This window comes from Macrosteles quadrilineatus, unplaced genomic scaffold (assembly GCF_028750875.1).
Source record: "Macrosteles quadrilineatus isolate MER2022 unplaced genomic scaffold, UCM_ALF_1.0 Scaffold_36__1_contigs__length_1205136, whole genome shotgun sequence".
Lineage (NCBI taxonomy): Eukaryota > Metazoa > Arthropoda > Insecta > Hemiptera > Cicadellidae > Macrosteles > Macrosteles quadrilineatus.
This window is the reverse complement of record NW_026542629.1, coordinates 119,120-191,208: the sequence shown is the minus strand read 5'-3', so window position 1 is coordinate 191,208 and position 72,089 is coordinate 119,120. Positions and strand designations below refer to the sequence as shown.

The 72,089-nt window shown below is 34.9% G+C and overlaps 2 protein-coding genes across 5 annotated transcripts; one reads left to right on the top strand and one right to left on the bottom strand.

Moving 5' to 3' along the window:
* Window positions 1-11,961: 11,961 nt before the first annotated feature.
* LOC129005833 (probable G-protein coupled receptor Mth-like 3) lies at window positions 11,962-30,928 on the top strand. Its single transcript, XM_054434846.1, has 6 exons — window positions 11,962-12,884; window positions 16,616-16,694; window positions 19,376-19,560; window positions 19,835-19,961; window positions 23,039-23,162; window positions 29,950-30,928. The coding sequence occupies exons 1-6, from the start codon at window positions 12,050-12,052 to the stop codon at window positions 30,151-30,153; spliced, it is 1,554 nt and encodes a 517-aa protein (XP_054290821.1). The 5' UTR covers window positions 11,962-12,049; the 3' UTR covers window positions 30,154-30,928.
* Window positions 18,995-62,884, bottom strand: LOC129005834 (geminin-like). 4 transcript variants are annotated; one of them, XM_054434848.1, is made up of 6 exons: window positions 62,316-62,884; window positions 55,757-55,890; window positions 49,608-49,702; window positions 48,194-48,366; window positions 42,745-42,817; window positions 18,995-19,095 (listed from the first exon to the last, which is right to left on the bottom strand). In XM_054434848.1, the coding sequence occupies exons 1-5, from the start codon at window positions 62,376-62,378 to the stop codon at window positions 42,746-42,748; spliced, it is 537 nt and encodes a 178-aa protein (XP_054290823.1). In that variant the 5' UTR covers window positions 62,379-62,884; the 3' UTR covers window positions 18,995-19,095; window position 42,745. The 4 variants fall into 4 exon arrangements, with proteins under 4 accessions (XP_054290823.1, XP_054290824.1, XP_054290822.1 ...); XM_054434849.1 differs by lacking the exon at window positions 18,995-19,095 and having other exon boundaries at window positions 42,351-42,817; window positions 55,757-55,907; XM_054434847.1 differs by lacking the exon at window positions 18,995-19,095 and having other exon boundaries at window positions 42,351-42,817.
* Between the last annotated feature and the right edge of the window lie 9,205 nt (window positions 62,885-72,089).

The window sequence follows — 72,089 nt, the reverse complement described above, 5'->3', positions numbered from 1 at the left end:
ACTGTCGACCTCTTACTCATGGATCCTGGAAACCCCGAGCCATTGACGCCCAACCATTTCCTCAGAGAGGCATTTGATTTGAGTTTCTATTATTGAACACAGCCTTTGTATGAAACAGCTTGCAAGAATGAAACCCCTCCTTGACAGCCTTTGAAAATGATGGGTCCATGAATATCTTCCATGTCTAACCAAGCGATGCAAGTGGATTATGAGAGCTGTACCACACAAAATTGGTGACTCATAGCAGGCGAAAACAATCAAAGGAGTACTTAGCCTCTTGGACGAATATCAGAGGCATCCATTAAAAAATGGACAAATACGAATAGTTGACGTAACCACTTCATATGGGACATTTATAAGGCCCCATATACAAGATAACGATTTTTTCAGAGGGCAAGAATATGTAACTAGTTAAATGTCTACGTTAAACTTCTACAGTTGATTTGTTTTTGTTTATATACGGTGTCCAATACACCTTATTCTGTTCTAGTTAATATAACGTCTGACAAGGATTTTTATTTCTATTAATCATTTCTTCCAATTACGATTCCAAAGTTATCGTAACATTTGTCATTTTACCCATAAAATACCATAGTTACTCCCACCGCTTGATCATAATAGGGTTGTTGCCAAGCTAATGGGAGAAAGTATGTGCCTGATTGTTGATACAGTTGTTTTATTCTTAAGTCCACCCAACTAAAAGGTAGACATAGGATCTGTTTAAAAGTAATTATCGTTCCATAGTATTATGTTGTCATTTTTAGTTTTTAACCACAGTAGAAATTTAAATCGTGAAAAAAGCAGTCCAAAAACCTCAAACTTAGATATGCTAGACAATAGCGCTATAGGTTAAAACCCATCGTCTTGCACAATGTCGGGCATGTCCAGTCCAAACTACTAAGCTAGCAACACACCCAATCATAATTGTACTAGTTGGCTATTCCTAAAAGACTACTTTTTTAACGATTTTGGCTATACTGTATAGGCCTACTCATCATTGACCCACTTTCGATATGTCCTCTGTATATTATCGCGTCGAAGACGTTATAAAATCTGCCACTAGGCAGCTCTACTCTACCTTATCACAGCGTCGATAAAGCAGATTATTATCTGCTAAGGTTATAATCCTTGATTATAATGTTAGATTATGATATTTAGATAGTTTCATTTTATTTTTATTAACTGTAAACATTAACTTACAGCCTTTTGGACGTTTTTCCTTTATGCTATGAACAAAATGGCACAACCCCCAACTCTGTAAATATTACGGTTCAGAGTTATTTCAGCTTTTGTGATTTTCCTATAAAATATTATAGTTACTCCCATTTCTTACCCATGGTGAAACGACGGCCCTCGGGTACTAAGCTTTTTTTTAGCCTCTCGTTTGGTAAATTAAATGAATATCATTTTCCTAAATATTTTTTTTTAATATTAGGCTCCTGTTTATAGGGTACGTCCAGAGTGCACACCGATTCAAATCTGGATTCAGGTGCATAATCAGATTCAGATTTTCGGCGTGTGGTTAGGGCCTAATCTAAATAAGATATTTTGATGGTGGTCACAGTGGAAGCAGGAAATCCGCCGCCGGTACTGACTCGGTTAGCAAAGAAGCAAGTCAGTCTTTGTTATGGAATTCGGATTTGTCGGATGGGGAATTAACGTTTAAAGTGATAACGTCTGAAACTGTTGTGAAATTACAGCCAGTGAAAAATGGTATATCTCTTTTTCCATAGCTAGAAATGATAGACCTTCTTTCTATGGAGCCCGAGACCACCGAAACTTATTATTAAAATTGGACATCGTATTGTATGAAAATTTTGTAACCTACACAAACAAAACTATTTCCCTGAAGAGCGTTTAGTGGTAACCTGAAAAGTAAGGATGAAAAAAATTTAATATTTTACTGTAAAAACTAAATTTGTTTCATTATATAGTATGCGTACGACCAAAATCTGAATCGGAATCTGAAACCAGAATGAAGAATTCATTCCGGTAAGCAGGTGCCTGCGTGCGGGCTCGGAAACCGGCAGCCACTACGGCCACTTCCATTTGAATGCAAAAGTGCCATTCTTGCCGCCGGAAATCTGAATCTGAATCGGCGTGCACTCTGGACGTACCGTTTATGATTTATTCAGCTTGTGGAAAATAATGTCCATATTTTTCATAATATAAATTATCCTCAAAGGATCAATTGTTTTTCTGTTAATTTTGTTGTTTGTAGCACTTCAGTCCGACCCCTTAACAGATGATTTCTTTATCGTTTCCCAATTGTTGTGAGATAGAGTTTGACATTCAAAGGGTCTCCTCAGTTATAACCATAGACTAACCAACATGGGGGAGTATTACCAACTAGTACATTTGGTAGAATAATAAATTAACCAAACCTGTCCTTCTCTTTGCCTTGAACGTAAAACTCACTGTCACAAACAATTTTGAAATTCGGTATTCCTGTTTCTGGTTTAGCCTCCCACTTGCAACTTGATTGTGAACTGGAAAAATCCTCTTGAGATTTGAATATTTATTAATCTTATTTTAATTCTCGTTTGTAGTTTTATGATTGTATGTACTGGGCACTGGTCAGTATTTTGTTTGTCATTTTACTCATTACACCTTACCACATAATGATACCATTAATGATTTATGTCATACAGTAGTGTTGTATTTCTTTAACAGAAAACATTTATTGGTCCCAGCAGAATTAAAAAAATTGTCCGTAGACATATTATGTCTAGGATTACTGGGACGGTGGCGACGTCCTGTAATCCAGCTACGAGGAGGTCACGAATTGTGGATATTTATAGGCATGCACTGTGGATGTGATACTCCTTGGTATGGATTAACGGCCGCACTAGTGAGTACTACTACTATCTGCAGTACTATCCTGATAATTAGACCAATTCGTCAATACCAAGTAAAAAATGTGGTTCGGATTCCACTATAAACTGCAGGTCTCTTAGTTGCCATTATATTAGTTGAATGGGCTATTAATTAACAGCTGTGTCTAAGGAATATGTCAGACTTAGTCATTAACAAGACTACAAGATCACACCACTCATCTCAATTCATACTTTATTAAAATACCTACTTTGTATGGTCGCCATTTCAATGAAAAGTATTAAAGGATTTGTTAACCTCAAATATTGTTCAATAACATGTAGTAATATCTTTCTGGTTAAACAATGTCACAAGTACCGAGCAATGTCAACGAACTGAAGAACAAATAAACGCTGGAATTGTAACCGCAAACGAGGAAAACCTTGGTCAGTTTGAGAAATACATACCTGAGGTGGGCATTTTGAAGGACAGAGTGCAACTAAGATCAGTATACAAAGCATATCATGATGATATCACCGACAGGGACCCTCGCCCTAGTCTATAAATATCAGCACTCCGAAACTTCTTACCTTTTACTAATAAAAATTTGTTTCATTACTATTCAGTCAAGTACATTTGTATAGGTACTAATATGGCATTCCATTCAAAAGTGGATTTAGATTTAAATGAGCAAGAGTGCAATTTAAATTTGGATAAACATTTTGACAGTTCCCTTTAAAATGGAGTTTATAAAAGGCTTACGAAAAGATTTCATTTTTTATGCATACGGTTAATTTATAATTTACTGCCCGCGCCGTATATATAAAAACACATTTAATGTTCCGTATTCTTGGTTGGTATATACAATATATATACTAGCGGAATACCCGTACGGAAACTTTCGAATTGGTTGAAATGTTTAATATTAGGGGTTAAGTGCCTGATTGTCATAAAATACCTAAATCACATTAAATAAACAATCAATTATTTCAATTTTTATATTTAATTTTTCAATAATGGTTCAAATCGCAGTTACAAGTGTGTTCGTCATTCATACTATTTTTTATTATATGCAGAATTTCCTTGTATACAACATTTTTTTGTTTTCCCATTAGGTGCTTCATCACCAGACTCGTGGCAGAGCTAAACCGTGAACATGCAACATAAAATTGGTCATGAGAAAAACAATCTTCTCTGAGGCCTAAGTCTAGTCCTGCGATCTAAAGTGACTGTCCCTGCGTTTTTTTATGGTGAGGGGGAAGCACACTTTCAAAGGGAATTACAACCTTTTAAAATCAAACGGGGGTAGTCCGTAGGAACCAGGGGGGAGTCATGAGAAGTGCCTGCTAGACAGGGATTGAACAAATCTGAGCCTTTAAACGTGATTACGTTCATCACCAAACTTGACATATAATCCACTATTCCGATAAAACCCGAAAACAAATGTGAATAATTGTGAAGCAGCAAAGAGCTCACACAACCCACCAAAGGTAAACGGCTTAGACATTTCATAGCAGTATCCCCCGGAATTAATGTAATTACAGTATTCCCGTCGCTGTCGTGGGATAAGCTTGAGAAGTCGTCCCAGTTCCTCACAACATATGTTCAACAATTGCTTCGCGCACGGTTAGTGTGTGTATATGTGTAAGGTTAATTATGAATGAGAGTTAAGTAAATAAACACGCACCATCTCCTCTGATGTGCCATTAACATTTAAAACCTCAGTGTACATACTATTAAACGGTTTAAACAACTATAAAAATATATATCATAAGTTCTTAAAAATTTAAATGCAATAAAAAACTAAGTTCAATTCTAATTTCTTCAACTCTGATCACAAATATAATAGGTTGATAAAACTAAAATGCCACAAAATAAATAAGGTTAATTTCACTTACACACAACTTTGATGTCAATATGGCCCGAAACAACCTTTGGGTAAATCTTATAACTTTTTAATGCTTTTGCATATAATAGAACCAACTTTTTTAGTTGAAACAGCTGACTGAATTCTTTAACTCCCTTTAAATATCAATACTCATAATATACAGAGCCAAAGGGGCGGAGCTTAAAACAATTAATAAGATAGAGATAAGAGATTAAGAGATAAGAATATGCCTATATGTTAATCTATAATGTGAGCTATCATCATGCCAAATTTCAGCCCAATCCGTCCGGTAGTTAATGCGTGATTGAACTTCAAACAAACAAACATACAAACAAACACAAACTTTCACATTTATAATATTATTAGATATATATATATATATAAAACTTGTTTAAAAAAAAATGCAGATTTTATATTGTTATAACTTGAATTGCCCAAGAATGTTTAGTATTGCCTTGCCTAGGTTAATAGAAGTACCTGGGGACCGAGCTTTGCTCGGGGAAAATCTTTAGTTTACTGTGAAAGCAGTCTTAGTATTGCAGATATATAAATCCCAAACTCCAAACTGCTCACCTTTACGACTTCCTTCAGCACTCTCTACGTCGTGGACCTGTTTCTCTCCTTTCCTATTGCATGTTAGGATTGCAGATACATTAATGTAATTACCACAGACAGTTCCCACACTCTGCACTGCTAGCCTTACTACTTCCTTCACTACTTCCTATGAAGCGGACCTGTTTTCCTCCCTTCCCATTGCATTTAAAGATCGCAGATACCTTAATCCAATCGTCATAAACAGTTCCCACACTCCGGACAGCTCGGCTTGACTACTTCCTTCACCACTTCCTACGTCGTGAGCCTGTTTTCCTCCCTCCCCATAGCATTTTAGGATTCCAGATACCTTAATCTAATCGTCACAAACAGTTCCCACACTCCGGAGAGATCGCCTTGACTACTTCCTTCACCACTTCCTACGTCACAGCCCTGTTTCCCTCCCTTCCCATAGCATTTTAGGATTGGAAATACCTTAATCTAATCGTCATAAACAGTTCCCACACTCGGGCCAGCTCGCCTTGACTGCTTCCTTCACCACTTCCTACGTCGCGGACCTGTTTTCTTCCCTCCCCATAGCATTTTAGAATTTCAGATACCTTAATCTAATCGTCATATTATCTAATCGTCATATATATCATGGGGAGCGAGCTGGTGTAGTGGTTAGAGCGCGGGACTTCAGTCCCTGAGGTCCCGGGTTCGATCCCCGCCAAGTCACCAATGGATTTTATCTAAGTGATAATGCCGCAACCCCTAGGTCTAGCCTGAAGTAATGTGAAAAACAATCCCAGGCTCGTGCCTAGCGTCCTAGGACAAAAAAAAATCTAATCGTCATAAACAGTTCTCACACTCGGAATTCTCGCCTTGACTACTTCCTTCAACACTTCCTACTTCGCGGACCTGTTTTCCTCCCTTCCCATAGCATTTTAGGATTTGAAATACCTTAATCTAATCGTCACAAACAGTTCCCACACTCCGGACTACTCGCCTTGACTACTTCCATCACAACTTCCTACGTGCGGACCTGTTTCCCTCCCTTCCCATAGCATTTTAGGATTGCCAATACCCTTATCTAATCGTCACAAACAGTTCCCACACTCCGGACAGCTCGGCTTGACTACTTCCTTCACCACTTCCTACGTCGCGGACCTGTTTCCCTCCCTTCCCATAGCATTTTAGGATTGCAAATACCTTAATCTAATCATCATAAACAGTTCCCACACTCCGGAGAGCTCGCCTTTACTACTTCCTTCACCACTTCCTATGTTGCGGACCTGTTTCCTTCCCTTCCCATAACATTTTAGGATTCCAGATACCTTAATCTAATCGTCATAAACAGTTCCCACACTCCGGACTACTCGCCTTGACTACTTCTTTCACCTCTTCCTACGTCGTGGACGTGTTTTCCTCCCTTCCCATAGCATTTTAGGATTGCAAATACCATAATCTAATCGTCATAAACAGTTCCCACACTCCGGACGGCTCGCCTTGACTTCTTCCTTCATCACTTCCTACGTCGCAGACCTGTTTCCTTCCCTTTCTTTAGCATTTTAGGATTGCAGATAACCTTAATCTAATCGTCATAAACAGATCCCACAGTTTGTACTGCTTGCCTTTACTAGCCTACAATGTATCGAGCAATCTTCAGTATAATCTTTGCTCAATAGTAACAAGTGATGCTTTCCCATTTGTACTGTATTTGTAATTTGCTAGTTTACTGTGGGTAGTTGCCTTATTATGAACACATGTTACAACTTCAAGTCTTTTGTTTACTTTTTCCTTGTTATTTAATTCAACCTAAATGGTTACTAAGCAACCCATAAGACTAATGTTAAAAAAATGTGACTTTCAGTTTCCTTTTTCTACGTAATTAGATTTTTGTTGGCAGTTCTAACTGCATGAAACTCGTTTTTAGGCCAAAAATAAACTATTTACAAGATTTGAAGAAAATCGTCGGGACCGTTTTCGAGATCTTTCTGCAAGCAAGCAAGCAAGCAAGCAAGCATACATACAAGCAAACATTGCTCGTATTAGAGTATAGGATAGTTAGCATTCTATTGGGTGTTTTAATAATCATATATGCTGATCACCTGTTATAATGTCATGTGAAAATGTAAAATGTTTATATTTTTATCAAGACTTTTACCGAAGCTTAAACAAACATTTAATAAAAAAAACCACCTCGGCACAATCAAATTTATGAATGGTATAATAGGAAGTTGGGGGAACTGATTGTGTGAGAAATAAAACCAAGACCGGACGACCTCTGACATCTGAAACAAAATGCTGACGAGACTGATATGAAAATAGACACAGTTTGTGTTAGAAAATAATAACACGCAATTAGCTGACGTGGCGATGAAACTTCTTTCCTTGAATCGAATACCATGTAAATCATTCTTGGTCGATCAATAGGATTTTTAAAAGTAATTTATCATATTATTGAAGTGATAAGATCAAATTTGTGGCCATTGTTTAACCCTTTGCGGTCGAATGGCGAGTATAGGTCGCCGGGCACCATTTTCCTGACTGCTCGAATGGCAAACTATACTCGCCGGAAAATGGGGAAAGGTCACCATTTATAAAAAAATATAGAAATATTATGGTACATCAAAAATAAGCTTGGAGTGTGTATATTTGCTGTATATTGAAGGATATTTGCCCCACCGGCCGCTTTTCCAAAGGCTACTTGATTTACAAGTTTACACTCTTGTGAATGATAAACAGATATTTAATGCAACTAACAGATTTTTGTGTGTAATCTGTTAGTTGCATAAATACTCAATTTTATAAGGAATATATAAATAATAAATAATAAAGGATGCATATATAAATAATAATAAATAATAAAGGAAATGCAATAATAAAGGAAATATCTATAACTATATTTCCTGTACTACAATGCGAGTGTCGAAGTATCCTTGATAAGTTTGGCTACTTATGTTTAGCAGTTCTTGCGTGATGATACCGCGAAGTTTGTATTAGGCCCGGGCATGTCTTTGGGTTAGTCCGTTCGACTTTTCGAGTAACTTTTTCAGAACATTTAGCTTTAATTGTAGAATATTTTCAGTATTTATTAAAAGAACGTTTACTCAACATGTAAAACTGCACATGCATTTCTATGTAAAAACTATTCTCTTATGCTATGTATTCATTTATTAAAACCCCATTACCAATTTTAATATTCTGGATATATAATTCGACAACCCCCAAACCCAAACTTAATGTCCACAAATTTTGGAATTTGTGTGGTTTTACGTCATTACATTATTATTCTATTATAGTCAAAGGGGAACAGCATATCAAAACTGTTAAAACAAGATGTCTCAGTTTTGACTTCAGGGTGGAAAGCAGGGTTTAAGCTGTGGTAGCATTTTTAGCATTTTGCTATACACAACCTAAAAATGCTACATTGTTTTTTGGAGGCTATAGCAAATTTGCTACCTACAAATCAAATTGAAGATGTAATGTTCAAATATGTAATATTAATGAAAAGTTGTTTAATGCTAAAAGAATAATATTTTTGCTACAGTTATCTCAGAGTTTGTAGAATTTTTGCTCAAACACATTTCACCCCAGCCTATACCCTGGTGCAATGGCTCTTTGGCTCAAGTAGTCGGTGGTTTCCATAAGTCTAGCCTACAAATTTTATTACGGCGATTTAACTCATAATCCGATAATAATGCCACTTAAATGTTTATCGGCCCCGGATTTAACAATTTTTAGATATGACTTTCAAATGTAGGCCTACTGTACTTTGACTGGTATCCTTGGCAATGGCAACAAAAAGAGAAACCACATACTTAGATAGACACGCTGAATGTTTCTTTTAAGTTCATAATATACTTTATTCTATCGCACATCTGGTTGAATTAGGCTAAAGAAAATTGTTCAATCAAAACGAGTGGGTAGGCAGTTTAGCAGTAGTTTTAAACCCTCACATTCTTCTCACCTATGCGATACAAAGCACGTGTATAATTTAGCATTGTAATAAACTTACACTGTTTTATTAGCAATAAGCTTACATACTTAATGACTCATAAATGGTTAAATACTCGTAAAAGTAGTGCTAGACGAAATCGATAAATTTATGAGTAGTCAACTGATTCGACGTTTATAGAATATTTGCCATTGTGTTGGTGGAATTAGCAAGTCAGTTTGTTTGACGTCAGGCATATTTGCGCTTGCGCCAAGCAAACCATTCGTGGAACACTGTGGCCATGTGGTCCTCTGCGTATTAGTAGCATGTGGATAGATAAACCCTCCATGCCAACACTTCCAAGATCAAGGTCGCCGACTGTGCTGTTATCTACTGCCTACTGTCCAACACCAACAACAACAACTAAACGTACGTGTTCATTTATATCCTACGAAATGCGGATATTATAAATGGGAAATTATGGATGTTTCTGAGTTAGTCTGGTACTCCATCACGTGAAAACTACTGGGATCGTCCGAAATTTTCCGGAAAATGAGGCAATATAGCAAGAGTTAAACCAGGAGGCATGAACCAGTTTTTATATTGGAACTCATGTGGGGATGAGCCATATTTTTCGTTTCAGTGAATTTGCCTTATATGTAATAAGCTTGTACCGTAGGTCTCATGGTAAGACCTAGGCCCGAGACAGATTTACTTTTTAACGTTAGCACGATAACGCGACTAATAATGATCTAACTTTGGTGAAATTCGGTACAAATGAGTTAACATACGTTAATCAGAACGTTTATCACAACCAGCAATATCGGACAATGGGAACGTGGTTGTAATGGAGGGGTTTACGGGGTTTCGATCCCTAAAACAATTGCAATTTCTTTCCAAAATATTTCTTAATCATAAAAAACAAATAATCTATCATATTGAATCATTGTTGTATGCCTAAGGGTTACAGAAAAAATAAAAAAGTGAAAATGATAACCTCTTATGTTATTTTTACAGAGAATAAATAAACTGTTGTAGTTTGCTTGTTTATGGATAGATTTTAATAGTATTTGGAAATTTGTTTATTTCACAGTATGCATACTAAGCTATCAACATGTCAATAAAACACACCTTATTACCTCCCCTGTGGCAGCAAACCTAAGTACTCATTACAAATTATGTAATTTAAACAGGAAATGAGTCTGACAATATTAAGGGGATATTTTAGTGAAAATTCAGCAAGGTAATTGGAAATTCGATTAGTGTAAAGGTTTGCAGCGGCTGCCGTATTACTACTGTTTAAATTGTCAAATTTGTTTTCCTTGTTTGATAACCATTTACCTAAATTAAAGATTTGTTTTTAATTGGGTGATTCAATCGTGTTATTATAAACCAATTAATTGTGGATGTGGATTTGTAACTTTTTCTTAACGTATAGACAAATTACCCCTTCCGCCACATCCTCGATTCAAAGCACCGTAAAGCAGCTAGTATTCTATAAAACTATTTTATTTTTTATTTTTATAAAAATACTTTGGACAAAAAGTAGGTTTTTTTACAAGTAGGTTAGTAGTATAATAGACTAACTAAATACCCCCGCCGCAGCAAACCTGCCGACTAAGCGAATTTCCATTTGTCTCAATTGATTTTCAGTTAAATATATTTTAATAACATTAGGTTTAACGAGTACCTAGGTTTGCTGCTACAAGGAAACTAATAAAGTGTGTTTTTGAGTAAAATATTGATAGCTTAGTACAAAATAAATACATTTGCCAAGTTTGATCAAAATATATCCATAAACAAGCAAACTACAACATTTGACAATATTCTCCATAAGAATAACATGGGAATTTTAAATTTACAATTTTTTTTATTTTCTCCGTTACTAATAATCGAACAAAAATACTTTTATATACTAAATTATTTGTTTTTTAAGCTCTTTAAAAAGGTCTAAAGAGAAATTGGGAAATTTTGTGTTTTGACTGTCAAAAGTGAGAAAAACCAATTTTTACCCCATAAAACCCCCCGTAAAGCCCCGTTCCCATGGTCTTATCGTGCTGGTTCGCAAACTCATTCAAGTTTATCCCGCTTTACACCTTTAAACCAAATTTCATCAAAATCGGACAAAAATTACTCAAGTTATCGCGTTCACGGACGTATACATATATAAAAATTTGAACGAATGGTGTTTTTGGCCTCTGGGGACATCAAAATGAAAATGTAAATCGGTCCCGGGTCTAGGTCTTACCGTGCCACCTACGGTAATAGCTACTTCCCTATAGGGAAATTCGCTAAAAAGGGAGTATGTTTAATCTATGTGAGTCCACATGCGCTACAATAGGCAACAAAATTATACGGTAACTTACTTTACAGCGTCTAAAAGTTAATTCTATTTTATGGGGGAAGAGTTGTACTGTCTTAAAATGGATCATTTTAATTATTGAGTCCAATGAAAAGGAATCGGATGAAGGAGATGTCCTCGATGTAATTCGTTTGTATTCGGAGAGTTGATAATTGAATGCGATTCACATGCATTCTTAGATGTATAACAACCTGGCTGCTGAGTTAAAAATAGATAACTGAAACATGTAGCTGAAGCTTAAATAACGAACTAACTGATAGTGATGTTTTGACTAATCTTGGTCTTATTAGTTAACATCAGCACGTCGGATGTTTGTTAGATTGCGGTTTAATAGAGCGCCAAGCGGCCGCGAGTATACGGGCTTCGTTTACGCATGCGTCATTGAGTGGTGATAAAATGTCACTTCTCAGTTCTCCGGCTCCTACTTACCACACCACAGTACAGTAGCCTACAGTGCTTACTTCAGTGCAGTGTGCCAGGCAACACAGGACGGAGCGGAGTTTGTTGCCAGAGAATGGGTCGAGTCTCCATCGCAGTTTGTTGTTTCCTTTTCCTGATCGCCGTCGTTGGTGTACCTTTGGTGTTTCACATAAGAGCCAACCGACCGCTGGATACTCCTTGCCACGAGAATCACAGTGTAGCTCTCTCCAACCCGATCTTCCACGAGAACGGCTCAATAGAGAACGACGGCGATCTCTACCCCTCGGGTCACCACTTTACCCTGAACGGTACTCATCGTGGCTGTTTGTGTATGTTACACCCTTGTGTCAGGAAGTGTTGTGATAAAGACGAGTATTATGTCCGAGTCCCCGGGAGTCGCGCTAAATGTGTGCACAATCCGGAGCCCTCCCCGTTCGAAAATTTTTCTCTCCCTGTACACGAAGCGCCTGGAAAACGAGTGGATGTCGACCGAGACCACTTCCGCCTGCTCTACGGAGACGTGTGTAGTCCCGGCAAATACATATTGGATCCGGAGGACGAGGGAGACCAACACTATCTGCTGGTCGACGGTAGAATCAACTTCATGGACAGTGATCACCTGGAGGTATCCAACTACTGCCTGGAGTCTATGAATGGAAGTGACGAGATCCGGACGTTTGTATGTCTCCCTGATTCTGCAGGGGATGAGGTGACGAGAGCACAGCAGTTGTTGTATCCCCTGGGAATGATTATCTCTATGCCCTGTCTATTGATCACTATCGTAGTGTACTCTATACTGCCGGCCCTACGGAACCTCCATGGCAAGTGCTTGGTGTGTCAATGTACTTGTTTGCTGTTGACCTACATCGGCCTTACAATAGCTTACCTCAAGGGGGGTGTTTTAGAAGACTGCTGGTGTGTGTTTATAGGTAAGTTTTTTTTACATTTTGTGCTTGGTTTGACTTGACTATTGTTCAAAATATTGTTGTTAATATAACTTAAGAATTTTGATGTAGCGGTCATCTTGGTTTAATTTTAAACAGAATTATTTATCATCCCAAAATATTTTTTTAAATACTAAAGTGATTGTAATTTGAAAATCTAGGACGCTATCAGATCAGAAATTAGATATTTTATTTGTAGTATTGTACGGTATTTGTTTAGGAATTAGCACGGCTAGGCTTTAAGTAGGTACTCTTAACAACTTAATGAAAACTGACTTAAAGATTGATTTTACAACTCGCATGTTGGAAATCCACATAATATACTAGGAAAAGTATAACCCTCAAGAATAAATACACCACACCTTAAAATGTTTTCCAAAACTGAGAAAACTGACATTGGCACTCTAATGTGAGAAATCAAATGACACATTTTACTAACACTACAAAATTTATCCATTGTGAAAATGACAAAGGCCTAACGTATAAACCTCAAAACCATTGCAGGCAGTGGGTAGAAAATATTGACTCAATGCTACTTTAATTTCTTAAACATAAATATTAAGGTACATGTCAACCTTAGTCACTAGATCGCGCCACTCATCCTTCACTCATATTTGGGTTAAAATACGCACATAGTGGCGTCCCCATCTTAGATAATTGAATTTTTAAAGATAATATTAAATTCTAAAGTCTTCTATCCCTTATAGGGAATAAGCTGTTACCGTGGTACTCATAGTAAGACCTGGACCCAGGACCGATTTACTTTTTTGTTTTGAGGTCCCCAGAGGCCAAAAACACCCTCTGTTCAAATTCATGAGTAAGTAAACAATTTTACTTACATGTTTTTGATTTTCTTGGTTTGACCAGAATTTACAGTCTGGACTCTCAAAGATCTAATGATCATGAAAATGGAGTTAGCTAAAAAGGTTATACTAGGATTGCTTTCATATCAGTGAAAGCCAGTTGAGCGGAGCAATTATGTTTCTTTTTTTATAAAGCAATAAATACAAACCTTTATGGATATAATAGAAAATACAAATATTTCATCAATTTAAATTATCAGTTTCGCTAAGAACTATCAACATCTACAACAAGTTTTATAAGTAAAGATGTGGACATTACATACATTTCCTTTGTATATCGATATTTTTCCTGTGTTTGATTGCTAATGTAATCTGGTGAACCTATACAGTTCTGGTTGAACCCGACCTCGAACCTAACCCAATCGAAATTTTCTCAATCTTGGCCAGATTTTGCAATTCAGGCAGAAATAATCCTGCATGGATCCATACGATTAGCAGATGCAACTTTTTAAAGACTTTCCTACTTTGAGAGAATTACACGAATAGCTGTCACCATTTCTTATGAGGTTTGTTTTCAAAAATTTTGTACATTTAACATAATTATGAAAAGCTGTTTTCAAGCAAGTGTTCTACATTCAACTATCTCAAAACATTGCAGGAAGTAGTTTTTCGTGCGTTTCGGGTGTTTATTGTTCGTCTTCATTTTTTACAAATATCAGGCATTTTTTGAGAATGCATTCTGAAATTATCCTTAATATGACGCTCTAATGTGAATTCGGTATTTTCCTGTAAAACAAAAACGCAAAAAATACACAAAATACACACAAAAAATCATCCTTCTTGGGCAATAATATACCTCAAGTCGTTGCCAACACAACAATCAATACAAGTGTGTTGACAGCACGATGATATCAAAAATATTTCAAAGTAAATAATAAGAAAGCATGTCCATAATAGCCTATTTAGATAACATAAGATCAATGTTATTTGTTATAACTTTACTTACCTACGTAAATAAAATCTGTAAAATACTGTACCTATTCGATCAGTGGTCGTTTCAAAATTTCGACTTAGATGCTACTTAATGTTTACATTAAGACTTTCTCTGTATTATTTGATCAATGGTCATCATCAGATTTTTTTTCTTTGTACTGTGTTTAGGTCGTGGCTTGGTTTTAACATATGCTACGATTCTTTGTTTTGTTTACATGTACGTCGTTATTCTGTAACTATCATGTTACCCCATAAGGCTAATGTTAAATTTAAAAACTTTGAGTTACTTTTAAACTATATAGGCGTAATCAAAAATCGAAATTAGTTTCGTCTAAACCTTCTAAACCTTTGACAAAACAACTTTGGTAAGATTGACTAAAATATGTTCAGCCGTTATTGAGTTAATGTGTTAGAAAGTTTGCATTAAAGTCGATCCCAAAAAGCTTCGATTCGCTCCGCTCAATAAAATAAAATTATTGCAAGTAAATATTCAAACGTGGAATATTTCAAACAAGTGTGAATATGAAAAGAATATTGCGTGTGTTGCCATGGTGGTGATGTCAGTGTGAGGGGGGCAGGTTCAATCCACCAGCACATTATCAACAATTCTTTGGATTTGAACCACTTTCACCTAATAGTGTTGTAATTCAAGTTGTTTATAGTGTTTGACTATAATTTCAAATGCCTCTGACAAAGACCCAGGAGGAATTGTTATGATAACTGTTTTGGGGGCCGATAGTGCAAAATATAAAGTTGTTACTGTATTACAAAAGCAAAAGCCAACTGTATTATCATTCATTTTATTGTGCTCTCAACAGATTAAACATTAACCCTGCTATTCAATAACTTTAAAACAGTTTGGAGCCCCAAGGATTATTCACTGGTTGAATTTGTTAACTTTATGTTTTCCATATCCTTTGAATGCAAAATGAAATGTTTATACACCATTTTTTCCTAAATAAAACACAAATAGCAAAATGTCTGGTATGAGGTGTAACCCATAAATAACTAACTTATATACTCTATCTTCTACGATGGTCGTTGGTCTCCTCCATCAAGCTCCTCACCGGTGGCACATCAGCCCTGACAGAGAATGTTCCATCTTCAAGCCAACGTGACACGCTATGGGCCCAAGCAAGACCCTCCCCCCTTTGATATGAATAAACGAACAATGGCACATGTGTAATCTTTGGTTTAACAAATTAAAATGGATTAGTTTTCAAAACGTATTGAATCCAATTGATTTTTTTATTGTTTAAGATGTAAAAAACATGTTTAACTTTTAATATACTTTACATGATTGGATTTTCCTATATGTTTAGCACACTAGTTACTGGCATTATCAACGTTTATTAATAGTGTTACATCACTTTCGGTACACAATATGCTTCAATGTTTTTAATTCACAAACTACTATTTTATTTTAGGGACTTTTTGTATAATTTTTCATATTCAAAAATATTTTTTCACCCTCCATTTGAATTAACTGCCACTTGGTTGTTCGATAATCTCATAGGTTTCTCTGAGTGGCCAGAATGTGATTTAGCAGTGTAAATTAAAGGATCAGATCCAAAAACATGACAATAGCCTTATTCATTAGCTAACTGAAAAATGTTTCTCACGCGATTGAACAAAAGGAACAGACATTGAGTAATGAAAAAATGGCATTAATAAAAACAAGTAGAAAAATGAAAGTAGTGGCAGTGATGAGTCATAAATATTTTCTGTTACTTTCCCGCCCTCAACAAACCCAAAACTTCTAGGAGCCCAGGCTAATTTATAAAAGCGGACCAGTCAATCTTTCAATCTCTAGCGCTGTACATGAGATTATTAAACAATATTACTCGAATTCTAAAAAAAAGAAAATTTTTATTTTACATTTCATATTGAACAGAATTGACAATGCATTTTAATTTTCAGCTTTTATGATTCAGTTCACGTTCTTGGCTGGCTCTTTCTGGTTAAACGTCATGTCTTTTGATATCTGGTGGTCATTCAGGTAAGTTAAGTTAAAATATAATTATTTACATTGATTTTATGTATTAACTAGCCGCTATGCCTTGGCTATACCCATACTTTGCAACGGGGAGGGGCTGTAGAAGGCTGAATAAATTTTGGTTCCTCAAGTCCATTGTATGAAATAGTAAAACATCTTAACCCTTAAGAGTCCTTCGAGGCTAATGGATCGGGCGTAGCCCGGAAGGAACTCAGGGAAGTGAATAGGCCTATGACATTCCTAGATATGGGGACCATCTTTGTGCTTAATTTTGGCTGTATCAGTTCAGTATTTTAGTCGAAGACAGACAGACAGACACCTCCTCAATTTTATAATACATAGATGAAAACCTTATAATTTGCTACCCATCGTCCAAAACAGTACACAGTATCCATGAGTGCAATGAGAACAATCACAATGTATAGTTCCATGTACCAAATATATGCACAAAAATGTTTAAAATAAATTAAAATTCATACATTCTCCTACTTTTTTAATCGACAACAACTCACTGTAGAGGATTTAAGTACCTATATAACTTACACATAGGTTTGTAAAAAGTACTATACAATCAGTAATAACACAGAACTGTACAGAGCCCTTTCCAGTACATTGCCTGACAGAATACTATTACTAATATCACAAGTAATTACTTCTCTCATAGACATGGGTTTAGTACACCACAGTTCTACTAGTCTGCAATTTTCACTAATACAATATTGTTTTACAATTGAAGCAAATGAAACTAAATTTTGTTTGAGCAATGCTTACCCAAATCAAGTCCATAACAAATAAACGGTATCAGCATTCTGACACATACTTTCTCCCATAAGTTTGTCAACAACCTTCATCATGTGTAAGCGGTGAGAGTAAATATACGGAAATGAGATTTGAAAAATTTTGTTCAGAATTTAAAGGACTAACATACTAAATTTTTATCAAAATTGTTCGAGCCAATTTTGGGAAAATCCGATTTTTCCGTTATTTTATGGGGTTTTTATGGGAAAATAACATAATTTACAATAACTTTCGAACCGTAATTTTTACAGAAGTGGGATTGGTACCATTTTGTTCAGAATATAAAGGACTATAATATACAAAATTTTTATCAAAATCGTTCAGGCCATTTTTGGGAAAATCCTGTTTTTCCGTTATTTTATGGGGTTTTATGGGCAAATCCCCATTAAAAATAAAAATTTCTAAAAAATGAAAAAAACTATCAAAATTGTAAGGACCATAACATACTATGTTAAATAAAAAACCGGATTTTTGTAAAAAATCCTATTTTTTGTTATTTTATGGGGTTTTTATGGGAAAATAACATAACTTACCATAACTTTTGAACCGTAATTTTTATAGAAATGGGGTTTGTACCATTTTGTTCAGAATTTAAAGGGCTACAACATACTAAATTTTTATCAAAATCGTTCGGGCCATTTTTTAGAAGATCCGATTTTTCCGGTTTTTTATGGGTTTTTATGGGAAAATCCCCATTAAAAATCAAAATTTTAAAAAAATGAAAAAACTCCTCGAGATACCATGGATTAGAACCTACATACCAAATTTTATCGAAATCGGACCACAGGTGTAGTCTCTAGCTCTGTACACATCCAGACACACACCCACACACACACACACACACATACACACACACACAGACATCACTTCGAAAACCACTTTTTTGTGTCCAGGGGGACCCAAAACGAATATATCCACTCAAAACTCAAACTCGAAAATTTTGACGAAAACAATACTTTCTCCATATACTATGGTGGGAGTGGGAGAAAGTAAAAATGATATCAAGGGTGACTTATAATAGTTGTCTACTGCTAAGCAATTTGTTCTTTTGAATAATTACTTTTTTTATGCTTCCTGGGATAAAGGGTATATATAATTTTTTCCTATGATGATGAGCCTGGGATTGTTTTTCACATTACATACTTCAGGCTAGACCTACGGGTTGCGGCGTTACCACTTAGATAAATCCAGTGATGATTTGGCGGGATTTAAACCCGGGACCTCATGGACCGAAGTGTCAAGCCTCTAGAACAGCTCGCTCCCCAACCCCTGTGGTATATAGTAAGAAATATACTAATGGAACACTGAGATTTGCTCTCTTTGATGAGTATTTTGCTCACTAGTACTGTACTGGTGAAAAATTGTGAAATGTTTACCAGTGTTTATAGCTGCTGCTATGTAAAATTATTTCAAAATCTCACTCAGTGTAACATAATGTGGACTATGAAAACTATGAAACATTTCTGTAAAGTGCCAGTAAAGAACAAGTTTCTTTAATAATTTTAAAAATCCCTCAAAATGCACAATGAGTTCTGGGACAGAATTAAAAACTCTTTATTTACACAGGCCAAGATGGGGCACTTCTTCTTTCTTGCTCTTGGCTAGCCTAAAACAAAAAAACTAAATAATGATAAATTTACCTAATATCATATCAATATCTACATCACCACCTCAAACTGTTAATTCTACCCAGCTCTATAATATTGAATAAAAAAGACCAGTTTCAACTTTTCAAAATATAAATTTGTGCTTTCTTTACATGATTGATTTAATTAATGTATACGCTTTTGTGCAAAGGCACTAACCACAATTATAACATGCTATAGTAATAGTGTATCTAACCACAGTCAGGGGTCGTAACATTTCTTACACACAGTATTTTTTAGTGGACGAAGACCTGCCAGATGGGGTAAAAAAGGAATGGATCATAAGAAGTTCCTGTTGTACTCCCTGTATGCCTGGGGAATGCCACTAGTTATTGTAACTATCTCGGTTGCTATAGACTTAGCTCCAAGCATCCCTGACTCCATCATCAAGCCAGACTTTGGCAAAGCCAAGTGCTGGTTTGCAGGTTGGTATTTGACGTTAACTTTACCAAGATAGAGGTGATTGAAGGATTTAAACAATTTATATCTTTAATCTTGATAGATTTTATCCAGGTGAGGTACCATGGCTAGAATGGGTTTTGTTTTACACATATTTTTTAGACTGGTATAAATAGTTTGTTTTGTGTGTTTTGTGATTGAACGTAATTCCAAACTAATTTAATACTGTATATTAAGTTTGAACAAGATGGCTTGAGTGAAGAGGGGACCAGATAGGTGAGATGTATGTGATTGTTCCAGAATGGAAGGCAGCATTGCTCTACTTCTACATTCCCTCTGGGGTCATACTAGTCCACAACTTGTACATGTTCGTCTCAACAGCACTGACATTACACTCTTACACCAAGAAGGGTCGTGAAAAAGTCAGGTAATAACAGTTTTTACTCAATTAGTGCATTTTATAATAAAAGTAATTTTGAATATCGTTAATTAAAATTACACAAACCAAAAAAAATAATGACTAAATATTGTTGTAGCGCCTATAGGAGTATTTCCCCTCAATAAGAATAAGAATATTAAATACAATCGTTTGAATTAGTTTATAGTTAACGATCGTTACCCTTTGGTTCATTTAAAAATTAGTCAGAGCATAATTTTAATTCTTTGCACTCTGTGGATTAACCATTCATTTAATAAATTTATGCATGTTTTACTGGGTGTTTCTGTTTCTTCTCATCTTGAGCATAAATATTTTAAAATCCTGCCAGGTAAGTTTTTTTTCATTGTTTTTAAGTGCCATGATTAGGTGACCTCCTCATGAGTTGCACACCAGACCAGATCAAGGTGGGAATTGGACCCTCAGTCTATGGTGCTGTCTCCTGGATAGAGAAACAATGCCTTACATCAGACCTAGCTGTTTACCACACCAACACTAAACGTCTCCTGGATTGAGAAACAATGCCTTACATCAGACCTAGCTGTTTACCACACCAACACTGCACGTTTCCTGGATAACGAAACAATGCCATACATCAGACATAGCTGTTTACCACACAAACACTAAAAGTCTCCTGGATAGAGAAACAATGCCTTACATCAGACCTAGCTGTTTACCACACCAACACTACACGTCTCCTTGGCTAGTGAAACAACACCATACATCAGACCTAGCTGTTTACCACACCAACACTAAACGTCTCCTGGATAGAGAAACAATGCCTTACATCAGACCTAGCTGTTTACCACACCAACACTACACGTCTCCTTGGCTAGTGAAACAATGCCATACATCAGACCTAGCTGTTTACCACACCAACACTAAACGTCTCCTGGATAGAGAAACAATGCCTTACATCAGACATAGCTGTTTACCACACCAACACTAAACGTCTCCTGGATAGAGAAACAATGCCTTACATCAGACATAGCTGTTTACCACACCAACACTAAACGTCTCCTGGATAGAGAAACAATGCCTTACATCAGACCTAGCTGTTTACCACACCAACACTACACGTCTCCTTGGCTAGTGAAACAACGCCATACATCAGACATAGCTGTTTACCACTAATACTACACGTCTACATTGCTAGAGACAATGTCTTGCATCAAACCTAGCTGTTTACCACACCGACACCACACGTCTCCTGGCTAAAGAAAAAAATTCTATACATCAGATATAGCTGTTAACCACACTAACACTACACATCCCCTTTGCTAGAGAAACAATGCGAATAGGCACGGTAGGCATGTGCACAGGGGGGGGGGGGGTGAGGTAATTGGCTTTTTTGGTGGGTGCTAAAAATTTTGAAAAAATTGGTAGTACTATTTACACCTGATTGAGGTAAACTTCTGATAATCCCACGCGACCGTGTAGACATCGTAATTGTCTCCCGCAATTGCAGCAAAATTCTGACAACTTTCTGCGGTCTTGTAGACATAATTATTGTCTTCCCGGCAATATACTGTGTGAACATATTCCGCGGTCGTGAAGAGATTATCATTGTCTACCGCGAATGAGGCAAAATTCTAATCACCACTCGCAGCCGTGGAGACATCATTATATTATATAAAATGGTTTATGTCACCTGTCCGTCAGTGATCCTATTTATCACTCATGACCACGCATCTACCTGTGCCGCATCGTAGTGTCCTACACTGGCCAGTAACGTTGTACATAATGTCATTCAGGGTTTTCGTATTTTATGTGTGAGCTTTTGTGATCACCGACGACCTCAGCTTGAGTGACATGACATTTTTTAACCACCTGATGATGGGATTTTAATCCCGAAACCGGTCGCCTAAGACCACAATAGGATCACTGATGGACAGGTAATATAATCAATTTTATTCAATAAGTGATCCTGTGCCACTAAGCATAGTGATCATTATATTGTCCCCCGCTTTTGTGTGGACATAGTAATCGCCACCTGCTATTGCGGCAAAATGATAATTGCCTCCCGCACTCTTGTGGAGATCATCACCGCCTTAGAGATCGTAACAGTCTCCCACGGCTATGTAGACATCATTATATTGTCCCCCGTTTTCGTGTGGACATAGTAATCGCCTCCCGCTCTTGCGGCAAAATGATGATCACCTCTCGCACTCTTGTGGAGATCATCACTGCCTTAGAGATCGTTATCGATTCCCGCTGACGTGAAAACATAGTAATTGTCTCCAGCGATTGCGCCAAAATGTTAATAATATCCCGCAGTCAAGTGGACATTACCATGGTCTTCCATGATCGCAGCAATATTCTGATCACCCCTCCTGACTGTAGGTAGATATCATCATCGTCTTCTGCGATGGCAGAGAATTCTGACCATCCCTCGTGGCGGTGTGTAGACATAATATCGTCTCCTGCTGTCACGGATACGTCACTGTTGTCATGCGCGATTGTGGTAAATTGAAAATTCTAGGTAGAAATACAAAGGTCATGCATAATTCTCGGTAAAAAAAACTCACACATAATTCACGGATTCCCTGGTTTTCCCGGTTGGTTGACACCCTGTATTGCAATGGGGCGCTACTATTGAATGTGCCTAGGGCGTTGACGGGGTCAAAAACGGGTCTGAGACCTAGCTGTTTACCACAGTAACAAATACATAAGTCAAATAAAAACCCAAGCGTAGTTAGTTGAAATAGTGAGTTAGTATTTATTGTTTGGAACCATTGTAAAATTTAGTTTAGTGTAAATTGTGTTAACAAATTACAATCAAAACCTCTTACACACTCGGCATATAATTCCAATAATTGTTGAAGAAAAAGAATCATTGGAAATATAACACACTTTTCAACTACTTATTGTTTTATATTTAAAAATAACTAATGATACTTGATCCAATCCAAGACTATATGACTCTTACCCAATATAAAACAAGTCACCTTTGACAATTTGAAGACCAGGTAGACTCTAAATACTTATAGTCACACAACAAACTTTATAGAATACTGGTACAGTAATGACTCAATGTGATTTAAATTTTAAAATACATACTGTTTCAGGTTTTATCTGTATCTGAAACTATTCATAGTCATGGGTCTTAATTGGACTTTGGATATTCTATCTTTTCTCATCGGCGGCCCCGAGTCATTTTGGCTGGTCACTGACTTGTGCAATACTTTACAGGTAAGTAATAGTACAGTAGATGTAACAAATCTCGACGATTATATGATGTGACTCAGTCAAACATAGCTTATTAGTTTGATGGAAAATGAGGTTGGGGAAATCTGAAAGAGTTAAAGTTGTTTTTACCAAAATAAATCATTTAAAATTTAAGGAACGATATGTGTAGGTATCATCTTGTCACCTTTGTTGTATTTTCACTTTAGGTATTAAAATAGCTCACAGTCTCGTTCATTAAAACTGGATTTACTACGATGAAATCACGGCACAGAACATAGTAGTATGCCTAGAATAAGGGAAGTCACCTATGTACAAAACTGAGTTTCAAAACAGTGTTACTGCAACCTTCTCAATAGATTCTCAAATAGGTACTGAATGCGGAATAAGTTCCTTGATGTTGTTAGACATATAATGCTCACACACAGTACATTTACTAATGATATGCTCAATATTGCGATAATGTTTGGCTAATAAAGTGTAATTCTGGCTTTAAGTTGAATTTTTGCAATACCCGTATATGATAGCCTGATATGTGAAGAAGATTTAATATCTTACTTCTCAGAACAATCAGGGAAAACAATTGTATGATCTAAAAACAATAGCCTGTCATCAAATGTTAACCAGCCTCTTAACTGGAGATAAATTGTCACATGGCTTGGAATAGTATGCTCATCATCTGGCCAACTGTCTTGAACATATTTAACAACACTATTGAGGGTCTCATCATTTTTTTTACACTGCGAATTTCAGATTTTATAGTTTCTAAAATTTGCTTATGTTTACTCAAATAACGAACAACTTCTAATGGCCCGTCTACACACCTTCTCACATATGAACAATATATCGCAGCGATTTGAACGTTACCAACAATATCGTTACGATAATCGGAGCGTGTGGATGGAAGATTGCTGCAATATATCAGGGTTGGAAAGTTTATGAAAAATTTGATTTCGTGGTTGGATCGACAGGTTGGAACGTGTAGAGAGCGTTTCAACTTATCGCTGTGATCATCTGCTCGAAACCCAGTGCAATTGTGCCCTCTTCATAGTTCTCTTGGTGAGTAGCCTCAACCGGTATAGAGCCTTATGACATATGACAGTTTTCTGTCATTTTCAAATTGTACGCCAGTCGTTGGGTTCATCTCTCAACTTTCTCAGTACTCTGAAATGCGAAAGCTTGTCACTCTTGAGAAGCCAAGAACGACACCACTTACTTCTTGGTTTGCGTCATCTCTTTCTCGCTACTTTTGACAAACAAATTACATACAGGGACCACAATAGTATCTCTTCCATGTTGATCACAACTGAGAAAAGACCAACAAATTGCGAAGGAAGTTGGGGCAAAAAATCGTTGCATATGGACAGAACATCAATGTCCAATTCATCGCAACGATTTGTTGGTGCAATCCGATTGCTGCGATATATCGTAGGCTTAACAGTTCAGGATCATCATATAATTTTATCTTTTTAAAATGATCTTGAAAGACAATCATCAACATACATCTCTTTACCTGGTACATATTTTACTTAAAGGACATACTTAACCAACTTAAGATGCATTCTTTGAAGCCTGGCGTTATGATTATTTGCAATATTCTATACAGTACAATATGGTACCTTTCAACATATTCACAGCTTCCTAACATTCCCTTTTCTGTTTGTGAATAAAGTATCTGTAAAGCTTTTTGATCTACATATATATTATTACAGGATGACCATTTTGAAATAGGGAAATCCATTCCGTATTTAGAGCTATCACACTGTACTGTAATACTATTGGCTTACTATCATCAAAGTAAGCAAGAACCGGTGAATTACTGATCAGCTCCTTCAGTTTAGATAACGCTTCCTCGTGTTAGGCATCCACAAAAACGCTATATCTTTTCGTTACAGTTCTCTCAAAGGACTAGTTATTTCGGGTGAGGTTCATAATGTCCAAATTTCACAAACTCCAACGTCTAAAATATTAAATAAACAGTGCGTTTCATAACCTCCAAACTTCATAAACTCCAAAACTATAACTTTCAAATAAGCACAGTTTCACAATGTCCAAATTTCACAAACTCCAACTTTTAATATCAAATAAACAGAGCGGTTCATAACCTCCAAGTTTCATAAGCTCCAACGGTAGAGGTCGTGCGGAACGAGGTGAAGCCTGAGATTTTCGGCGGGAACGGTCTAAAGCGGGGAAATCCATGGTGGGGGTAGGAGACGAGCCGATTGTCGCCTCGCATAGCGACACTTCCCCCGCCACACCACTATTCCCCTCCAAGCTTCACCTCGTTCCGTACGACCTACAGTCTCTGCCATAAGTCAATCGAATTGGCCGGATACCGAGGCGTACGGGCCGAATGAACCTCTCTGTTTTACACAAACATACATTCACTCAACCTGCTCTGCTACACTTATTTGTTAACATACAAATTTCAAATTGATATATTATTTTTCTGGAAAAACCAGTGCTCATTACTATGTAGCTAGTTTTTACCTTAACATAATTTTTATAATTTATTTAGGCAAATTAAAACAGATGATTGTTTTTTAACACCATAAAAAACATGAAAAATGTAGTAAGCGAGGAAATTTTTTATTTTTTGGTCAGGAAAAAAATTTCTGCGGCAAAGTTTTAGATCAAAGTATGAATTTTATTTTTTATTTGAAGCTTTTTTTGATACGGAGCCTGCTTGTATCATTTTTAAGCGATTAAAAATAGGCATAAAATCGCTTGGCGCGGCATTGGCGCTAGGAGTTTGGCCGGCTCAGCATCAGTTTACAGGATATAGAAACTGAGTTTCTAGCATTTAATTATCATTATATTACATCAAATATGTCATTACATTACGAAGAATGGTAACTTAATTTACAGGCGTATGTTTGTGCATTTTAATGCTTACCGGTAGTCTATAGTTAACAAAATTCTTTGATATAAATGCTTCCCCGATTGTAATTTCGGAAATTGTCTTCGTGAAATATGAAAAGGCATATAAAGATGTGGAGATAATTTAAGTTCTTGGTAAAACCCACTGAATTAGCGACCTGGCCCAGTTATTATTTCTACTTTTATACTCCTTTCGTAAAGGTAAACTAAATTAGTGTAAATGCATCCCTTTGACTAAACTTTACCCTAGATTTGGTTCTGGTCATAATAATATAAACAAAAATAGAAACTACTCTTATTCTAAGTTTATGTGGTGGAATTCCTGCTAAAAGTTCGATTGACTTTACATTCTATCGAAATAGGCCTATTTAAAACGTTCAGCGGGTTCATAGTTGAGACCATGGTTGAGACCACATTACAATACCTATTTATTTGCTTCTTCATCCTCTTTAGCCATTTAGTTGTTAGATAGTATTACATGTTATATTCAATGGATTTTATTTTAAAACATTTAACGAGTTTATATTCATCTATATTTGAAAAAGCTAATCAACGGCTCTCGTCTAACATTTTTGCCACTGCAGTGCATGGTTAGGGTTTGATTACCCATTTGTCGAAACTAATCACGAAATTACGTTTCTCCAGCATTGACAAGCATATAAAGAAAAGGAAACTACCTCAAAATATTACTGTTATAGGTTTTCCCTGTACTTTATTCATACTATGCATGCTAGTCTATATGATTTTAACCCCTTTTCCTTTGAGAAACAGAATGTACCTAGTTAAAACCTTCTCCAAACAAAATTAATAAATCCCGCTCACTGGAACTTGTCATAGTAATTGCTTTAGTGAAAAAATATATTATCTCTACGAACTTTTTTAGTTTAATTCTCAGGTTAGTTCCAGAGTAGCCGTTGAGGTCATTCCACTTTAAACAAAATATTGATTAAACACTAAAGTAAGCGTCAAATGTTTACAGAAACGTTTAGAATATATCATCTCATTATACTGTTTTTGAAATAAAAACAAAGCAGGAGTTTTCCATTTGATATTGAATCCATAATTAATTAGTGAAATTAGTGATTTGTGTTGAAATTTTATTTGGCGTTTTCTGGTATCTTGGTTTTGTTGTTAAAGTTAGTGATGGTAAAAGGCCTAATTAAGTTCGCAGTTTACATGCCGATTTTGCATTTTTTTTTTAAAGTCAGTAAAAGATAAATTAATTTTTATTTTGTCCTTAGGTAATTAAACATTAGTCCATACGGCACGCGTACGATTGTAGTTTCTTTCTACACGTTGCAAAATGCTAAATTGCCCTACATGTTTAAGCAATCTACAGAAACATTGTTTGTAAACAATTAAAAAATACAGGCTATTTTATGCATTAAACTATTGGCTACAACTTAGCCACAGGCAGAACCTCTCTGACCAAAACAAAAAATAGGCCTATACATTTTTTTGCAAAGTATGGTGTTTCCTCTTGACGATAGCTTCCCTCTTGACTGCAACGCCAGCAAGGCCGTGGTGCGAAATTTTTGCTGGACTGTACTTTTTCTTATCCAACCTAAACCCCTAATCAATTCGAGCTAAGTGCTGCATACATTTTAATTTATATTCACTGAAAAATTGAAATTCAGACTAGTTAAAGTTAAACTGTGTAATGAAATGTAAGTGATAATTTAAGGTAACATATTATAAATAATATTACAGAAACCCTTACAGTTAATAAAACACTATTCTACAAATTCTCTCCAGAAAGTAAATCTCATGAATAATTAACCACTACGGAAATCTATATATATAATACGCTAACAAAATCAAAATCAAAAAGTAAATCGGTCCCGGGCCTAGGTCTTACAATGCCACCTACGGTAATAGCTACTGTACTTTCTTATAGGGAAATTTGCTAAATAGAATCTAAAAACTATAAAAGGTACCTATCTAATAACTTGTTGAATTATTTACATTGAACACTATTTTTAAATAGAATATGCAATAATCGTTACAACAACAACTTCATACCTTAATATTTTATACGACAGTCAAAGACTCCACTGTTTGTGATTACGCATTTTTATTGGTAAATAAAAGGTATACAGTGCTTAGCTCTCCACTGAAAAGGCAAATCAAAATATAAATTATCACCTTGTCAAAACTTTAACATTATTGAACTAGCCACATTAAGTTGCAAAGAGAAACGAGACTGCTGTGAGTAAAAAAGTGTAAATACTCGAGTATGAGCTTTTATTGAAACGTGACCAGTATACCTACAATATGATGTATAAGTTAAATCCTACTTATAAAAATGTATTTCTGCGTTTATGTATGTTAGTCTCTACCTTTTTATGTAGTTTAAACTCATCCTTTTAGTGGGTAGAATGAATAAAGTACAAGGTTTTCGGCACTTTTCTAACAAAGGGCTATTTTTACACATGACAAAAAAAACAACTGATGTAATCGTTATGAAATTTTAACAGCTATTAGAAAATATACTTATAAAACATATTTATATGTTTTAAAATTTTTCTTCGGTAAAAAAATCTCTTACGATATTTGTAATGTAATAATTGGCTTTTTAATTGAGATACGGAACAGTTAAGAAACTCAGCTGAAAGCTTGAATTAAAGGTATTAAAAATGTAAAAATGTAAATTTGATTTGCACATTATGTGCTAACACATATTTGAGTCACACAGCTGAATGTTCTTCAATCATAAAATGCACGTATAATCAGTAGTTGAGCGCTGGCGAACGGTGCCTGCTATCTGACTGTGGCAACCACTGTAGAGACTTCTGGCTCAGACTGTACCGTTGGAGGTTATGAAATTTGGACATTATGAACCGCACTGTTTATTTGGTATCTTAACGTTGGAGTTTGTGAATTTTGGACATTGTGAAACAGTGATTATTTGAATGTTATAGATTTGGAGCTTATGAAAATTGGAGGTTATGAACCGCTCTGGTTATTTAATATTTTAAGCGTTGGAGTTTGTGAAATTTGGAGTTTATGAAACGCTCCCGTTATTTCTGCCATTTTGGAATAAAACTTCTGATAAAATTAAACATTCCCAGCAACCGTTGCAATTCTTTTAGGGCTTTCCAGACCTACGTTTGCTCTAATATGGTCCTGGACTTGTAGTCCACACAACCTTTTCGAGAAAATACTTTACCGAAGTATTTCACACTTTGGACTTTGTATTGAAACTTTGTTGCTGATGATACAGCATATGGTCTACAAATCTCGCAAGCACATTTGCATCATTACGTTCCTTTTTGCCTTTGTTCTGCCCACCTGAAATTCCCTTGATGCCCACTCGAAAGGGAAGCCTTGAAATTTTATTTTTTCAAGGTCTTCCTCTTAATGACATAAACCTAAGTTCAATTATTGCTCAGTAGCATTTTACAAAGTTATGTTGGTTGTGAGTGTGAAACAGCTTAAATGTTAATGTAAATAAAATATATATTTGTGAATTACTAATAAAGAGAACACTAGAGAATAATGAGCCTGCAACTATTTTTATTATTTTATATCAATTTGCAAAGAAAATTGAAGCCTAACTGTAAACAGAGGCACACAGAGGTAAACAGAATTTATTTGCACAACCCTTCTCCCTAATATGAACAGCCAGAGAATTTTCCTACTAGAAGCAACTAGCCTCCCTCCAGCCACAACAAACGTGTCCCTGATGATAATCACTTTTGGCAAAATTATAGCCTTTATAAATAAAGCATTTTTAATAAGGATTATCTAGTAGAATTTATGAACACTTAATTTTACACTAGGAAAGGTTTAAATTGAGTTGCATAATCTTTATAGAAGAAAACTTCACTACACAGGAACAAAATACAGCCCAGACCATATAAGAAATAACATGTTCATACAGCAGATATTTATATTGACACATTTATTTCAGGGACTGGCGATCTTCTTCTTCTTTGTTTGCAAAAGTGATGTTTTACAAAAGTTGAAACTACATTTATGTCCCAGCTGGAGTTTGCGAAAATCTCAAGAATATTCCAATAGTGTGAGTACTTGTGGTGATGAGACCAAGACTGAGATTGATATATTGGCTCTTAAAACTTTAGATGATGATGAGAAGAATAAATACAAAAATTAAGCAGGCATATTTGACTGAAGTGACTACTGATGTCTGTTTTAGTCCTGCACATTTCATCATTGGCAAGGACCTGTTTGCGATGAGTATTTTGTTGTGAAAGCCAGGAGTATATATTTGTAAGGTTTTATAGTGGAGTGCCCCTAAACTCATCACACTTCAAATGTATTTATGCTATATATATACAACACACGACAAGTGATGTAAACTATTAATACTAACTTATGCTTATAAAAAGGATCAATTCATTACTTCAATACAAGTTACAAGTACTTCAATACAAGTTCTTTAACAAGAAACATTAATTATTTTTACCCTTTTCAATGACCTTGTAGAATTCCAAAATGTCGGTTAACCGAAAATACCCCTGCCAAAGCTAACCTGCAGACTAAGAAAATTTCCATTTATCTGGTTGGATTTTCAGTAAAATATTCCTTTAAAATTGACAAGATAGTTTTACATTTAAATAACATGAATTTTATCTAGTACTTAGAACTTTGCTGGGAGGTAGTAGTGTTTTTAGCAAATTTCCCTATAGGGAAGTAGCTATTACCGTAGGTGGGACCTGGACACGGGACCAATATACTTTTTCTTTTTAATGTCCCTAAGAAGTCAAAAAACACTATTCATTAAAATTTTTATACGTGTAAATATATTTACGTCCGTAAACGCAATAACAAGAGTAATTTTTGCCTGCTTTTGATGATATTTGGATTTAAGATGTAGGGCGGGATAAACTTAAAAGAGTTCGCGAACCGGCATGATCGGACCATGGGAACGGTGCTGTATGGGGTAAAAATTGGTTTATCTAATTTTTGACAGTCAAAACTAAAGACCTTAAAAAACAAATAATTTAGTATATTGAAGTGTTTTTGTACTGTTATTGGTTGTAGAGAAAATAAAAAAAAATTGTAAATTTAAAAATCCTATGTTATTCTTATGGAGAGTAAGTAAACTGTTGTAGTTTGGTTATTTATGGATATGTTGATCAAACCTGGCCAAATCATTTATTTTATACCAAGCTATTAATAATATTATACTAAAAAACACACTTTATAGCAGCAAATTAGCTATATATTAAACACCCTGGTAGCAGCAAACCTAGGTACTCGTTAAAACCTAATGTAATTTAATAAATCCATTTAAGTGAGAATTGAGAATCAAAACAGGCAAATGGAAATTCGGTAAGTCTGCAGGTTTGCTGCGGCGGGGGTGAATTGAAATATAAACTTGATCAAAATACATACATAAACAAGCAAACTACAACAGTAAGTTCTCTACAACCATTAAACGTACAACAATTCTATTTCCTAAATTATATATTTTTTAAGCTCTACCAAATAGTTAAGAAATAAATTGCAGAACTATTATAATTTGGGAGTCAAAAAGGGGTAGTACAAATTTTACCCATACGAACCCTTAACCCTTAGTCTGATCATGCTGGTTAGGGAACTTGTTTGAGTAAATGTAGGTTTAGACATTTGTATAGAATTTAATCAAAATCAGTTGAATTCATGCTAACAGACACACACACAAACACATATAAATTAATATTATGTACATTAATTTGAATTGATAGTGCTTTTTGGCCTCTACTGAAGACATCAAAAGGAAAAACTAATTTGGTTTCCGGTCGAGTTCTTACCATGACAGGGTTGGTACTAAATTTGGAAAATAAAATTCCCTGGCTTTTCCAGACTGATATAACACTTTTTCCAGGTATACCGCAAGTCGAAATCGACTATTTAAAGTCAAGAAATGTTAGAAAAAATTTAAATGTTTACCTTATTTATTTAATCACTCCCAAATTTTAAACTTGCTTCAAACTAAATTACATATTCATTCCTCCCCCATACTGATAACTATTGATAAAAAAATGTGCATCAGTGCTTATGTCGTTATTTTTGCATCAGTCATTACCCAAATAACAAAATGTAAATTCAGTACATCGTACAGAGACAAAGGTCAATGTAAACACGGTTATAATAATTTTAAATCTGATTTTGAAAATTTGTTATTAGAATCAAATGACCCTACAATTTTTGTTGGAGATTTTAACATAAATTTATGATTCTGGATCTAAATCTGATTACCTTTACTTAATTTCTGCATATGGTTTTACTAATTTAATTAATCAGCCTACTAGGGAGATAAATAATAGTGTATCTTGTATCGACCATTTGTTATTAAGAAATACAAAAAGAATTGCTTTTGTTCATACTGTTGATAAAATAGGTATAACAGATCATTACGGAATTAGTTTGTTTTTGTCTGAATTAATTAATACAAACTTCATAGTATGGTTTCAAAAGATAAAAACAATGTTCAGTTGAAAATGCAGTATAAAAACATTTCCAGGCTGGTGACAAGAAAAATTAGGTTAGCTAAGAAAAATTACTACTCTAGTCTGATTGAGAGGTCTAAGGGCCCTTTCACACGAGGCCACTGGTGGCGGCCACCGGTGTCCGCCACCAGTTACCGGCCGGGAAACTGCAGTGGATGGTACAGGCAACTTACAAGCCACTTTACTACAGCCACTGTACAATGGTAGTTGTGAAAATGCTGTCAAACAATGAACATCTCCTTCTTATCGCGTTGATAATAAAGGAAATAAGGCAAAGACACAGGCGTGCTATTCCAAATTGCCGGCTACTTTTCAATTTCGCAAATTAGATCTTCAGTATCAACTTTGTTTTCTATTATTTTGTTTATTCTCTTATTCTGTTGTTTTCCTGTGTCTTTTTCTTTTTCAGCAACGTCCTCTTTATTTTTCTTCTGATCACCCATTTTAACAAACAAACAATTCAACACGAAAACACTCAACAACTACCATAGTGCGTTTGTCTTTGCAGTCTACACGTGAACTGATTCAAAATAAAATAGTAACTGCGCGCTCATCCACGGTGGCGGCCACTGGTTGCTACGTGTGAAAGCTCCCATTTAATTCAATGCCCCGCGACGAGTTGCCGCCACTGCAGTTGCCGGCGGTGGCCGACTAGCAGTTGCGCGAGGAGACACTGCTCGGCCACTGTGTAGTGGCGGGCAACTGCAGTGGCTGTGTGTGAAAGGTCCCATTTAAAATAATGTTAAAGCTGTGGCGGGCAACCAGTGGCGGCAACCAGTGGCGGCCACCGGTGGCGGCCACCAGTGGCCTCGTGTGAAAGGGCCCTAATTGGGGATTCAAAGGTTTATTTGAGTGTTATAAAAAAAATAATTAGAAGTAATAAAAGTAATTTATCTAGTTTTGAGATAGATGATGTCCTTATTGAATGTAGTGGCAGTGAGAAACTTATTGCAAATAAATTTAATGATTATTTTACACAAATTGTACCTGAATTAAAGCATGAGAACTTTGGCTGTGATATGTATGTGTTTGTGTACTTATGATATTTTTATTAGAGATTTTGTATTTATCGAGTCAGACATTGTAGATATAGTTAAATCTTTAAAAAATAAGGCTAGTGCTGGGATAGATGGTATGAATATTTTTATAATTAAGGATAACTTAGATGTATTCACCCCATTGTTATCTATATATATAAAATCCAATGTATGTTTGTATATTTGTATGTTTGTCCTTTATGGACTCCAAAACCACTCGACAGATTGTAATGAAACTTTTAGGCATTATTAAGCATTATTCAAGGATGGTTTGTGTGAAGTTTGGTGCAGATCCGTCAATAGGGCTCCGCCCCAGTGGCTCTGGAGTTTCCCATGTTAACCTTATGTGTACTCATATTTAAATGGAATTAAAGAATCTTAACAGCTGGTGCAGCTAAACAATTTGATTCTGTGATGTTCAATAGCATTAAAAAGTTAATAGGTTTACCAACAGGGTGCAGCACTATATTTTTTTTTAATTTATGAGAACAGCTAATTTGCAACCAAAAGGTGAGTGAGCGTAGCGAACGAACTTCAACCAGGACGTGATTGAGCCATGCGAACGAGCTCATCTTGAAAATGAACGAGCATGTGACATAAAACCACAATAGGACAGGACGACGTCCGTCGGGCCAGCTAGTGTAAAATAATTAGAATTTCCTTGGATCAAGGTGTCTACCCAGACAGGTTCAAGATAGCATCGGTAGTACCGATTCATAAGTCTGGAAGTTTATCTAAAATTTCATCATACAGGCCTATCTCCGTTATAAGTACTGTAGCTAAAGTTTTTGAGACTTTGGTTAAAAAGAGGCTCATGGAATATTTTTCTAGTAGATCTCTTTTCTCTCAAAATCAATATGGGTTTTGCCAGGTAAAGGCACTGATCTTGCTTTAGAAAGAAATGTCAGTACTATCAATGATGCCATTGACAAACGTAAATATACATTGTCTTTGTATTTAGATTTTCAAAAAGCATTCGATGTTTTGGATCATTATGTGCTGTTTTAAAAATTTAGAAAATATGGCATAGGTGGTAGAGCTTTAGAGTGGTTGCAATCTTTTTGTAAAGGAAGAAAGCAGGCTGTGAAAGTTAATAATGTTTTGAGTGAAGTGCTTGATTTGCAATTTGGCACCCCTCAAGGAGGGGTTTTGGGCCCCATTATTTTTTTGATATATATAAACGACTTGCTGGAGCTTGATTTATATTCAAAAATATTTGCCTATGCTGATGATACAGCTCTTGTGTGCTCAGCTTTCAATAAAGAGTCGCTGAAACTAAAAATAAGAAAATATTAGGCAAGATATCAAATTGGCTAATTGAAAACAGATTGTTAATAAACTCCTTAAAGTCTAAATGTTTATTTTTCTTTGAATATGATCAATCACGAGAAAATTTACAAAATGAATTTAATTTATTGTGCCATAAACACTCTTGTTTGTATAATTGTTCTTGCAGTTGTATTGAAGTAGTAGAATATGTTAAATATCTAGGATTGTTTGTTGATCATCATTTAAAGTGGGAGCAGCATGTAAAACAACTTTCAATTAAATTAAGGAAAATAAATTATGCTTTATATCACTTGAGACAACATTGGGAGTGAGCATTTAAAAAAGGTATACATCTCCTGGTTTGAAAGTGTGATGAGATATGGAATAGTACATTATGGGGGTAGGCCTACTTATCCTACCATATTACAACCTGTCATCACGAACCAAAGACATGCACTGAGGACAGTTTTTGGATTTAAAAAATATGATAGAGTAAGTTATCTTTTTGAACAAGAAAAGCTTTTAACCTTCAATCAATTGCACGTATACTATTTGATTATGTTTGTTTTTAAATATCTGTACATGTTTAATATGAAACCTGTCAATAGAATATCTTGATCAGCACAATATTACTTGTTAGCAGAAAGCTTTTTTAAAAAGGAAACTAGTAGGCATCAATTTTGTTGTCTTGGTCCAAAATTGTTTAATGCGTTTGTAAAAATGTTCAGTAATAAAGTTTATAATGATAAAAGGTATGTGATAAAGTCAAAAGCTTTGTTGTTTTCTATCAATCATAATATAGCATAAATAATCTGTAACTTATTAGCGAATTTCCCATATAGGGAATAAGCTATTACCGTAGTACTCACGGTAAGACCTGGACCCGGGACCGATTTTTTTTTTCGTTTTGAGGTCCCTAGAGGTCAAAAACACCATCCGTTCAAATTCATATATATATATATTTATATATATATATATATATATATTTATATATATATGTGTCCGTTAGCGCGATAACTCGAGCAAAAATGATCCGATTTTGATGAAATTTGGTACAAACGTGTAAACCTACGTTTATTCGAACGAGTTCGCGAACCAGCATGATCGGACCATGGGAACCGGGGTTTATGGGGGCTTTTATGGGGTAAAAATGGGTTTTTCCCATTTTTGACCCAAAAAACATAAAATTTTGCAATTTCTTTCGAAACTATTTTGTAGAGCTTAAAAAAACAAATAATTTAGTATATTGAAGCGTTATAATGCGCCTAATGGTTACGGAGAAAATTCCAAAAAATTGTAAATTTAAAATTCCCATGTTATTCTTATGGAGAATAAGTAAACTGTTGTAGTTTGCTTGTTTATAAACATATTTTGCCCAAATTTGGAAAATGTTTTTATTTCTTACTAACTATTAACATTTTACATAAAAAACACTTTTACCCTCCCTGTTGCAGCAAACCTAAGTATGTTTTAAACTGATTCTATTTAAATAGGGAATAAATGTGATATTTTTAAGGAGACATTTTAGTGTAAATCCATTCAGGGAAATGGAAATTCGCTTAGTCTGCAGGTTTGCTGCGGCGAGGGTATTTTTAGCTTTGTTTTAGATAAATAACTATTTATATTTGCATGTAGAATTTATTGTCTTTCTAAAAACCGTGTTCTTATTAAATTATTCTAATTTGTTTATTTATAACATAAGTGTTATTTATATGATTAAAACTGTTGCAATAGGAAATGTCTACTCACTGTTCTGTTAAAGTGACAAAGAAGGAAAAATGAACTGTTTGCTGCCAGAAACAAGAAAATAAATGTAAAATAAATGACTTTGACTCACACCTTCCCTTTGTTATACTTCTGTCAGTCACATTAGTCCAAAGTCCATCTATGGTACAGTGGTAGTGAACATGAATAGTGAGTGTCATTGGTAGTGAACATGAATAGTGAGTGACATTGGTAGTGAACATGAATAGTGAGTGACATTGGTAGTGAACATGAATAGTGAGTGACATTCCTGACACTGTGGTCCGTGACTGTGCTTCCAGTCTGTTTTGGTTTATATAGGCCTAAGGTCTATTTTATATGTTTATCCGTTCAGTTGTCACAAAGTTTTATTAGTTATACTGTAGTTCAAAAACATTCAATTATGCGTGAATTTTGATGAACATGAAAAAATCCTAGGATTATGGGCGAACTTAAAAAATAGAGTCGTGAATTATACTGCCTTTTAAAGTCAAAGTACGCATCAATAAAGCACGGCGCACGGCTAGTTTTTATAACCTTATGACACAATTTTGTGACAAACTTCGCAGCATGGAGAAAATACTTTTATCAAGGATAAGAAACATATACAAATACAAATAACGTTCCAGTCAATCCTAGAATGTGTGTATATTTTGCTGAAACGTTTAGTTAAGCCTAGTTTTGATTTGTATTATGCAATAATTTTGTATATATATTCTTGGTGAATACAAGTTTTAATGTAGCTCTGACTTGAATCACAGCAATTAGGTAGGCCTAGGCCAAGACCCTACGGCTGAATTTTTTGTTTACCGAAATTCTAAAATTTATAACAAGATTGCTGTACTAAACATTGTTTTTTTTTATATAAATAGGTTTAAACCACACAGACTCTATGCAGTATTAATTGTACTGTTTTAAAGAGGTTTTCAAAATAATGAAAACTAAATATTTAAATATATATAATTTTTTTAAATTTCATTATAGATAAAAATGAAGCCTGTCTTAAAGATGTCTTATGATATAACTGTACAAAAATATTTTTACAAATTAAGGAACTAAGAATAAACAAAATAAATCCTCATTTATTGATTTATGATTAAAGATAAAATAGTTACAAGCACATTATATTCTATTATCTAAGCACAAAGCAGTTTCTGCGAGACACTACCATCAATGAACTAAACTAGGCTACTTGAATTACCTTCTCTTCATCCCTATCCAGCCTGTCAAAAGCCAAAACTACATTAAATCTCCAGTGGTCTTGGACCAACGCTTTTTTAAATTCTTCTTTTTCCTCTTACAGTATTTATATTCAAAGTGTGGAAGGTCTTATGTACCAAAATGACTGTTGTATTTTTAGTTAGTAGTTATTTGTTGAGGGTTACCTAAAAACGCTTTAAAAATCTGATTCCTATAGATCATGAATTATATCAATAATTTTAAACAATTATGCTTGAATTGTTTATTCCATTTTGGTTCAACAGTAAAAATGTATATTAGCAGACTCAAGATCACCCAGATAATTCAGATATTGTATTGTATTAATAGATATTATTTTATTTTAGTTTAATTTTTTTCAATCTTCTGTAATATCTAGGAAAAACCAAATACGTTATGAACTTTCTGAGCATATCGGTTTGGTAAAAAAGAATTGAATTTTATTTCCGATTTCAGAGATCACATCCCTTGAAAATAGAGCATGTAACTTGACACTGTAATCAGTTACGAGAAGCAGCACGTAACTTGTAACTGTAATCAGTTACTTTTTGAACATGTAGCTTGTAACTGTAATCAGTTACATTTTTTAGTAACTTTCCCAAGTCTGGGTGTAACAATTCAAAAGCTGGCAGAGTATGACTATCTAGTCAGCAAGCATGAATTAAATTATAATCACACAGTTTAACTTGGGGTCTTAAGCCAAAATAGGGTTGCTTAGGGAAGTATTGATTCATTGATTGTTTTAAAATTGTGATGTCTCAAGGTCGCGATCCACTTACATGAAATAGTAGACATCTCCTGCAATCACAGCAGAATCATTAACATCTTCTGCGGTCATAGCGAATTTGTGATGATTCCCTGCGGTCGAAGTGAAATTGTGATAACAAATGCGGTCGCGGCGAATTATTGAACAGCTCTTGTGATTGCAAAAGCTCGGGTCAGCTCCAAAATCGACTCACTCCCACAATTGACAATTCCGATATAAATTACCCAACTTAAATGGGACACAGGTGAGATTAACACACTCCAGACGGCCAAAGCCATGACAAGCTTAATTTGTTTAACTGTCTTGAAGGGTTTACTGTCTGTCAATCATCTCACAACATCAGTACTGGAAGGTACTTTACTTTAATACTTTTTGATGAAATGTCGACCATACAAAGTAGGTATTTAAAGCCAAGTATGAATGGAGATGTGTGTAGGATGAGTGGCGCGATCTTGTGATCTTGTAAGTGACTTTGGCAGACTTTTTCCTTAGACACAGCTAGCTGTTACTAAGGGACCTACTGTTGATAGTGGAATCCGAACAAAATTTTTGCCTTGGTATATACGAATTAGTCTAATTTTCAGGATAGTACTGTGGATAGTCGTAGTACTCACTCCTGCGGACGTTGATCCACACCAGAGAGTACCGCATCCACAGTGCATGCCTATAAATATCCACAATTTGTAACCTCCTAGTAGCTGGATTACAGGACGACCAACACAAGGTAGTGGATGAACATTTCATGATGATGCAAAAGACATAACAAGTTAAAAGTAGAGGTGGGCCGATACCGATACTCGATACTTGCGTGTTTTGGGTTCGATACCGATACTGACACTGAACCACTGAATGCTATGAATCGGTGCGGATTAAGTCAGTTCAGAGCGGGTAAATTGCCGTTGCCGTTACGAATCCTAGCTGTTTGCCTACTTAGTTAAATATACTCGCAACTCGAGTCGAGTAGTAGAGGTTAAGCCGATTTTGTTGATATTTGACAAGTAAATAACAAGAGAGGAAAATGTTTGAGTTTTATTTAATCCCTTAACCCCTTTCAATGTTGACATACTAGGTCTAATAATAATCGGCAACCTAGACATCGCTTGCGTCATCCATTTCGCTGACAGCGACAGCTGACACTGGTTAATAGTGATATGTAGTGGTGTCAGCGAGTGCGATGCATTGAAATTTCAATTCGATGCATCGAATACCGATTCGATCCAGCATGCATCGATTTGGTCACGATTCAGTTCTAAAAAGGGATGTGTCGATTATCGTCATCGATACCACCATCCATTGGTTACCACTTGGACATTGGTATCGGTACCAAGACTCGATTGTCAAAAGTCGATTCCGATGATACCACACCCGACAGGGATAAATATTTTATTTCAACATTTATTTACTTTATAGCTACAGTATTAGTTTTGTAATCACAATCACGGTTAACAATTTTCATAGCCAACTTAGAAACTATCTAGTTCAAAACAGCGACGGTGCCGGTGACATTGTTTAGCTTCAGCTCATTGCACAACACAATCTACATTTCAAGATGTCAGACTCAACTCATGAGACAACCGGCGCGCGAATGTCCTGCCACACGAAATTAATTATACTAAACAATGTCTGTATCAATAAGTCAGACATTTAGATGTATTATTTTTATTTTTAGTACAAAATAAATAACCTAAACTAGGTCGAAATGTTCAGTTTCATCCCTGCATTATACGCATCATTATAAAAATTATATTCAACCATTAAACTTTAACATTGTCATCGTCGTATGGTTAGGCTTGCTTTATATTACGCCAAAAAGTAGGTCCATATTTATCTGTACTATCTACCTGATTGAAGAGTTTAGTGAAGTTTTAAGTGCTACTATGACATAATGTATTTATTGAAAAATATCATAAGCCTTAGTCCATGTCGATTTTGTAATGTTATAACGAATAGTGAATGTTGACAATAGTATGTAACAACAGTTCTCATTGGTCAGGAGGCGACAATGCACGAACATGTCAGCCAATCGACTTTCGTGTTTCAATGGAGCAAATGACGATTGCTTAGACATCGTTTTATGTGCTTATTGTGGGTGAGAAGGGTATCGATAAATATCGTGATTCGAGATCCGATATGTAGGACGTGTTTGTTTATAAATAATGAGTATTAAAGTATAAAAACTGGGTTACAGACAGGTTCAAAACATCGATTGTTCCGATCCATTGTTGACCCCTACACGGAGGTTATAGTGACATCGTGCATAAGGGCCAGGCAGGCCGGTTCACAGTGAATCCACTCTGCCGAACCTATACTCTTCACTCTTGGTATCATCGGGAACATAGTCAAACACTTTTGTTACTAAATAAAACTATGGCATGTTTTATAAAAGCACTCTTTTGGAGATTCTAGTCCCAAAACATAATCTTTATTGTAGGCTAAAAGTAAAAACCATCTATTGCCATACTTTTCTCCACAGACGTCGACTTATTCTACAATGTTTTTTTAAAATTACCAGGTTTCAGTCAAAATACTTTTTGAAAAATTGACAATGTGCTGTTTTAGCACAGTCATTCCTTGACCACGATTGTTTTATTTACTAGAGAAAAGACTCTCCTTACAAAAAGTATTTATAGGCCAAGATGTATGTATTTTTTTTTTAAGTATAACTGCAATTGCTTTTAAAAATAAATACAAAAACTTACAAATGACTTAAATTAATACTTATAAGCCTATTTACAAATTAGAGGAAACTTTATTAGATCTCAACATAGTTAAATTCAAACATTTACAGTGTTTTAAAATAATTAACACTCAGAAACTTTTGTGTAATGGAAATCTGCAAGCGACTGTGGCCGAGGGTGAGGGAGGGCATGTGAACCAGAACCAGGCTTTAGAGCAAACTTTCTCTTTCCTACCCTAAGTCCCGTTAGACGGTGGACGGGGCTTCACACTAATAAACACTCAGTTCATTCATTTACAGTAGAGAATAGTTTTTGTGGCAGTGACATATGTCTCTTGTCTGCTCTTCATAGCTCACACGTAGATTTCTTTCGAGAAATTATATGTGATAATCTTTATTAAAAATAAGTGAAAAACTGCGTTGACATTTTCAAGGAAGAAAAGCTAAGAAATAAAAGTGTTAAAAATAGAAAGGTTGTTGATTAGTTATTCTGTATTTCAAAAATATCCTCATTTATGAATGTGTTTTCAGCTAGACTTGGTGTCTTTTTCATAGATAAACAAATTTTGAAGATATATAGCTGTTTTTCATACAACTAGTGAGAAACTGTCATTATATAGGAAGTTCGTTTTTACTCTCTTAGGGAAAAAACTTGCAGAGTATTTGTAGGCCAAGATGTACGTAATTTTTTCTTTAATTTATAGCTTAATGAGTTAACTAATACAATTGATGCAATTTCAAATAAATACAAAAACTGACAAATGACAGATAAATACTTATATAAGCCTATTTATAAATTAGAGGAAACTTTATTAGATCTCGTGCTTTAGTCAAATTCAAACATTTACAGTAGGCCTATTTTAAAATAAACACTTAGTTCCATATTTTTGCAATTGTTTTTTGCAATTAATAATAAACCTTTAACACCAAAATATAAGTTTGGTACACATACATATTGTGTTTTTTATGGTATAACAGTTTATAATATTATTAGTGGAAGAAACTAACTGTGCAAAAAAGATAGGTATCGGAAGTATCGGTATCGATAGGTATCGAGAGTACTTTGGTGGTATCGGTAACGGTATCGGCCCATCTCTAGTTAAAAGTCTGAACAAAATAACTTTGTAGCTCAAACGATTTGCCTAATAAAAGTATTATACAGTCAACTTTATTAAAAACAAACAGTTATTACATTTCAATTAATAGCAAAAGTTTAAAAAAATACATACAATTTTGTAATACTCCTAATGAAAATGAGCTAAGGGAAACTAAACACTTACTTAGGCCTAACCAACAAATCCTTTGTACTAAGCATGTGATGAATTGATTTTTAACAGTCAATGATTACTGTAACTAAAAAAACCAAAGTCTAAGTTCACAATTCAATAGCCCATCAAAAACATATTTTTAAGACATTATTTGATTTGTAATGGAATACCACAAACTTAAAAGAACTATTTTAAGAAATATATAAAAAAAAAGTCTTAAAGAAAATAGTCAAAGAAAATGAAGGGCCAACACTGCATTCAACTTTTATCACCTTATGCTCGACGGCTCATTTCTTCTTCATCATTTCTACTGTCGTCTTCATTGCCCATTTCTCCAATTATTTCCTGAAACAGATTTCAATTCAAATTACTTTGATTCAAATATTACTCAGATTTATTAATACAGTGGAACTTGGATAATTCGAACCTCAAGGGACCAGCTAAAAACTTCGAATTATCCAAAAATTCGAATTAAATAAGTTCTTATAACCAGGGCCGTAAACAATAAAAACACGTTTTAAATTCAAACTATTAACTTTATTGATACTATTTGAACATTAATTTATTGAATAATGCCTATTACAGTAATAGTATACAATAAAAATAACTTGCAATCGCTCAAACGACAACGAAATTATGTACAAAACTAAAATTAACTAACCTTAAAATGTCCTCAGCAATAGCTGAACTGCACGCAAACTTCACACGATTACCAATAGTCCAAAGCAAAATATTAAGCAAAATAGGCCCTATACAGGACAACAGGACAGAAATAGAAAAATATCGGCCAAAGAGAACTAAAAGTTTGGAGACCGTATTGACTGATTGTTAAACAAAAAACATATCAAATCTAATTTATTGTTTTACAAAAAAAGAAGAGATTTTGGCTTGTTTCTTTGAGTTTAATCTCTCGGCCATGATAAATGATTCTAAAACATCTAATGATTTAAACTGTACATCACCGACATCATTTCTGCTCTCCACAAATCGCCGAATTTCTCTCAGGTAGGTCATGGCGTCGGCTGCATTCGGTACTGGCGTTTCTTCTTCATCGGCCGGTGACCCGACGATCTCGTCCCCCGATCCATCGTCATTTTGTTCCTCGGTGTCGAGGACTTCTGCTACGATGTCGGCGTCAGTTAATTCACCGCACACAGCGACATTTTCGTCTACATTAAGAAAGTCCTCGTACAAGATGGTTTGATTGGGTGCCACATCCTCCCAGCCGTCGATTGGTAGAGTTTCGTCCGTTACAGTTTCTTCGGCGCTTTCTTCGTCGGTTTTAACAAAACCTGCCTTTTTGAAGCAGTTTTTTATTGTTTCCGGCTTCACTTTGTCCCACGCTTGTTTGCACATTCGCGATGCTTCTAAAATGTCCAGCTTTATTTTGAGGGCGTTTCCTTCCCCGGACAGGATATTCTCGACCAACAAACCCCTGTAAAAGTGTTTCAAGTTTTTTATGATCCCTTGATCCATGGGCTGGACAACAGAGGTCATGTTGGCTGGGAAAAAAACCACTTTGACATTTTCCATGACAGGTATGGTGTTGTGTGCCGTGCAATTGTCAATGAAAAGGAGAACCTGTCGATTTTCTTTAACAAACCGTTTGTCCAACTTCATTAGCCACTTCGCAAAAAGGTCACTTGTCATCCAAGCCTTAGAACTGCTTACATATTCTACTGGCTTAGACTTGACATTTTTAAAGCAACGAGGATTGGCCGATTTTCCAATCATCAACAAAGGCAGCTTTTGCGAACCATCCATATTAGCACCAACCAATAGCGTGATTCTCTCCTTGCTTAATTTCCCCCCGTGGCACTTTTCGTCCTTAAATGCAAGTGTTTTATCGGGCGTGCATTTGAAAAAAAGACCGGTTTCGTCAACGTTAAAAATATTTCTCGGGTCTCTGTCCTGGATCATCTCTTCCAGATCGTTCTTCCACTGATTAGCTTCCTGCAGGTTCACCGCCCCACTTTCACCACACACTGCCTTAAACAAAATTTTATTGCGCTCCTTAAAACCATCCAGCCACCCAGTGCTAGCTTTAAAGTTTTGCTTCCCTAATTCTTTAGCAAATTGCTCAGCCTTGATTCTAATCAAAGGACCGCTCACAGGAACTTTCTTGTCTCTGGTCTGCTTGAACCATTTAAGCACACAATTGTCGACATCCGGATTTCCTGGCTCTCGCGATCGTTTCCTGTCTTTATCAAATTCCTCTGCACTGCTGAGAATTTTATGTTTATTTTTTAAGTAAGTTGATAAGGTGTTGGGTGGAATTCCAAAGTCTTTCGCGATTTCAGATTTTTTCTTGACTCCTTTTTCCACTTCTTTGATCACAGCGACTTTTTCAGCTAATGTCAAAGTTTTATAAGACCCTGGTTTTTTCGATGAGGTTGATGCCATGATCACTACACAGTTACACTCACTAAAAGTTAATGTATACAGTAGTGCAGTACGGTACGTTAAAACTACAGTACTGTACACGTAATCACTTGAAACTAAAAGTCTAAGACAACAGCAAAACTACGTTAGGTAACGGCCTTCACGCAAACCGATACAGACCACGCACAATGCGACACTGAAAAGAGGTCAGTGGTGGTGGGTGGGAGAGGAGAAAGGGGAAGGGAGTGTAGGGTACAATGACCTGTAGGGCGGTGGCGGGAGGGGAGGTATGAGTCATCAGACTAAACGCAGGCGCGCGAGGGCTGGCACTTGTTCTAACGCAAACATTTCGTCAAATGTGGCTTGGAATATGTTTTTTATTTATTATTTTTGAATATATTTAGAGTAATAATTTAATGATTTGGCACTTAAAAATTCGAATTATCCAAAATAAAATTCGAATTATCCACGTTATTTTAGCATTGTTTTAATACAAAATGCTAGGGACCACGGGAAAAATTCGAATTAAAGAAGATTTCGAATTAAAGAAGTTCGAATTATCCAGGTTCCACTGTACCAACTAATCATTGGAAAACTATAGGTAATTTTTTTTAACAACACATTTTAATAAGACATATTTCTAATAATAGGTTACCTGAAGAGAACCAGTTTAGATCTCATGAGTGAAAAATTATCATAAGTCTTACTACTTAAAAGAGTTTTGAATACCCCTCTGAATTTCCTTTTAGGCTGTGAGGGCCCCTTGGCTACAGCAACCACCATGTCAGCTGGTAGGGAAATACCGCACTGAATTCATTTACATATTATAATTATATGTGTGTTTGTGTGACAGATAACTCAAATAAAAATCATCCAATTTTGATGAAACTGGTAAAACGTGTAAACCTACATTTATTCAATGAGTTCGGGAACCAGCATTATCGGACTATGGGAATGGGATTTATAGGATAAAAATTAGTTTTTCCCATTTTGACCCTAAAAATGTTACTTTTTGCAGATTCTCTCAAAACATTGTAGTGTATTGAAGCGTTGTTGTTGTATGCCAAAAGGTTCTAAAATTCCAAAAACTAAAAATTGCAAATTTCTATGTTATTCTTATTATGAAGAATAAGTAAACTGATCGTTTGCTTGTTTACAGATGTACAAGCTTTTTTTAAACCAAGTTATTAACAATTTACTATACCACCGCCGCAGCAAACCTGCCGTAAGAGCGAATTTCCATTTGCCTGCAATTAATCTATTTTATATAACACTAGCTGTAACCCGCGGGCTTTGCCCCGTTTAACTTCTTAATTTTCAAGATTATCTCGTTCGCATGGCTCAATCACGTCCTGGTTGAAGTTTGTTCGCTACGCTCACTCCCCTTTAGGTTGGAGCTCGTTCGCTACGCTCACTCACCTTTAGGTTGGAGCTCGTTCGCTACGCTCACTCACCTTTAGGTTGGAGCTCGTTCGCTGCGCTCACTTGCCTTCAGGTTAGCTCGTTCGCTACGCTAACTCGCCTCCAGGTTGAAGTTCGTTCGCTACGCTCACTCACCTTTTGGTTGCAAATTAGCTGTTATCATAAATGTAAAAGAAATAATAGTGCTGCACCCTGTTGGTAATCCTTGTAACTTTAATGCTATTGAACATCATAGAACAGAACCAACTTGTTTAATTGAAACAGCTGTTAAGATTCATTAATTCCTTTTAAATACGAAAAACCATAAGGTTAAAATGGGGAACTACAGAGCCACTGGGGCGGAGCCTGAGAGGATTTTTGGGATAATAATATGCTTTAATGTTAATCGGGAATGTGAGCTATCATTCCAGTTCTTTTAGTAATCGTGAGATATTTTTTTCAAATGAATGATATTTGAACCAAACAGCTGTTTCAAGACAAACTGTTATTGTTTTTACTTTTCTTTGTTTACACTTATTTATTTAGCAATTAATGCAGTGAAATTGATATAAAGGATAGGTGTGACGATTTATGTGTACCGTGAATTTTATTGGATATTATATCGTTTTATTTTAGGTCGTGTCTATTCAGACCTACTGGAAATTGTGTATAGTAGTTGTATTGTGGTGATAATAATTATGGAAGAGTCAGGTATGCTATGGAAGGTGGTATCGTTGACTAAGTCCATACACTTATCAATTAACTATTACTCTACTGTAGGCTACTTATAATCAGTGTGCGTTCGCTGCGCTCACTTGCCTTCAGGTTAGCTCGTTCGCTACGCTAACTCGCCTCCAGGTTGAAGTTCGTTCGCTACGCTCACTCACCTTTTGGTTGCAAATTAGCTGTTATCATAAATGTAAAAGAAATAATAGTGCTGCACCCTGTTGGTAATCCTTGTAACTTTAATGCTATTGAACATCATAGAACAGAACCAACTTGTTTAATTGAAACAGCTGTTAAGATTCAATAATTCCATTTCTCATAAGGTTAACATGGGAAACTCCAGAGCCACTGGGGCGGAGCCCGAAAGGATTTTTGAAATAAGAATATGCCTATATGTTAATCGGGAATGTGAGCTATCATTATGCCAAATTTCAGCCCAATCCGACCAGTATTTTTCGCGTTCACTTGTCACAAACATACATCCATACATCCAAACTTTCTCATTTATAATATTAGTAGGATTAGGTTTAACGTGTACATTGGTTTGCTGCTACAAGGAAACTAATAAAGGGTGTTTTTTGGTAAAATAATTATAGCTTAGTATAAAATCAATAAATTTGCCAAGTTTGATAAAAATATATCTATAAACAAGCAAACTACAACATTTTACAATATTCTCCAATTTCCAAATTTACAGTTCCGTAACCAATAATCGTACAAAAACACTTCGATATACTGAATTATTTGTTTTTTAAGCTCTTAAATAAGATCTAGAGAGAAATTGGGGAATTTTATGTTTTAAGGGTAAAAAATTAGAAAAACCAATTTTTACCCCATAAAACCCCGTTCCCATGGTCCGATCATGCTGGTTCGCGAACTCATTAAAGTTTATCTCGCCTTACACCTTCAAATCAAATTTCATCAAATCGGACAAAAATTACTCAAGTTATCGTGTTCACGGACACATATATATAAATCTATATATATATATATATATACATAAATAAAAATTTGGACGAATTGTGTTTTTTTTTTTGCCTCTGGAGACATCAAAATGAAAAAGTAAATCGGTCCCGGGCCTAAGTTTTACCATGCCACCTACGGTAATAGCTACTTCCCTATAGGGAAATTCGCTAAAAAAACACACTTGATTATTTAAATTTCCTTGCTCAACCTGACCGTGAGGCCCAAAGCCAATTAACAAAAACTTACATTGAGTGTATCAATAATCATTTGAGCTTCATCCAGTAGGCTTTTGTACTTATCTTTTTCTTCTGTTAAATTTTGTAGTTTTTCATGGAGTTGTTGGTTTTCAATCAAGGCCTTTTCTAAGGCTTTACGTCGTGTTTCTGCCAAAAGTTCCCAATATTGCTCACTTGGGCCTTCTGTAAAAAATTGTAAATATTTTTACAGTTTTACAATAAATGAAACAGATTTGGAATCAGACTAAACTAGAAAGATGTCTCTATAATTCACAAAAGTTCTGATCCAAAATATAAATACATTTGTATATTACCAAATACATCACCAACTAAACAGTTGGTGCTCGTTTCTGGGATTTCAAACAGATGATTGTTACACCAATGGAAAGGGCGTGTTAATATGTTTTATAAGATTGTTTTGACAAGTTATACTTGGTCTCAGTTGCTTAGATGAGTATCACGAAGCCTGTCAGCATAATCAAAGAATATAAATAAGAATCAAAGTCAGTAATCGCATCAATGCTTGTAATAACTGCAGTTTTTAAGGATTTAGTCTCAAACGCTTGCGTAAAACCGTTGACTGTGGTATGTGAAATTTCCTGTGACTGGTTGAGGTTTTTGAACTCCGTGCAAAGTTAGTTTCGATTCTCTACACAGTGTCTGTCAGAGTTTGAGGACGGCCCAAACCTTCCTGGCACACTAGCATCTGGTTGTCTTGAATTGCCTCACCCAACAAGCTATGCAGTTCCGATAAGAAGCCTCCTTCCTAAAGTCCGAAAGTTCCGCTGAGCACTAAAAATAGCATTTGTACGAGCAATTTCTAAAACATAAAATTCCTTTCCTTGTTTTGTAGTAGCCATTTGATCGCAAGCTTTGTGCTACTCAACTAAGCAACTGACACAAAACATAACCTTGCCACAACAAACACGCCCTTTTCATTGGTGTAACAATCAGCTATTTGAAATCACGGAAACAGTCATACCGACCATTTAGTTTTGCTCCATTCTTCTTTAATAACAGATCATAATATAAATGATAATAAAACCAAAAATTGACAATGAAGATGAAGATAATATGAGATAACTCATGAAAGTAGACAAGCACTGTGTAAAGCCTAACTATCACTATTCACCAACCCACCTAAAGAGGTGATACAGTTCAACATATGCAGATGTGATGAACTCTTACTTTCATTCAAATGATTCATATCTGATGCTCAAACTCAAAAAATTAGCTAATATTACAAGAGAAGAATGTGACAGTTTATTAGCATAAGTCTACAGGACAAACATTACATGCAATCATATCTTTCTTAATGAGCCCATCCACTCATTCTCTTTTCAAGCGGATAACCCAAGCTAGTTCTGCTAGTTCTTATTTTCAACAGTAAAAAGAAATCTTTTAAAATCCATCTGAAGACTCACCTTCTGAGGTCAAATCGTGTTCAATAGCGATCTTCTTATCAGCAACTTTGTTTACTTTCTGTTTCTCCTTTTTAGGTGAAGAATTGCTATTCTTGCTGAAACAACACAGTAAAATAAATCAATACCTAAAAGGGTATGGTATTTGTTTGTATACATTGAGACATATTACGAGGGTTGTCCATAAGTTAAGTTTTCTAAGAACATTTCATTAAGAGGAAGCGAGCTAGTTCAAATCTGACACCATGTTGTTTAAACTTCCTTACAGATTATTCTAGGCTCTTACTAGTTCAATGTCACAGTTGGTCTTGCTAAAGGGGTCTTTTGTACAATTAGTGAATTAGTAAGCCTCTATCATTTGAGTCAGAATAAAGATCTTAATTGTAATGTAGGCTAGTTGGTTTTAATTTAAGTGACTTATGAAAAGGGAACTGACACAATCTTCTGACTAAACGATACATTCCCCAACCACACTTTTAAATTACCAACTACAAATTCTTTAATCACAAAAACTTGCCACTAAACTAAGTTAGTTGTCTGTCCAATGTAGCGCAGGCTAGGTTTAAAGAACTAGTACTTTTGAGTTAGGTATATCAATGTTTGGTACGGAGAACTACAGAGAATCGATTTTACTCATGAACCAGTAAGGTAAACACACCACATTAAGGATAGAAATGCAGTTATAAAATCCTCAAATAAAAATCATCAATGGAATCTATAAAACAATTAATGATAAATTAACATTACACTTTGTACATTCAACTATTGTATACAGTAAACTTTAGTTGAAGTAATGGAAATAGGTCAAGCATTTTATGTTAATTTACCAGTTATCACATGTACCAGTAGTTGACACTTTGACAGTTTAATGCAGGCTATAATATATTTTAATATTTTGTTATTAATAGAAAAACTAATACTCCCTCTATACATAATACTTAAATTCTGTTTTATGTTTTGTGTTTATACCTAACCCATTACTGCCGACTTATGTGTGTAGCTCGTCACCCCATTTCGCTGCGAGATAAGTCATCCTGCTAATTGCTAACCCACTGGCTCTCAAGTAGTGCGCCAAATCCAACCTACGAGCGCTAGTGTCATCATGATACTGAAAAATGGAAGTCGACCCACTCAGCTGATGTTGGCATGGGAGCTCAATTGGCTAAGGTGTTGCACTGATGATGATTATACAATTTCCTTTGTTTGTTTGGCAATGACTAGTACTCTTAGTCTGTCAGTTATTAAAATTATTATTTAGTGTGTGAGGGACGTCATGTGGTCAGTTAAGCTGTGTTTACACTATACAACTTGTTTTATAAACTTGTGATGTACAACCAATAATAGTAACTAGTGCACCTGTTGCTCGAAATCGAGCAATTGCAAAGTATTACAGGCGTAACTTCAAAACGAATAACAGTCATAGTTTAGATAATGTAATCAATCACTCCACTCCAGTTATGAAAACTGAAAAAGAACTCTCTCTGAAAACGAACGCTCTTGTGTATCATGTGTTTACTATTAATGGATGTAATCAATACAAATTATTCGTTTGTTGAAGTAAACAAAATCTTTTCTTCATAAGAAATACATTGGGATTTTGATGGCCTGTGGAGCAAAGACCAAGGATTTTCATTACAGGAATTGGTGAAAGTTGGTGTCTACACGAAAAATACTTAGTTTTGACACATCGGTTGTAAAAATCTGTCCTTTATTAACGGAGGGGTAGTGTTTCGTAGAAATCGCCTTCCTTGCGCAAACACCTTCCTTCATTTGATGGGAAACCGGAGGATTGGCCTATACAGTACCGGTATTCTATTCCGCTTATGAAAAGACAAAGGCTGACTTTGATGAGGAAGTCAACCTCATCAGAGTAAGAAATTCACTTGAAGGCGAGGCTTTTAAAATGGTAAGACCCTTACTTGTTTGTGGAAAAAATTTGAATTCGGTGATTTCCACTTTACAAATGCGGTTTGGCAGGCCAGAGTTGATTCTTGAATCAATGCAAAGGAAGACCAGAATGTTACCTCCAGTCAAGGAGGAAGACATCAATGGTCTCATAGAATTCTCCACTTGTGTCCTTCACTTTACTATGACAGCTGAATCCTTAAAAATGGAGCACTATATGACAAACCCTCAGTTATTGATGGAACTAATGGACAAACTACCTTATAATCTCAAGTATAATTGGGCTCAGCATGTAAGATCATTATCTTTAAGTAAGCCAGACCTAAAAGATCTTTCTAGTTGGTTAGAAAATCAGTGCTCACTCATGAGTATTTATTTCCGTCCTAAATCTGACACTTTAACACGTAAGAGTATGATACAAAGTTAGTATTTATTAACGAACTCTACAACTGGGAGACCAAATAGTTGTAGCTCAGTGAAAAACTTTCAGGAAAGCCAGTGTTGCAGAGAGATGGAAGATGGTTGCAGAAAGTAAGTTGTGTTTCTACTGTTTTTGCCAACACCCAATAAAGTTCTGTACAATAAAGAAAGCTTGTGGTATCAATAACTGTAAACTATTCCACAGTCGCTTACTACATACAGACACTACACCTGATAAGCCTTTGTACGCCAAAAAAGATCCTGTCTATTCTTCCTCTCATGAAAATAAAAACTCTTACTATTCTATTGTCAAAACAAAAGAAATAACCGGTAAACACACAGAACAAAATACAACAAATAAAGTTCTGCTTAAGGTATGTCCCGTTACTCTTTATAGGCCTAAGGGCCAAATTGATACCTTTGCACTTTTAGATGAAGGTTCAACAATATCACTCATTGACTCTACCACAGCCGACAAGTTAGGAGTCAAGGAGATATAGAGCCCCTTTACTACCTGTTGGTCAAACTCAACATGTCACTTTGAATCTACCTCTCGTAAAGTTAGTCTAAAAATAAAAGGACTTTACGAGGATGAAGTATTCACCCTTGATAACGTCCGGACACAGTCGCCACTAGATTTACCACTTCAAAACTTTGACACAGTAAAACTTAGACAGACTTGGTTTTGTCTAAACTCAATTGACCAGCCCCTTCCTTCAGCACACTCCAAACCCTCTATCTTGATCGGACAACACAATGCAGAAGCTCTTATTTTAACAAGAAAAGTGATAGAAGGACCTACCAATTCTCCTATCCTATCATGGAGTTACCTAGGTTGGACTATGCATGGAAAGTGTGCAAGGTTTGATAGTAGAATAGATGGAAATTTTACTCTGACAACTTTCAACTATGACAAGCTACATAATCTAGTTAAAAGAATGCTTTCAAAACAAAAATTATGGAGAAACCACTCTTGACCAACCCGAAGTCAGTTCGTTTGAAACAAAACGAGCAATTGAAGTGCTAGAATGCACAACAATAAAAGTCGGTGATCATTATAAAACTGGTTTATTATGGAAATCTGATGATTTCAAATACCCCCCAAGCTATAGTACTGCTCTCAAAAGACTGAAGACGGTCGAAAAGAAAATGAAAAAGACGTTGACTTTCGACAGAGGTAGGCCTACAACGAAAAAATTAATGACTATATTACCAAGGAATACGTACGAAAATTAACACAAGAAGAGGCAAGCATTGTCACTGATCGTACATTCTACCTACCTCACTTTGGTGTCACAAATCCTAATAAGCCTGAAAAACTTGTGTTTGATGCCGCAGCAAAGTCAAACGGTGTATCGTTTAATGACGCATTAATTAGTGGACCAGACAACCTAAATTCACTACCTTCAGTTCTTCTCAATTTTTGTCTAGGAAAATATGCAATAGTCGGTGACATCAATAGAAATGTAATTTAACACAGAGCTCTGAAATCGCTGAAAACGGGCAATCGAGTAACAAAAAAATAGCCGCCATACAGTAGAAAAATAAAATAGCCTAATTGTATTTTTGTATTCTAATATCTAAATATATATAAAATCCAATGTATGTTTGTTTGTATGTTTTTTTGTTCTTTATGGACTCCGAAAATACTCGACAGATTGTAATGAAACTTTCAGGCATTATTAAGCATTATTCAAGGATGGTTTGTGTGAAGTTTGGTGCAGATCCGTCAAAAGGGCTCCACCCCAGTGGCTCTGGAGTTTCCCATGTTAACCTTATGAGTACTCATATTTAAATGGAATTAAAGAATCTTAACAGCTGGTTCAACTAAACAATTTGATTCTGTGATGTTCAACATCATTAAAAAGTGAATCTTAGGTTTACCAACAGGGTGCAGCACTGAGTGAAAATTTAAAAACGTACGTTTTCATGTCCCTGGCCTTTTACTTCGTAGATACTGGATTTGTAGTTTATTATTATGTGTTTTAATATTTTTTGGGATGGGGGCAACATGTTACACACATTTATTTGGTTTTAAATAGGTTCTAGGTATTTTTTTTAGTATTTTTAAAGTCTCGAAATTCACGACCATGACGTGTCCCTAGGGTACATTTTCCAACTTTCACGCTGTTTTTAGACTAATTATTCATGCCGAAATATATAACGCCATATTTTTATGTCATCAATGGTTCTTAAACTTACAAAAAAGGAGCATATTATAATTTTATTGTCATTGCAAACTGACTACCATGACAAAATAAGTCTGTCCCTCGATTTTGCTTCACGACCATTTGGGAAAAATTTTCTACTTTGGAGCACGACAGTGGCAAGCCTGGCGTCAATGGAGTCAGTTGGTTTTAGAGACTAGTTCGGGGTGTACGTCAGGATTGTAGTGCCGGTCGTTTCGAGTTGAAAGGATGAATTACAAGATTAATGAAGGAAAGATTGTGTTTTTTGTCATTTTGGTGTGTCCATGACCGTACGTAGTCATTCGATGAAGTAGACATGGTGTTAATTTTTGTTTATAAGATATTTCAATTGCTAGATTAATCTAGAAGTCCACTTTGTATCCTCGAACATGAGGTGCAGTGCTACCGCCAGAACAGAGCCAAATAACACGTAATTTCACGACCAAAGTTTCACGACCATCGCGGGTTTTTTCACGACCAATCCAGCCTTATGGATTATAGTGTGTTTGGTCGTGACAGTAACTTTAATATAATTGTAAATTGAACAGTTTAGTTCAATTGAAACACATATTTTTATTATAACTAACAGTATAATTGAAGGATTGTTTAGAAAGATTTAGATTATTTCAGAAAATTCACGACCGTACCGCTTGTCCCTGACCATCACGTTTATGATTTCTATCATAAAAATTTCAAAAATTAAAATATCGTCATATTTAAATGTTTTATACACAAAAGAAGCACACCTCTATACAAACATAACGATGTTTCGGGTCTCAGGTAAGTTTTTTGGAGTTATACTAACTTAAAAAGATTTTATTGGCTTTTTTTCAACTTTTTTCAGTTTTTTCATTTTTTCTAGAAAGACCAAATATACCAAAAGCACAGTGACCTTTTTATTGTATAATGGTCATAAAAGTAAATTAGTTTATAGCAAAACATAGTTATAAAAATAATATTAACTATTTTTAATATTCATTTAAACATCTGTTATGGTCGTGACAGGATTTTGTGTTTTTCCACTAAAAATGCTCTTTTAAAAAAAAACTACCAAAGATATTGCGTTACCATGGACATGTTATGAAACTTAAAATGTTAATGAAATTAAAAAAATAATAAAAGTTTTGAAAAAAGGGGAAAAAAATTTGCAAAGTGCTTTTCCTGAAAACGTACGTTTTTAAATTTTCACTCCAGTATTATTTTTTTAAATTTATGATAACAGCTAATTTGCAACCAAAAGGTGAGTGAGCGTAGCGAACGAACTTCAACCTGGAGGCAAGTTAGCATAGCGAACGAGCTCCAACCTAAACGTGAGTAAGCGTAGCAAACGAACATCAACCAGGACGTGATTGAGCCATGCGAACAAGATCATCTTGAAAATGAGCGAGCATTAACATAAAACCACATTAGGACAGGACGACGTCCGTCGGGCCAGCTAGTAGGCCTAATATATACATTCAAGGATAAAAATATCAAAAAATTTAAAAATCTTGAAGCAACCACGTCTGGACCACTTGAAATGGATTGACCCACCAGGGAATATATATTCCATAGGGCATAGGTAGGGATGTAGGGATACCTCCATGGTTTACTTAATATACAATACATAGGTACAGTAATACCAAATTCCTAACTTACCTATTCAAAGACAGGATTTTCCCATCTTTCTCTCCAGTAGTGGATGGCATCCTCCCAGCTCCAACAAGGTTTTCCTTGTCACCAGCAGCAATTTGGAGGGGATGAAGTGACTTCCTGACAACTTTCATTGTCTCCTGTTAACATAAACCACCTAAAATAATCAATTAAGGTTAAATGGAGATAAAATTATTGTTTATAATACTAACAGGGCTGGATTAAGCATTTTGGCGCCCCTAGGACCAATAATCTTTCCGCCCCCCAGTCTGGGTTAAGTTGCTTTCCTAAAAATATTTATTTAAAAAAAAAAACTTAATTGTATCAGACCTATATTACGTTAATTGCACTACATTAACACCACTACACAATGTAGGCCTAATGTTATCATTGCAATTTAATGCAATGTAATGTTTTTCAATGAATTTACTTGGTTCTGGCATAACAAAATGCCGTAAATATGCAGTTCATGCAAAATGCATGCACTATGCATAAACAGCAAACAGGCTGTTCAGAGGAAAACTTACTTAACTAACTATACAGTTTCAAAAAACTCTTTAAATTTGAAAAAAGGATTTTCAATCAGCCACTCTAATATTGCGGTTTGGAAGTTCTTTCTTTCCAGATTTCTCACATGACCAGGAAGGTGATTTAACAGTTTTATTCCTGAAACAGGGTATGACCTAGCTCTTTTATCAGTCCTGGACCGAGGAATGACAAGCTTAGAACCAAACCTAGTGTCATGATTGTGCACTGAACTGGTTACATGTAAATCATTCATGCTGTTCTTAATACTAACAAGGCATTGGAATATATACATATTTACAACTGTCAGAATTCTTTGTCTCTTAAACAAGGGCTTACTGTGTTCTTTATAGTGAGCATGACAGAGAATCCTTACTGCCTTCTTTTGCAGTCGCAGGATCTTTTCGACATTGGGTGAGTGGCCCCACAAAATTAACCCATAGGATATGTGAGGTTGGAAAAATGCAAAGAAGGACATTCTAAGGGCACTCTGTGGCAATTGGTCACTTAGACGTCTTAAAAGATGTACCTACTACTCTACTTAGTTTAGTACAGACTTGGCTTATGTGGTCTTTCCAATTGAGACAGGGGTCAAGGGTTATACCAAGGAGTTTGACAGGCTCTTGGAAAGGAACAATCTGGGAATCACATAGGCTAAATGTTATGTACCGTACTGTGTTTTCTCATTATTGAGCACTAATTTATTGTCAACAAACCAATTTGAGGCTGACTCAAAAATCTTCTTAACAGACAGCTCTGCTTGTTCACAGGTCGCTTTACATGATATAAGGGAAGTATCATCTGCATACAACATGAAATTACCTTCAAGTCTGGTATAGAGGTCATTCAGGGTGTCCACAAAAAATTTTTCATTAATTTCCATGACTTTCCATGACTATCCATGACCATTTACCATTGATTTCCATGACTCACAAACTTTACACGCAAATTATAATATAACAAACACACACAAATACAACTGCCTGGACATGTTATTTTGCAGAAAATACTGAAATATGTAATAACAGACAACAATGGAGTACAATAGGTACAACAATGAACTAAAACAAACCAAAAACTCATAAAATAATACAACTGTAATAAATTGAATTGTCGAACATTTGTGAAAAATCCTGAAAAATGCTACAACAGTCCGGGTTACAGCTGACTAGAGCATTGAATGGTCCCCTCAAATCCATCCATAATTGGAAATTTCCATAACTTATTGCCTATTTCCCTGACCTTCAATGACCAAAATTTTTTTCCATGACTTTCCATGACTATCCCTGACTTTCCAGAATGTGGACACCCTGTCATTGATTGTTACTAAAAATAACAGAGGTCCCATAATGGAACCTTGCGGAACCCCGTGTCTTACAGCTAATGGTTTAGATGTAATACCATTCCAACTTACAACCTGTTGGCGATCACTGAGGTAGGATTTGACCAATCTCAGAGCACTGCCTTCTAGGCCATATTTTCCCAATTTCAGGAACAAAATTTCATGTGAACACAATCGCAATCGAAAGCGCGAGAGAGGTCACAACGTATTACGGAGGTAGATTTGATTCAGGCCCCCAAGTGGTTTTTGACCTCAAAAAAGTAGGAAAAGTAGGACTTTTTACTGAAAAGTAGGACTTAATTTTACATACAAATCGAACTTTTTTGCTGATACATATTAAAAACCAAATAATACTAGCATACACAATAGTTTATCAAATAGAATAGTGTATATAAATATACAGGGTGTTTCCAAATTGTCTGGACATATTTTGTGGACTTGTTTCTGGGGCTAAGACAAACATAAAATTCCATATAAGTATGCATGGGTCTAAAATGCCTAAATTTTTGTGTTGGTCGGTCTGTTTGTGACATTTAAAAATTATTTTATATCTTGGGCATTTTTCAAGATAGAACTTTTAAAATGGTTATAAATGTGTATTTTAGAAGGTGAAAAGAGCTTGCAAAGTTTCGATCCAATATCTCAAGCCGTTTCAATATGGCAGCCATTTAAAATCTTTAATGCCAAATTTAATGAAAACCGTAAATATTTAGAAAATGGTTTCCAGGATCAAAAAGATAGAGAATTCAAATCCAAATCAAATGAGACCTTGTTTATAAAATCGCATGACAAACAACCATAAATAAGTTTTTTTTTTCAACATTCGGTTACACAGTTTAATAGCACTACCATACTGTATTCTTATTTGTTATTTTTCAGAGCAGTATGGGTAGTCCTATTAAATTGCGTAAACAAATTTAGAAAAAACTGATTTGGTTGTTTCTCATCAGGTTTTAAAAAACAAGGTCTCATTTGATTTGTATTTGAATTCTCTATCTTTTTGATCCAGGAAACTATATTCTAAATATTTACGGTTTCAAATTAAATTTGGCATTAAATATTTTAAATGGCTGCCATATTGAAACGGCTTAAGATATTGGATCGAAACTTTGCAAGCTCATATCACCTTCTAAAATACACATTTATATCCATTTTAAAAGTTTTATCTTGAAAAATGCCCAAGATATAAAATAATTCTTAAAAATCACAAACAGACCGACAAATTAAAATCTAGGCATTTTAGACCCATACTTTTATGGAATTTTATGTTTGTCTTAAGCTGGGTTTTCCTAGGCGCGGAAGCGGAGAGCGGAGAGAGGAACGCGGAAAGCGGAAAAGAAATTAACATGGTGTTCCGTTCCGCTTCTGGGAAAACAGAAACATTAAATTACCTAAGACAAGTGGAGTCCGCTCTCCGCATTCCTCTCTCCGCTCTCCACTTCCGCGCCTAGGAAAACCCGGCTTTAGCCCAAGAAAGAAGTCCACAAAATATGTCCAGACAATTTGGAAATATATCTAAAATAATTCTATATATAAATTTTAAAATTAATATCAATGATTAATTATTTTTATTTAAAAAATCTTCAACTAAAAGGCCGGATAAAGTTTTAGCTGAGATTGTACACCAAATATTCAGAAGTAACGCACAAGAGAAATTAAAATGTTAAGGTGTCATTATCTACAGTCATTACGAAAAAAATATTTAGGACAAGCAGCATTAAATAAAGGATAAAAATAAATATGTTTCCCTAACGTTACCAACCAGCCCTAATTTGTGTTTAAAATGGTGCTGTAAACAAGAAATTTGTTCTTTTTTTATATTATTTAATATTTCAGAACTAAAATTAATATAAAAGTAAAATGAATTTTTTTGGGTGGAAAACAGAAGCATGAATAGTTATTTAAGTAGGCCTATAAAGTACGGAACTATATATAATATAAAATTCTAAAAATATGTTCCAAAAGTATTTTGAATTAGTTAGATTAGAGCTATCTTAAAAGTAGTAGGAATGTTTGAATTGTAATGAGTAAAAACTATTTGAGCCAGTGAGACTTGGACATTTAAACTTGAACTTAAGCCTTAATTTATTTTGAATACAGTTATGTCAAAAAATCATGTTTAGGCTAATCGGGGAAACACTGGACCGATAAGTGCTAAGTTAAATACTTTTGAACTAGTGTCCCAGGGCTCCCCAGGAGCATTGATTTCCCCTCAGTTTACTTCATTGGGGAATCTAAAAGACATGTCAGAATAGTAAGCACTGATAATAATCACAATTTTTATTTTCTATCACAATAGTATTGCCATGTCTTTGAAAAAAAAAAAAATGTTTTCACTCAATAACAATGTTGATAAGATTAACCATACAGATACTACCAGTACTGGAACTTATAAATTAAAATTTAAAATCATTTAACAGATTGTTTTATAAAAAATATATCTCAGTCAGTCATATTTTTTAGGAAAAAACTTCTCATTGGGAAATATTGATAAGTAAAATTAATAATAAGTGTAATAAAATATCCCAAAATCGACATAATTTTTATAAAAAAGTAGGAAAGTAGGACAAATGTGTAAAAAGTAGGACGTTTCCTACTTTCCTACTAAAAAGTAGGAAAAGTAGGACGACTTGGAGGCCTGAGATTTCTTCTGAGTCGGTCGTCAGTTTTCAAGCCGTGCACGTGCTCTAAATGTTTTCGTGTATTTGTGTTTTCGTGTGTCCGTCCTGTACATATATGTGTATTATTTATTCACCCCATGACGCAATGCAAATGAAGAAAACTCGTGTTAAACGTGACAAGACTATAGTTTAGTGTACCACTACGCACCTGACGATGGAGTCATCTCCGAAACGGCCGTAGTGGAATATTACTCCTGATTGCGTTGACGGTAAGAACTTAGATATTATTATTATATTTTCACGCAATCTGCCACACTCAAGAATATAATTAATTGTAGGTACAACAGAATCAACAGCCAATATAGTGGATTTGGCTTTCCTGAAGCCAAATTGACCAGGCACCAGAAGGCTGTGTGCTTCAAGGTGGTCGTACAATTGAGCAAACATAATAGCTTCAAACAGTTTAGAAAATACAGGAATCAACGATATTGGTCGATAACTTGCAACATTGTCACGGGACCCTTTTTTATAGACAGGCACAGTTCTAGAGACTTTTAATGGAGCAGGAAAAATACCTACTAAAAAGCATACATTAACCAAATGGGCTAGTATAGGTGCCAGTGCCCACACAATGTGTTTCAAAAGATTAGGTGTCATGCCATACACATCTTTACTGTTAGAGAGTTTAAAGCCCAAAACAGCATTAATAATGTCTTGGACCGATACATGTTTCCATTCAAAAGTAGGTGCACCATTAGGTATGCTTGACAGGATCACAGGAGAGGATTGCGTTATATTTGGAATGGTTGACAAGATGGACTCAACAGACTCAACAAAGTACGAATTGAATTCATCAGCAGATGCAAAAGACGGATCAAGAATATCAGACTTTGTTTGAGGTCTATTTTGATTTATTAAATTCCAGGCCGCCTTACAGGGATTGGAAGCCCCTGTTATGTTTGCGGCATTTGAGTTAATCTTTGCATCCCTCACATTCTTACGGTATTGTGTTCTAAGCAGCTTAAGCAAGTTAGACAGATCAGGTCTTACACTAACTAAATCATTAACTAAAGTTATCATGTTCTTTAGCCTAGAGAGTTCAGGGGTATACCAGTCCTTAACAACAGGCAAACCATTATTATTAGAAACCCCTGACTTGCCAACATGCACCTTTTTACATTTTATTGGGAAAAAATGATCAAAGGCCATGTTGAAGTTGACATGAAAAAACATGAAAGCATCATTTGCCGTCAATGCTTTGATTTCATCAAACCAGAAATGTGCATTCAGTTCTAGGTATTCTGTAAGTTTAAATTCTGCCTCCTCACTGTAGACTCTGAAGGATAGCACTTTTGAGGACACCTGGTGATGTTGATCCACATTCGGAGTAGTGACCGACAGCAGATCATGCTTGTGATCTGCAATACTGTCTCTAGTACTGCAATACTGTCTCTAGTACTGCAAAACTGCAATTACCGGTACTTCCATTGACTATATATACCTACAGGTAGGCCTATTACTATAGGTATATATAGTCAATGGTTACTTCACACTTTAGTTATGAAACTATTTCACTAAGTTAATCTTACTTAAGTTAAGCCTAGAATAGAAAAATAGGCTAATATGTGTAGAATAACTTGTAACTTAGAAGTAGGCTACCTATCTACCGATGATTTATGTTCTTAAATTGTTGACGTTTTAATATTAGCCTAAGCCTACATACAGCTAAGCCAAGTTATAACCAGGCCATTGACTATATAACAATATAGTCGAGGTTTTTCCTTCAGTCAAGTTTTAAAAACTAGGCCTAGGGCTGCACTTTACTTGACGTCCTACACTCATTCGAATGAAAATATCGATCGATATATCGATTGCTTCATTCGATATATCCTTTGGTTAGTTAGGTAAGGTTAACCTTACCTAACTAACCAAACGATATATCGAATGAAACAATCGAATTAAAATATCGAATCGAAAAAACAATCGAATTAGTGTAGGACGTCAAGTAAAGTGCAGCCAGGCCTAGCCTAAAAAAAGCCAATCTAACTTAGGCCTAAGTTAAATCATTATGACTTACTTTATTTGCAGATGCACCTTCCGATTTTGCAGCTTCGACTTTCTTCTGAGTATCAGTTCTCATTTCAAGATTGCTTGACTTACAGTACTAATGAAAAATCATACGTTTATGGATGCAAAACAAGCAGAATCAGGTCTATAGCACGGCCCACCTATACTATCAGTGGCATTAGTCCGAGGATTTCATTCATAAACAAAGTGTGCCACGCTAAGAATGTTTTTTAATTTAGCTAACAGTTTGATTACCGGCAAGGTAAAGTTCTCAGGGTAAAAGAAGTGCAAAATTTTCAAATAAGTTAGGCTAACCTGGAAAATGCATCAATCAACGGCAAAACAATGCAACAATAGGCTATCACTTGCATTTTAGCCTAACTCGTATCTTTAGTGTTAGTCTCACTCGAACAGAGATGACAGACTAGACGTTTACTACATAAATCGAATTCTGCAACTGTGTATTATTTATTTATATTATAACTTAGTAATAAGATTTCTACTTAAATGTAAAAAGTATGACAACGAAAACTAACTGACTGACTTGACTGACTAACCAAAACAAGAAGTGCCCGACAATCACGATCGTGAAGACAGCTATCGCCAGCTAACGGCGGGCGGAGAATTCCATACCCCCACCAACCAATCTGTGTACAGTCTAATAAAACGGAAATAGACCTCAAATTTATTAAAAATTTTAAAACCTTTTTTTAACAATATAACACATAATGTAGCGTTTTCCAGCACATATTAACGATTTAAATGGGGGAAATACTTAAATGCATAACAAATAAAAAAAATATATAAATAAAATGTTAGTTATTTTGAGCTAGAAGTCCAGCTAACGAATTGGCGCTTAGCGTACAGACAACCTTCGACGGATAATAAAATTATGTTCCTTATCAATTCCCAAACTTTTTATTGCTGAAATTACTAGAGGTAAATGTAACCTTAAAGTGGACACATGTTAAAAGAAAATAAAAATGGTGGAAATTAGGTTAAAGTTCCCCTAACCATTTACTTACCACTCAATCTGTAGAACTCACTCGACTTTCGACGGGTAATAAAATAATGATCCTTATCAATTCCCAAACTTTTTATTGCTGAAATTATTTGAGGTACATGTAATCTAAAAGTGTACATATGTTATAACAAAATAAAAGTGGTGGAAAATAGGTTAAAGTTCCCCTAACCATTTACTTACCATTCAATCTGTAGAACTCACTCAACTTCGACGGATAATAAAACTATGTTCCTTATCAATTCCCAAACTTTTTATTGCTGAAATTAGTTGAGGTACATGTAACCTAAAAGTGTACATATGTTATAACAAAATAAAAGTGGTGGAAAATAGGTTAAAGTTACCCTAACCATTTCCATACCGCGTACGCTGAAAAATCCAGTCAACTTTCGACGGATAATAAAATTATGTTCCTTATCAATTCCCAAACTTTTTATTGCTGAAATTAGTTGAAGTACATGTAACCTAAAAGTGTACATATGTTATAACAAAATAAAAGTGGTGGAAAATAGGTTAAAGTTACCCTAATCATTTATATACCGCTCACTCTGGAAAAACGAGAAAACTTTCGACGGATAATAAAATTATGTTACATATCAATTCCCAAACTTTTTATTGCTGAAATTACTAAAGGTACATGTAACCTTAAAGTGGACATATGTTAAAAGAAAATAAAAGTGGTGGAAAATAGGTTAAAGTTCACCTAATCATTTCCATACCGCGTACGCTGAAAAATCCAGTCAACGTTCGACGGATAATAAAGTTATGTTCCTTATCAATTCCCAAACTTTTTATTGCTGAAATTAGTTGGGTTACATGTAATCTAAAAGTGTACACATGTTATAACAAAATAAAAGTGGTGGAAAATAGGTTAAAGTTCACCTAATCATTTCCATACCGCGTACGCTGAAAAATCCAGTCAACTTTCGACGGATAATAAAATTATGTTCCTTATCAATTCCCAAACTTTTTATTGCTGAAATTAGTTGAGTTACATGTAATCTAAAAGTGTACATATGTTATAACAAAATAAAAGTGGTGGAAAATAGGTTAAAGTTACCCTAACCATTTCCATACCGCGTACGCTGAAAAATCCAGACAACTTTCGACGGATAATAAAATTATGTTCCTTATCAATTCCCAAACTTTTTATTGCTGAAATTACTAGAGGTACATGTAACCTCAAAGTGGACATATGTTAAAAGAAAATAAAAGTGGTGGAAAATAGGTTAAAGTTCACCTAATCATTTCCATACCGCGTACGCTTAAAAATAAAGTCAACTTTCGACGGATAATAAAATTATGTTACATATCAATTCCCAAACTTTTTATTGCTTAAATTAGTTGAGGTACATGTAATCTAAAAGTGTACACATGTTATAACAAAATAAAAGTGGTGGAAAATAGGTTAAAGTTCACCTAATCATTTCCATACCGCGTACGCTGAAAAATCCAGTCAACTTTCGACGGATAATAAAATTATGTTCCTTATCAATTCCCAAACTTTTTATTGCTGAAATTAGTTGAGTTACATGTAATCTAAAAGTGTACATATGTTATAACAAAATAAAAGTGGTGGAAAATAGGTTAAAGTTACCCTAACCATTTCCATACCGCGTACGCTGAAAAATCCAGACAACTTTCGACGGATAATAAAATTATGTTCCTTATCAATTCCCAAACTTTTTATTGCTGAAATTACTAGAGGTACATGTAACCTTAAAGTGGATATATGTTAAAAGAAAATAAAAGTGGTGGAAAATAGGTTAAAGTTCACCTAATCATTTCCATACCGCGTACGCTTAAAAATAAAGTCAACTTTCGACGGATAATAAAATTATGTTCCTTATCAATTCCCAAACTTTTTATTGCTGAAATTACTAGAGGTACATGTAACCTTAAAGTGGATATATGTTAAAAGAAAATAAAAGTGGTGGAAAATAGGTTAAAGTTCACCTAATCATTTCCATACCGCGTACGCTTAAAAATAAAGTCAACTTTCGACGGATAATAAAATTATGTTACAAATCAATTCCCAAACTTTTTATTGCTGAAATTAGTTGAGGTACATGTAATCTAAAAGTGTACATATGTTAAAAGAAAATAAAAGTGGTGGAAAATAGGTTAAAGTTCACCTAATCATTTCCATACCGCGTACGCTTAAAAATAAAGTCAACTTTCGACGGATAATAAAATTATGTTACAAATCAATTCCCAAACATTTTATTGCTGAAATTAGTTGAGGTACATGTAACCTAAAAGTGTACATATGTTATAACAAAATAAAAGTGGTGGAAAATAGGTTAAAGTTACCCTAACCATTTCCATACCGCGTACGCTGAAAAATCCAGACAACTTTCGACGGATAATAAAATTATGTTCCTTATCAATTCCCAAACTTTTTATTGCTGAAATTAGTAGAGGTACATGTAATCTAAAAGTGTACATATGTTATAACAAAATAAAAGTGGTTGAAAATAGGTTAAAGTTACCCTAACCATTTCCATACCGCGTACGCTGAAAAATCCAGACAACTTTCGACGGATAATAAAATTATGTTCCTTATCAATTCCCAAACTTTTTATTGCTGAAATTAGTAGAGGTACATGTAATCTAAAAGTGTACATATGTTATAACAAAATAAAAGTGGTGGAAAATAGGTTAAAGTTCCCCTAACCATTTCCATACCGCGTACGCTGAAAAATCCAGACAACTTTCGACGGATAATAAAATTATATTCCTTATCAATTCCCAAACTTTTTATTGCTGAAATTACTAGAGGTACATGTAACCTTAAAGTGGACATATGTTAAAAGAAAATAAAAGTGGTGGAAAATAGGTTAAAGTTCACCTAATCATTTCCATACCGCGTACGCTGAAAAATCCAGTCAACGTTCGACGGATAATAAAGTTATGTTCCTTATCAATTCCCAAACTTTTTATTGCTGAAATTAGTTGGGTTACATGTAATCTAAAAGTGTACACATGTTATAACCAAATAAAAGTGGTGGAAAATAGGTTAAAGTTACCCTAACCATTTCCATATCGCGTACGCTGAAAAATCCAGACAACTTTCGACGGATAATAAAATTATGTTCCTTATCAATTCCCAAACTTTTTATTGCTGAAATTAGTAGAGGTACATGTAATCTAAAAGTGTACATATGTTATAACAAAATAAAAGTGGTGGAAAATAGGTTAAAGTTCCCCTAACCATTTCCATACCGCGTACGCTGAAAAATCCAGACAACTTTCGACGGATAATAAAATTATATTCCTTATCAATTCCAAAACTTTTTATTGCTGAAATTACTAGAGGTACATGTAACCTTAAAGTGGACATATGTTAAAAGAAAATAAAAGTGGTGGAAAATAGGTTAAAGTTCACCTAATCATTTCCATACCGCGTACGCTTTAAAATAAAGTCAACTTTCGACGGAGAATAAAGTTATGTTCCTTATCAATTCCCAAACTTTTTATTGCTGAAATTACTAGAGGTACATGTAACCTTAAAGTGGACATATGTTATAACAAAATAAAAGTGGTGAAAAATAGGTTAAAGTTACCCTAATCATTTATATACCGCTCACTCTGGAAAAACGAGAAAACTTTCGACGGATAATAAAATTATGTTACATATCAATTCCCAAACTTTTTATTGCTGAAATTACTAGAGGTACATGTAATCTAAAAGTGTACATATGTTATAACAAAATAAAAGTGGTGGAAAATAGGTTAAAGTTACCCTAACCATTTCCATACCGCGTACGCTGAAAAATCCAGACAACTTTCGACGGATAATAAAAATTATGTTCCTTATCAATTCCCAAACTTTTTATTGCTGAAATTAGTAGAGGTACATGTAATCTAAAAGTGTACATATGTTATAACAAAATAAAAGTGGTGGAAAATAGGTTAAAGTTCCCCTAACCATTTCCATACCGCGTACGCTGAAAAATTTAGACAACTTTCGACGGATAATAAAATTATATTCCTTATCAATTCCCAAACTTTTTATTGCTGAAATTACTAGAGGTACATGTAACCTTATAGTGGACATATGTTAAAAGAAAATAAAAGTGGTGGAAAATAGGTTAAAGTTCACCTAATCATTTCCATACCGCGTACGCTTAAAAATAAAGTCAACTTTCGACGGAGAATAAAGTTATGTTCCTTATCAATTCCCAAACTTTTTATTGCTGAAATTACTAGAGGTACATGTAACCTTAAAGTGGACATATGTTATAACAAAATAAAAGTGGTGGAAAATAGGTTAAAGTTACCCTAATCATTTATATACCGCTCACTCTGGAAAAACGAGAAAACTTTCGACGGATAATAAAATTATGTTACATATCAATTCCCAAACTTTTTATTGCTGAAATTACTAGAGGTACATGTAATCTAAAAGTGTACATATGTTATAACAAAATAAAAGTGGTGGAAAATAGGTTAAAGTTCACCTAATCATTTCCATACCGCGTACGCTTAAAAATAAAGTCAACTTTCGACGGAGAATAAAGTTATGTTCCTTATCAATTCCCAAACTTTTTATTGCTGAAATTACTAGAGGTACATGTAACCTTAAAGTGGACATATGTTATAACAAAATAAAAGTGGTGGAAAATAGGTTAAAGTTACCCTAATCATTTATATACCGCTCACTCTGGAAAAACGAGAAAACTTTCGACGGATAATAAAATTATGTTACATATCAATTCCCAAACTTTTTATTGCTGAAATTACTAGAGGTACATGTAATCTAAAAGTGTACATATGTTATAACAAAATAAAAGTGGTGGAAAATAGGTTAAAGTTCACCTAATCATTTCCATACCGCGTACGCTTAAAAATAAAGTCAACTTTCGACGGATAATAAAATTATGTTACAAATCAATTCCCAAACATTTTATTGCTGAAATTAGTTGAGGTACATGTAATCTAAAAGTGTACATATGTTATAACAAAATAAAAGTGGTGGAAAATAGGTTAAAGTTCACCTAATCATTTCCATACCGCGTACGCTTAAAAAAAAGTCAACTTTCGACGGATAATAAAATTATGTTCCTTATCAATTCCCAAACTTTTTATTGCTGAAATTAGTTGAGGTACATGTAACCTAAAAGTGTACATATGTTATAACAAAATAAAAGTGGTGGAAAATAGGTTAAAGTTACCCTAACCATTTCCATACCGCGTACGCTGAAAAATCCAGACAACTTTCGACGGATAATAACATTATGTTCCTTATCAATTCCCAAACTTTTTATTGCTGAAATTAGTAGAGGTACATGTAACCTTAAAGTGGACATATGTTAAAAGAAAATAAAAGTGGTGGAAAATAGGTTAAAGTTCACCTAATCATTTCCATACCGCGTACGCTTAAAAATAAAGTCAACTTTCGACGGAGAATAAAGTTATGTTTCTTATCAATTCCCAAACTTTTTATTGCTGAAATTACTAGAGGTACATGTAACCTTAAAGTGTACATATGTTATAACAAAATAAAAGTGGTGGAAAATAGGTTAAAGTTCACCTAATCATTTCCATACCGCGTACGCTTAAAAATAAAGTCAACTTTCGACGGATAATAAAATTATGTTACAAATCAATTCCCAAACTTTTTATTGCTGAAATTAGTTGAGGTACATGTAACCTTAAAGTGGACATATGTATTAAAAAAAAATGTGGTGGAAAATGATCAAAACTTACTTGAACCATCGATACACCACTTAATCAGTTATTCGAACAGGCAGTTTTTGACGGGGTGGGGACCGCGATCTGTTTGTTAAAATAATTAACACGACAGAACCCTGCATTACAGCCCAAATACAATTATGAATAATAGGAAAAAATTGTATAATTAAAATTGAAAATTTTTGTTTATTAGGCTGTTATTTTATAAAGAAACTTTGATCAAATTTAAAATTCTGACAAATGAAATAAGGAAAATTGTACAGACAATTGTATTTGAGCTGCCCTCTGCATTGTACACAAAGGAAAATTATTTACAACTACACACACACACACATACAGCTTCACTTCGTTTTTGTAAGTAACCTGTAACAAAATAAACTATTTGTTGCCTACAAATCGACCTACAGCAGACAATTGAAACCACCTGAAAGTGCTTCTATGGTTAGCTTAACTCCATAATGGAAATATGGGCATTTGAAGGCCTGCATTACGGACGCCGGATTTTACCCAGCTCTGTAATCAATACAAAGGGAGTATGTTTAATATCTATGCCAGTACTGATCGATGTCTTGTGGCCGAATACTCCGTTTTGCCAGCCATCAAACACCTGGAACAAATCTTAAATGGTAAAAGATTAGTATAGTTCTGAGTAAAACATAATTAGTTGCAATACAAAATATTACTGAGTACCACACAATCAATAATTACTAACATCAATAATTAAGTAATTTCAATATTAATAACATATAACACCTCAAAATTCAACCTTTTACATTTAGAATATGAATTAAGTATGTCTACCTAAATAAGGTTTCGATCTTTGAAACCGCGCACCGCACTCTGTCTCCAGGCGGCTCATGGCACGTCACCACAGGCTTGCCTATGATGTAGGTCTCCCAAGTGCCGTCATCGCTCACAGCATACAATGCTTAGTCCCTGAGAGACAAAGCTAGCCATAGTGCACCTTTAATAATTTAAACTGGCCTGAGTTTATCAAAATAGTACAGTATATATACAGTTTAGTAATAAGAAGGGGAAAACATTTAGGTACCTTATACACATTAAATAATATTTACTATATTTAGATGTGCTGGTTATGGGTTTCTGGCTCTGACACGAACATTGACTCGATGTAATAATTTACAAACTGGAAAAAGAGTAAAAAAAGTGTTCCAGACATTTTCGAAAGGTTATAAAACATTATTTTATTATCCGTCGAAAGTTGAGTGAGTTCTACAGATTGAATGGTAAGTAAATGGTTAGGGGAACTTTAACCTATTTTCCACCACTTTTATTTTGTTATAACATATGTACACTTTTAGGTTACATGTACCTCAACTAATTTCAGCAATAAAAAGTTTGGGAATTGATAAGGAACATAATTTTATTATCCGTCGAAAGTTGTCTGGATTTTTCAGCGTACGCGGTATGGAAATGGTTAGGGTAACTTTAACCTATTTTCCACCACTTTTATTTTGTTATAACATATGTACACTTTTAGGTTACATGTACCTCTACTAATTTCAGCAATAAAAAGTTTGGGAATTGATAAGGAACATAATTTTGTTATCCGTCGAAAGTTAACTTTTTTTTAAGCGTACGCGGTATGGAAATGATTAGGTGAACTTTAACCTATTTTCCACCACTTTTATTTTGTTAGAACATATGTACACTTTTAGGTTACATGTACCTCAACTAATTTCAGCAATAAAAAGTTTGGGAATTGATAAGGAACATTATTATATTATCCGTCGAAAGTTGTCTGGATTTTTCAGCGTACGCGGTATGGAAATGGTTAGGGTAACTTTAACCTATTTTCCACCACTTTTATTTTGTTATAACATATGTACACTTTTAGGTTACATGTACCTCAACTAATTTCAGCAATAAAAAGTTTGGGAATTGATAAGGAACATTATTTTATTATCCGTCGAAAGTTGAGTGAGTTCTACAGATTGAATGGTAAGTAAATGGTTAGGGGAACTTTAACCTATTTTCCACCACTTTTATTTTGTTATAACATATGTACACTTTTAGATTACATGTACCTATACTAATTTCAGCAATAAAAAGTTTGGGAATTGATAAGGAACATAATTTTATTATCCGTCGAAAGTTGTCTGGATTTTTCAGCGTACGCGGTATGGAAATGGTTAGGGTAACTTTAACCTATTTTCCACCACTTTTATTTTGTTATAACATATGTACACTTTTAGATTACATGTACCTCAACTAATTTCAGCAATAAAAAGTTTGGGAATTGATAAGGAACATAATTTTGTTATCCGTCGAAAGTTAACTTTTTTTTAAGCGTACGCGGTATGGAAATGATTAGGTGAACTTTAACCTATTTTCCACCACTTTTATTTTGTTATAACATATGTACACTTTTAGATTACATGTACCTCAACTAATTTCAGCAATAAAAAGTTTGGGAATTGATAAGGAACATTATTATATTATCCGTCGAAAGTTGTCTGGATTTTTCAGCGTACGCGGTATGGAAATGGTTAGGGTAACTTTAACCTATTTTCCACCACTTTTATTTTGTTATAACATATGTACACTTTTAGATTACATGTACCTCTACTAATTTCAGCAATAAAAAGTTTGGGAATTGATAAGGAACATAATTTTATTATCCGTCGAAAGTTGTCTGGATTTTTCAGCGTACGCGGTATGGAAATGGTTAGGGTAACTTTAACCTATTTTCCACCACTTTTATTTTGTTATAACATATGTACACTTTTAGGTTACATGTACCTCAACTAATTTCAGCAATAAAAAGTTTGGGAATTGATAAGGAACATTATTTTATTATCCGTCGAAAGTTGAGTGAGTTCTACAGATTGAATGGTAAGTAAATGGTTAGGGGAACTTTAACCTATTTTCCACCACTTTTATTTTGTTATAACATATGTACACTTTTAGATTACATGTACCTCTACTAATTTCAGCAATAAAAAGTTTGGGAATTGATATGTAACATAATTTTATTATCCGTCGAAAGTTTTCTCGTTTTTCCAGAGTGAGCGGTATATAAATGATTAGGGTAACTTTAACCTA

Bases quoted from the DNA above. Each gene is read 5' to 3' on its own strand.
- LOC129005833 (XM_054434846.1), top strand. From the start codon at position 12,050: ATGGGTCGAGTCTCCATCGCAGTTTGTTGTTTCCTTTTCCTGATCGCC. The intron at 12,885-16,615 runs GTAAGTTTTTTT...TTTAATTTTCAG, and splicing joins CTGCTGGTGTGTGTTTATAG to CTTTTATGATTCAGTTCACG. The intron at 23,163-29,949 runs GTAAGTAATAGT...CATTTATTTCAG, and splicing joins ACTTGTGCAATACTTTACAG to GGACTGGCGATCTTCTTCTT.
- LOC129005834 (XM_054434848.1), bottom strand. From the start codon at position 62,378: ATGAGAACTGATACTCAGAAGAAAGTCGAAGCTGCAAAATCGGAAGGT. The intron at 49,703-55,756 runs GTAAGTTAGGAA...GTGTTGTTTCAG, and splicing joins AAAATCCTGTCTTTGAATAG to CAAGAATAGCAATTCTTCAC. The intron at 42,818-48,193 runs GTAAGTTTTTGT...AATCTGTTTCAG, and splicing joins TGATTATTGATACACTCAAT to GAAATAATTGGAGAAATGGG.